The 72089-nt window shown below is 38.7% G+C and overlaps 1 protein-coding gene and 2 long non-coding RNA genes across 5 annotated transcripts; 1 reads left to right on the top strand and 2 right to left on the bottom strand.

Moving 5' to 3' along the window:
* Positions 1 to 2931: 2931 nt before the first annotated feature.
* Positions 2932 to 9090, bottom strand: LOC145157028 (uncharacterized). The gene is made up of 7 exons (XM_079076188.1): positions 8430 to 9090; positions 5448 to 8087; positions 4396 to 4449; positions 3991 to 4310; positions 3838 to 3912; positions 3372 to 3430; positions 2932 to 3256 (listed from the first exon to the last, which is right to left on the bottom strand). Exons 1-4 carry the CDS (start codon positions 8952 to 8954, stop codon positions 4050 to 4052), a joined length of 3480 nt encoding a protein of 1159 aa, XP_078932314.1. The 5' UTR covers positions 8955 to 9090; the 3' UTR covers positions 2932 to 3256; positions 3372 to 3430; positions 3838 to 3912; positions 3991 to 4049.
* Positions 9091 to 36422: 27332 nt separating this feature from the next.
* On the bottom strand, positions 36423 to 37289 carry LOC145157017 (uncharacterized). Its single transcript, XR_013737049.1, has 2 exons — positions 37199 to 37289; positions 36423 to 37098 (listed from the first exon to the last, which is right to left on the bottom strand). It is a non-coding gene; the product is annotated as an uncharacterized LOC145157017 (long non-coding RNA).
* A 107-nt stretch (positions 37290 to 37396) lies between these two features.
* LOC145157002 (uncharacterized) lies at positions 37397 to 50366 on the top strand. Of its 3 annotated transcripts, none has more exons than XR_013737028.1 (5): positions 37397 to 37535; positions 37865 to 38494; positions 38568 to 39585; positions 39897 to 39979; positions 50004 to 50366. It is a non-coding gene; the product is annotated as an uncharacterized LOC145157002 (long non-coding RNA). The 3 variants fall into 3 exon arrangements; XR_013737038.1 differs by having other exon boundaries at positions 38565 to 39585; XR_013737030.1 differs by lacking the exon at positions 50004 to 50366 and adding an exon at positions 40830 to 41047.
* Positions 50367 to 72089: the final 21723 nt, after the last annotated feature.

Here is a 72089-nt window from a genome sequence, read left to right as displayed (position 1 = left end):
ACTCAATTCTAGGAATTGAAACAATCATGCATGGACTTATTCATGAAAACACTAGTGGAGCTAAAAACATGGAAATAAGAAGAGTTCAACTTCACGTGTATCTAAACTGATGATCAACAAGACCTGGTCTTCAAGGGTCCTTTAATCTTCATAGCGGGAGGGTTTCCTGATGGTTCTTTTGGGTCGGGTATGGGTGATACCCATATCATTTTCCCACCAAATACTAATATTGAATCGCCCATCAACAAGTCATTAAGGTTTGGAATAATTGTAGGAGGTTTCTCATAAATATTAGATAATGTTTTATCTTCCCTTCGTACGCAACAATTCCAAATGTTAAGATGGGGATCAAGAGGTTTCTTAAAGTTAAATTGTCCCCTTTATCCACTGCATATGAATTCTCTAGCGTCATTATGCCCTTTTGTCATTGATGGTTGACCCTGACCCTGAATCGACGAATCTTATATAAGATATTGGTAAAACTAGTTTTTTTAGTTATTTGGAGTAAAAACAGTTGTTGATTTAATTATGATTCGTTATTCTTGACTATAAAACTCCTTTGAATTGATACTTTTCGAGTCATCTAGTTTATGTAAATGAAAGGAGTGAGAATCAAAGAGGATAAATCATCTTAAAAGATTCACCGGAGAAATTTAAGTGGGATAGGCTTTCATTTGATATCTCTATAATACACACTTGAAGACATTTACCATCTAAGTCGATTGGAAGAGTTTATTTTATAGGAGCCTTTGATTGAGAAAGAATACAAACCCGCCCAAACACCATGTTATCAACAATGTATGTACAGGAGAATGGAATGAGGAGCTAGCCAAAATTTCTAACAATTGAAAGAAGGGATATCGACCATGCTTGTGGGGGTAAGTTGTGGATTTGAATCCATACAATCCTTTTATCACATATGAATTCTTTGGTCCAAGATTCCAATCAGTTAAACCATAGTCTCAAGGATGTTTTTTTCTTTTCCGACAATACCTTCTTGAATGTCTTCAGTCGGGAAGTGGAGCGTGACATATATATCTCTAACATAACTTACATTGTGTTCATCAAATCTAATATTAAACGACCTATTAAAAGCATTTTGATATTAGATAATTCTCCGTTCTCCCATAAGAGTTATCTTGTATTTGCATGCCCAGTCGACTTAATATTTAAGAGGAATGATAGACCAAGAGTGTGGATCACGATTCACAACTGTTAAGTGTCTCTTAACATGTTTGCATATGATAATTTTGGTTTTTTATCCTTAAATGAACTTAAATCCATGGATGGATATATGCATGAATCATGTCGTAGTTGTTATCTTTCACAAGTTAGAGGGCTAACTCACTTGGTTAATATGGTGTCTAATAAGGTGCTTCTAACAAGGAGGTTATAGCTTCAATCTCAAACATATACTAACTTGTTATTCTTTAAAAAAAAAAAAATAGTAATAAAAAGGTTATCTTTCCTATGATGTCTGGCTAGTTTGGCCGACATTATTGATGCCCAAACATTTAAAGTTTGAAACTTTTATGAAATCAAAAGGCACAAATTAAATATTTCTAGAGTTGTCATTTTATTCTTGTTACTCTCTCATTCTGAAAACTCTAACAGCAATTATTTCCCATTTAGAATACTTTTTGGGTGGGGGGGGGGGAGCCGGGGAGGGGGGCAAAAACAAAGAAAAAATAAATTTTTTGATTTATAGTTTAAAACCACTTTAATGTAATTCTACATAAAAAAAATGATAAATAATGATATATATATATATTCTACGATTTATATTTAAAAAACAAAAATATAAACCGTGAGTGGATGGGACGGGTCGCCTGTGAACGTAGGGTCCACTGGGCCAAGTCATAGTGTTTATCCAGGCTGGCCTTCTATTTGATTACCAGCTACCCAAGTCATTATTGTAAATGTGGGCCACTCGTGTTACTGTTCTTGATAATTTTTTCTAAATATTTTGAAACCAAAATAATAATATGCCACAAATTGAAATGATTTCCTTTCAATCAAAAGCCTTTAAATGTCTTATAATTATAGCACGTGCAATATTAAATTTTATTATTAAAGTTGGAGAAATTGTAGTATTAGTGTATTACTAGAGCCTTTATTATTATCTCATACCGTCGACAAACAAAAGTTAAATTTATGAAATTGACTATTTTATCCCGTATTTATCTATTCATTGTTAGAGCCTTGTTATTATCTATAGGGTCCACCAATTTGGCTATTTATTTGTTATTCTTTCTCCCTCTCATTTTAAAGTTACGATAAATATGTAGAAAATTATTTTAAATTATTGTTATAAAATCTTATTATTTTGTCTTCGTTTATAGAAAAGCTTCAACTTTTTTTTTAATAAAAAAATGTCGATGATCTACTTGTACACGATAATCTATCATTTTCTGTTAAAAATATAAGAATTTTTTGGTGAGTTTGACAAAATATTAGATAATATGTTCAAAAAATAAAAATTGAGATTTTTTCTATAAAATATGACAAAATAACTTAATTAGTTTTTATAATCTAAAAATAAAATAAAATAATCTCATTCAGACAGTTAAATCAAGAAACAAAAATACAAAAAATTAATTTATTTAATTGGGAAACTGTTAGAAAAATCTTAATATTTTTGAAAAATTTTCACTTTAATCCCAATTTATTTATTTTTTAACAGAAAAATCCCAATTATTTGATTTTACACGATAATATGTCATTTCCTATAAAAAGAAAAAAAATGATTTTTTTCTTAATTTGAGCGGAATAATGGAAACTTTATGTTCAAAAAAAAATTTGGACTAAAATAAAACATTTCCGAAAATATTGGGACTTTTCTGACAATTTCCCTATTTAATTTTGTAAAAACAAAATACTAATTAGAAAAAATCGATTTTACTAACTTTTTACCAAAGATGAACACGAATAGCAATGAAATAAGTTTAACATAATTGAAGTGGTTTAATACATTGAAAACATAAACCGGTTTATAGTTAGAAATAGAATACAATAAACTCCCAAATAGTTATATGCTCAAAGCAAATCTTAAATATCACTTTATTATATCTTTAAACATGAGCAATTATTACCCAAAAAACTCCAAACAATTCCCATTTCCAAATTCCAACAACCCTTCTCCTTCCTCTCATGTCATGCAAATGCAATCGGCCTCTCTTCTCTTCACATTTCTTTCATGATTCCCAATTCCCAAAAGCCGTTGCACCTCTTAATCTTGGCATTATTGTAGATCTTTCTATTTCCATGAAATTAAAAAGAAAAAAAAAAAAAAAAAAAAAAAGATTATCCAAAACCCAATAATCTTTAATCGTTTCTAAGTGATAAAGAATCAAGGTCAAAATGGTACTTACACATTTCAACCTGGTTATGCTCAAGAATCCCACAAAACACCAACCATTTCCAGAGAGGCCTATGGTCCATAAACAGAATTAACAAACACCATCATTAGAATAAGAGTAAATTACATTTTTAGTCCCTCAAGTATAGCTGATTTTTGCAGTTTTGGTCCGAACAAGGTTTTTCTTGCACTGTGGTCCTTATTTGAGGTTTTTACTTTTTAGTCCCTGTTCCAATAAATTGACTCAATTTTGGTACCAAAATGTAAACAGAATACCTATTTTTGGACCAAAATTGCAAAAACTAACTATACTCAAAGATAAAAATAATTAATTTTTACTTAGAATAGAGACCAAAATTGTATGAGAAAGCTTTTTTGGGAATGAAATTGCAAAAACCGGCTATACTCAGGGACCAAAATTGTAACTTACTCTTACAAAAGCAAGTTTTTTTTTTTAAATCTATAAAAAAGGGCAACACCTGATATCACTGTAGCACAGGCATCATCATCATCAATCATCATTGGATCACCAAATTAACCAATATAAACTCTACCTGCACCCCAAAACATCATCAAGATTCAAGAAACACTATTTTTAATAAAAAAAAATTATTTTATATATTAATAATCACCTGAAAGCAGGCAAAATTGCAGGTTTTGTTGCAGATATTGATTAGTTTCAACAAAAAAGTTAGATGACTTCAAGATTGGGTAGTGCTCCTTTTGACAAAACCTGTAAAGCTGTGCCTTTGGTCAACCATGCGGTCAACTCTGGTTGATTTTGAAAAGGTTTGAGAGGATGAAAAGTTCCATCTTGAAGCTTCACTCCATAAACAAATGGAAGCCTGAGGGAGAGGAAGCTCTCTGGCGGCAATATCACCGGACAACCAAGGCTGAACTGCAGTTTCTGTTCATGGTGATGGTCAACCACTGATGGAGGTAGACATGACACCTGGACATTTTTTTCAGACCCCATTAATTAATTAATCATTTTTTTATAAAAAGATGATATATATTATTTCATTTTTTAGAGGTACCTCAAATTGAATAACTGGACATGTAGTCAAGACAACAGGGAAGGGAGGTGTAACCTGCAGTGCAGAATACACATAGAGTTATTATATTATTATGCATTATATTAAATAAAGATTTAGGGCAAAAAAAAGTACTTTTGCCATTTTATCTTGTAGTGACTAGTGATTAAACCATTTTACTTATTTTAACCGATTTGAAAAAAACCATTTTTCTAAGATATCAGAGCAAAACATACTTTTATCTTTTTACAGAAATGCACTAGTATTTCATTATATTATCTGTAGTGATCAAACCATTATACTTTATTTTGACCATTTTTATAAAAATAATAATAATAATAACATTTTTCCAGTTACCTGATATCAGGGAAAAATTACAAAAAAAGCATAATGGTTTCATCATCATGTAAAATAAAATTATTTAGGGTTAATCTCATAAAAGACCTTATATTTTTCCGGATTAAACCTCAAACTTTATTTTTTTTCCTGAAAAAGACCTTGTATTTTTTTCAATTTTTCAAAAAAAGCCCTCAACTTTGTATTTTTTTCCGAAAAAAACCCTCAACCTTCTACATGCTTCCAAATAAACCCTCAAATTTTTTAGTTTTTCTCGAAAAAAACCCTCACATTTTACAATTTTTTTTGGATTAATCTCATAAAAGACCTTATTTAGGGTTAATCTCATAAAAGACCTTATGTGAGGGTTTTTCCGAGAAAAACTAAAAATAAATTGAGGGTTTATTTGGAAGCATTTAGAAGGTTGAGGGGTTTTTTTCGGAAAAAAATACAAAGTTGAGGGCTTTTTTTGAAAAATTGAAAAAAATACAAGGTCTTTTTCAGGAAAAAAAAAAATAAAGTTTGAGGTTTAATCAATAAAAAACACAAAATATAAGGTTTTTGATGAGATTAACCCAAATATTTAAGTGGTGAAATCAGTAAAAGGGTGAAGGTTATGTAAATGTTGTGCTTTTTTGTATTAAATGAGTTAAAACTTAAAAAGGAATTGATGCAATTAAATAATTATAAAAAAGAAGCAAGTAAAATCAAATTCTTACCAGAAATATTCTCTGAAGCTGTGAAATAGTGCCAGCAAATTGAACATTTGGTGAATCATTCTTATTCTTATGGATCTGGCAATGAGGGCAATTTAGGTACAATGGTAAGTTTCTATTTAGTAAAGGAAAAACACCATTGCCATCATCATCAAGAATCATTGACTCAAGACTTCCTTCAATATCTTTGTGACCATTTTGTCCTTGATTACCATTACTCCCTATTTCTTTTGACTTTACTGGATTTCTGACCTTACTAACACCAGGATTCATCATTCTATTTGAGTGTCTATGGATTTTACCATGCCCTCCATATTTACCCATCTTTGACGAATCTACCCCTCTACGATCCAAATTATTTTCAGCAGATTCATCCACTGCATAAATGGATCCAAGCCCTTTTAGATGATCTGGTGTCAATATGAATCTGTGTCCACATGGACATTCATGCTCAAATCCAATGTAAACCACCACCTGATTTAAAGAATTGTTCTCCCTACCATTCATGTTTAACAAATTACCAAAACTACCCTTTTGTAGAAACGGATTGCCATTAGTGTTCCCGTTTCCATCTTCATGAACAGAAGACAAAGTCCCGATTTTTTTAGATTCTTGATTATCATGTGGTGTTTCTCCAATGTTCTTTTCTTTATTAACATTTTCCAAAGTTAATAAAGTTTTCTTTTTTAATTGAAGTGGAGGAAACCCAGAACTTGTAGATGATGATCCTGCAACAACTTCAGAAAAAGGCTTTTTCATTGTAAAATTAGGAACAATTTTAGTGGAATTACTCTTATTGTCATCAAGATTCTTGGATTTAGAATTAATCTCCACCCCATTGTCTGTTTTTTTCACCTTTACATCTGAAACAACTTCAACCCTTGAATCTTTACTGAATTCCTTGTGTTTTTCAAGAAAAAATTTCCACTTTAGAAGAAACTTCTCTGTATTTGAAAACCCACTTTGGAGAAGCCCTTTTGAAGGTTGATAGTATCTTGATCCTCCAATTCGAGTCAAACTCCAAGATTTTGACTGAATAGGCCCTTCTGTGTTCCCTTCTGGTAAAACAAGGGTAGGAAGAAGTTTATCACATTCTGGGTAACAACTAAAGTTCACATTAGCTGCTTCAAAATCAAAAGGGTCTAATCGTAATTTCCTTGATCTCCCACATGCACACGCATGAAGAAAAACAAAACCACTACAATGTGGTAAAGAAGAGTCATGTCTTTGATGAATACATGATTTTCCTGTTAAACTAACTGCATCACATAGTTGTCTACCCGAAATCCAAATCGATGTGCATTCGTTTTCCAGTTTTTTCAGATAAAAATCCACAGCTGGACCTTTGACCATTGACCTAAAAGAAGTCAAAGCTTTTGACAAATGGGTTTCGTGTTGTGATGTTGGATAACATGGTGGCAAATCGTGTAAGTAGACATCTTTAGCAACAGGTAAAGCTCTTTGACACCAAGAAATTGAAAATTTACTATTCAGCCCTTTACTGTTATCCAAATATGTTGCTGCAAGTTCTAAAGGGTCGTTGACTTTTGTTTGACTTCCTTCAATAACTGAAACTGAAACGTTATTTCGTTGTCTTGATCTTCTTTTGGTTTGTTCAGATTCAGGTATAAACACAGGTTTAGCAGAAAGAAGCCCATGTAAAATGGTTTGACTGGAAGTCAACCAGACATCAAGAGATGGAAGATCGGGAGTTAAAGGCGGCGGCTTTCCGGAAGCTACCGAGGCGGCAGCTGCAGCAGCCGCCACCGCCACCATCCCACCACCACCACCAGAGACACTGATACTCCCTCGACCTCTTAAAATATCACATTGTCTGTAAATGAACTCCTTTAAAGAAAGAATGTCTTCTTTATTTGAACTTTGACTATGGGTTTCAAGTAGAAGTGAGTCTGAAGTTGAGATACCTTCTAGAACATTCTCCACAATACTACTGGCAAACTCTAAAGATTCGCCTGAATTGTTTGAGAGTTTATCAAGAAGCAAAACAGCTTTAGACCCATCAAGTGAAAACAAAGGCATGTGACTTGAAATGGGTCCGGGTCCATTTCTTGACCCGGGAGGACCCGTTTCAGAACCCGAAAGTACCCGACATTTTTTGATTGAAAACCGGATTTGTGCTTCAAGAGATGACTGTAGTTTCTTCTTGAAACCACCTTCTGGTTTTGAAACAGGGCGTGAAAGTACAACTACTGAACCAGATCCTTTCATGGGTAAAGTTGATCTAGACTGAGTTGACTCATCTGGGTTAGAAGGAGAAGAAGTAGAAGAAGAAGAAGAACCAGATTCACAGATATCATCAAGAAAAACAAAGAGTATAACTGGAGTACATTGTCCTGGAAATAAAGATGTGTATGAGCCTAAACCTGACATTAATGAGACTGATGAAGGATTGCGAGCCATGGGTGGACCATTTTTACCAGGGGAACGGTTTTTTGAAGGTGTTCTTGAAGGAGAAGTGTGTGAAGAAGAAGATGTGTGTGATCTTGATGTTGTTGATTGTAGTGTTTGTGATTTGATAAATGGAAACATTGCATGTTTAGCACCTTGTAACACTCGAAACTTTTTTAGATTTTGGATATCAAAGCGTGAGCCTTCTTGCATAAATATGATCACATGGCAAACCTGTGTTCATGATCACAATGAGTTAATAACAAATTGAGTAAGGTTATTCAAGAATCAATGTGGTGATCTAAACTAATTTAAAAGAATGAGGCAAATCCAAGAGAAATATAGACAAAAAAACACCTAATGAATTGGGTGTTAGCCTTGTTACCAAGAAATCTAGATCTTAATGAAGTTCATATAATATTTATTCAGTTCAATATAAACATATCCAAATTGCAATCACGTATTAACAAAACCAAACAACAATAAACAGATGCTAAGGCAACACTCAAAGTCTTAAAGCAAAGAAAAGAGCGAAATCACTCAGAAAATCGGTGAATTTGGTTCAAACAAACTTACAGAAAACATAAACAGCATCCCTTGAAGATCCCCAAACTCCTGCTTTTCAAAAACCGAATCAAACCCACTTGGGACCTCCGAAAACCCTTCCATAACCGGACACTTGGTGGAGCAAAACTGCAAATACAAAACCCCCTTTGTCTCCTCATGATAATAACTAATTTGTCTTTGCTTAAACCAATCCTTGACCTCATCCGTCACGATTTCCCCTGTTTTCTCAAACCCCAATGCTACGTCAGCATCCCCGGAACGAAACACATTGGCATCTATAATCCGGTTGATTAATTGACTCACGTCACCTTTGCGCCGGCCAACGAATCCGACCACGACAACGCTGTTTTGCCGGGATGTTGTTGAAGGAGGAGGAGGGGGAGGAAGAGGTGGAAGAGCCGATGGTGGTGGTGGTGGTGGTTGATGGATGGCAGCGGGTTGTGGTAGAACAGTGGTGGTGGAAGGAAGAGTGATAGAAGAAGATGATGGAGGACGGATTAGAACACGCATAGGGGAGCGATTGGGTGCCGCCATGGAGAGTGAAGGGTGGGATTTGAACTGGGCTCTCTTCTATTTTGGGAGAAACTCCATTGAAATTCATCAAATAACCAGTAAAATTGAAAGTACAAGGGCTACATTGAAAAATTTAAGATTCCAGTAAAATTGAAAGTAGTGAATTGCAAAACTGGTCTCTAATCTGTTTGTTAGTTTGCATACTTAGTCCTTTATCGAAACCAAGATATTTGGGCCTCCCGAATTGGGCCATAAGTTTCGAGTGCAATAGCCACCTACATGATACATTGACTCATGTTGACAATTTCCAGTCCAATATGGAACATGACACGAATTTATACGAAAATAAATATGGTTAAATTGAAAATTCTGACCCGTCAACCTATTTATTTCGTAGACCGGGTTGGATCATGTGTTTGACTTCGTGCTTCAACCTGCCAATATATATTATATTTTTAAAAATTAATATTTGTGAATAAATTATGACTTAGGAGTACAGCATGTCCTACTCAATCAAAAATTCAATCATCGATCCTTGCAGGCCCGATGATAGGCATGGGCAAAATGGGCATAGGAACGGGGCCCATTTTTTGATGGGGCCCAATTTTTTTATACTGTATTGAATCGGACCTAGTGTCTAAGTACAAATCGTTGACCAGCAAGCAAACGTTAGACATACTGAGAATCCAAGAAGCAGAGCACGCATCACAAGCCAAGAACGCGGTAGAAGGCATAAGAGATTGTCAACTGATCATCATCAATTCAACATTTAGCGACTTTATCATAATTCAGGTAAGGGATTTAGTACTTTTACCCTCTCTGTTAATTGATTACTAATCACTAATTAGGTAAGGGATATCGAATCAGAATTGGTGAATTAGGAACAAATGAATGTGTATCATTTATCAGAAAAGCTTGAAAAGGGTAACCTCAAAGTTGTTGTTTGGTATTTCTGCTTAATTCATATTAGACTTTTGGTTTATATGATTTTTTTTTGACTTTTTACAGTGAAACAAGTATGACTGTTCTTGGCTATCTTGCAAAGCTTACACACGGAATCTTTGGGTAATTTTATATTCCTTTACAATTGTAACGCCCCGATTCCTGGTACGTATTTCAATTTAAGTTGTTTTTGTTTGTGACGGGACTCGACAAGTTGGGAGCCCAACTCGTCGAGTAGGATGAGATTTGGACGCGGGACATAAGTCACCTACTCGACGAGTAGAGCTGTCTGAGTGAAACCCTAATTTTCAGGGTTTGCACCCTATTTAAACACATTTATCATCCCCATTTAGTCCCCCCCCCCCCCTCGTCTCCCTAAGCCCATTAAACCCTAAAACGTGATCCTTGAGCATTTGTGAGTGTGTGTGTGTGTGTCATTCTTGAGGATATTTGTGTGATCTTGAAGCTAGAAGAAGAAGAAGGAAGAGCTAGAAGGTTCAAGGAAGCAATAGATCCATGATTCAAGTTCTTTTTCCAGTCTTTTTGAGGTATAAAGTTGCTTCCTTGACTCCTCTATTGCTAGGTTCCTCCATAGCTGAAGTTAAGGCCAATGGCGAATTTAGAACCTAAAACCACGTGGTTCCTTATTTAAATAACCCTGAAACATATAACAAACTAAAATATACAAGTAGCGGGTCAGGTCAAAATTTTATCATTTTTAGAATTGTATCCGACGAGGGTTTATAGCTTCAAATATATTGATAATGATATCTTAATCGAGACTTTCTAATACATCCTTTTCACATGATAAAATTTCATAGTTGGTCGTTCTGCTGAATCAACGTGCAACACATATGCGCAAAAGCCAAAAGTGTTGGCGACGATTCAATTGTGGGCTTTTGTTTATTATTATTAATTTTGTTTAATTTTAATTTTAATGGATTGGACTAATTTTTGTTGGATAAATTTTAAGTTGGTTTAGGCATTATGCTATTTTTGTTTTTATAAAAAAATTATTAGGTAGTTCCTTCAAAAAATTTAAGGTAGTTCCCCTAAATTTTTGCAATATAATTAGGCTTGCAATTAAGATAATTAGGTGGGTCCTAGGACCCACCTTGGTATACTATAGCTACGCCTCAGGTTAAGGCTATCTTTTGACATCTTTGTGAACCCTTTTGATTATTGAGTGTGATCTGAAGTTGTAACTTCAGACCCAGGTCCCTTTTAGCCCCTATAGCTATAAAGTTCTCGAATTTATCTCTTCCCTTGGGGCTAGACTTCATTTTAGGCATGGAAATAGTGTTTTTTGCTCATAACACCTTGCATGCACGTAAAGTTTGTAACTTTACGTGTAATATCGACCCTAGAAGGCTAGATCTAGGTTTTGGATGCATTAAGCCCGAGTAAAATCAACTGTATGGATTTAGCATATGGGGGACTCAAAGAGTCGTTCATACGACCCGGCGAGTCGGGTCGTGGTTCCCCCAACCTTTCTGGTTATGAGTGAACTCGTTGAGTCTAGGAGGTGACTCAGCGAGTTAGACGTGGTTTTGGACTCGAAGATCATAGGACTTGACGAGTTCATGTATGAACTCGGCGAGTAGAGAGAAAATGTCCCATCTGAGATGAAGATGAACTCGACGAGTTCAAGGATGAACTCGGCGAGTTGTGAGTAAAATGCCTTGACTTGCATGAAGGAGGACTCGACGAGTTATGGGTGAACTCGACGAGTAGGGTCGAAACCCCGGAGTTTTATGGGCCCAGGAACTCGACTAGTTGATGGACCAACTCAGCGAGTTGAGTCAACTAAGATGTTGATTTTGACCAATATGTTGACTTTGACCAAGGTGTTGACCTTGACTTTGACTTTTACCTGAGTTGACCCTTGTAAGGGGTTATAAGTATGGAAGGGTAATTGAAAGGAATTGTTATGTTTAGGAGTTTGAGATGAGTAGATCTCGGCACTGAGGGAAGTTCAGCTACTACACGACGTTGATGTGAGTTACCTTCCAGTATAAGTGGGTCTAAGGCCACAATGATGGCCCACTAGTAGGAGATGTTGTTAGATAATTGTATGTGTGATAATTGTCTGGTTGCCACTATCTGATATGTTTGTGTGTTGGGATGCCTTATATGTGTGTTGATAGTAGCAGGGGTGATAAGTCCCCGGATATCGGTTGAAAGATACTGAAGGGGTGGACAGTACTCATGTATGCCTAGCAGTATGTTTATGATATGATCTTATGTGGTAGTGGTAGGGGTGGAATAGTCCCCAGTTACCGATTGAAAGATACCGAAGGCAGATACCGGTTGAAAGATACCGAGGGCAGTTACCGGTTGAAAGATACCGAAGGCAGTTACCGGTTGAAAGATACTAAGGGTGTATGTAGTATGTGGTATGATGGGGGAACTCACTAAGCTTTGTGCTTACGGTTTTTAGTTTTGGTTTCAGGTACTGCCTCTTCCAGGGGAAAGGAGCCGACTTGACTGCAGCGCATCACACCAGTATTTCCACACTATGATGTTCTTGGGATTGTACTCTGACATTATTATTCTATCATGACATTATTGTTTGATGATACATTGGTTTGGATATGGCTTGACACTTTTATATTTTTCAGACAAATGGTTTTATAGATAATACATTAAAAATGAAATTTTTGGTTGTGATTTTTGGGGTGTTACAAGTTGGTATCAGAGCCTTGGTTTGAGGGATTCGGGCACACTATTGGGTGTGTCTATCACACCCCCAAACCGAGATGGCAAAAACGTTCGGGGGTGGAGGACGTCATGTACAGTATCACAACAATTGTATAATAGTAATCAAAGCAACACAACCATTACATTGATAAAGTATTGTATTTACATCTATTCAACATGTAGTTTGTTTGACATCAAAATGTATAACAAAATGTAAAAGATGAAACTCTGAAAGCTCCGTCTTCTCAAAATCCTATGGGTGTACCTGCCTTAACGGTTCCCTGAGAATACAAGTGATTTTGAAAGTGTATCAACATTTAAGTTGGTGAGTTCATAAGTATGTTTTTGTAATGGAAACATGTCTTTGAATCGTTGAAAATGTTTGTATGTTCCTCAAGAAAATCCAATATTTTTTTAGTGGTGAAAAGTAGTCTTAGGCCTTAAGACCAAAATGTATATTTATTAATGTGCTCTGTATTTGTAAATCTGTAACGCCCGTAGATCCGGGCTAGTCAATTTAGAAATAATAGGGGTCGAAAACGACTTTTCGACAAAATATTATTTAGAATAAATAATCTTAACCAAGTTGTAGAATATGTCTCAAGGGTTCCGTATATATAAAGAACGCCGAAATCCGAGTTATAACGAATAAGTTATGGCTCGTCGAAGTTTTAAGGCAAAATCGGCACGACACCGGGAAGCGTAAATAGTGAATTTACGATAGAGCAACTTTTAGCCTTATTGATCTAAACAAAAGTTGTAGAATACGTTAAACCGATAACATACAAAAAAAGAACGCCCAAATCTGACTTCGTATGAGGAAGTTATGAATTTTCTAAGACTTGGCATAGCAGTGCACGACCCGAAACTCGAATTTTAGTTCAAGCGGTTTTTTGGCCTACGCGACCTAAATGAGAGTTTAATATCTCATTAATAGGAACTCAAAGATAAAAAGACAAACGAAAACGGAGTCTGTATGAAGGAGTTATGAATTTTTCGCGGTCATTTAACAGTATAATCTCCTCCTACTGTTAAATTTAAAATCAGTCGAGAATTAGCCGATGGAGTCAAAATGAAAGTTGTAGATCTTGTTTTTACCTACGCGTGGAAAAAAATAACGTCGAAAACGGAGCTCGTATGCGAGAGTTATGATTTTTCTAAGTCGGGAGGGTGTTGTGCGGGTTTGGGTGACGTGGCGCGATCACAGCCGTTGCTTTCTCTCCAAGGAAAGCCATCAGATGATGACACATGGCACTGACTCGGCGAGTCAGTGGACCGACTCGGCGAGTCCATCAGGAATTCAACCTATAAATAAGAGTGACGGGTTCCCTCATTTCCTCACCCCAACCCTCTTCTTTCTCTCTATACTCTCTCTCTCTCTCTAAGCTCCCTAACCCCCCTAAAGTCTAGGTAAACCCCCTAGCACCCGAAGGAATCCCCGAGGCTCCCGAAGCCCCGATAAAAGAGCCTTTCGGCTCAGAAACTCTGCTCCGGCAGAGCCCGGTTTTCGAGAAAACCCGTTGTTTTGTCCGAGGGAAATTGTTTTAAGATTAACGAAGCGCTGTCCAAGTACCGAGTCACCACCTTATCAGGTGATTGCATAGTTACTTTCATCTTACACATATATATGAAGTATTTAATATGAATTACGTGCTATGTGTGCATATTATCTGTGTTCTTGATATCTATGAGGGATGAACGATTTATACACATTTTAAATGATTTAAACTGTATATGTATTTTATATCTACGAAAATGTTGGGTAAAACATGAGTAGATGAAATAGTTTATATGTGATAAAATGATGAGAGGCCTCAATGTTTAAGATGATCTAGCCATCTAGCGGAGTATAGATAACGATCACGGACTATTCTAGACAGTCCAGTGGAACACTAGCAGGCTCGTAACTTGTAGGTGTTTTTGAACTACGTATTCACTAGGTATTTTTGAACTAAGTGTTCACGATATGTTTTGAACTAAGTGTTCACCAGGTGTTTTGAATTAAGTGTTCACCAGATGTTTTGAACTGCGTATTCACCAGATGTACCCTGTTGTATAAACCCTGGCGACTATGCGACTTAGTGCTTGTTGAGTAAACCCTGGCAACGATGGATTTCGTGTCGATTCCTTAGGATGATCCTTAGGAATGAATGAACGAGGAATAGCTCATTCTTAGGGTGGATCCTTAAGAGTAAAGAAGATAATGGGGATGGGTAATTGGGTTAATTGTTTGATGTTTAACATAATAATTATATTATTGTGGGTTGAAAACCCTATGTACTCACCAGGTTTCCCAACCTGACCCACTCAGTTTATTTGTATCACAGGTGTCGATATGAGGTTACATTACACTGAGGGATTAAGGAGATATAAATCACTAGTGATAATGAATGTAAGTTCTATTTATGCTTATGTTTCTGTATTGCCAATGACATCCCAATATTTTAAAATGAATAAAAATACATTTCTTCGGAAATGCTTTGATAAGGTATTTATCATGTTTTTCTGGGAACAAATTCCGCAACACTTTTCTTCAAAAAGGATACTCTGATTTTTAAATAAAGCATAAACAAAACCAGTCTTTTCTGGCCGTGAAAATGGGGATGTCACAAAATCATAGCTTTATTTTCATATGAAACAATATCGTGTATGCTTAATATGTAGTACTAGTGTACTTAATACAAGCAAAGTAGTGTATCGTAGTGATATCTAAACCTGGATACCTCCAGTAGTAGTGTATAGTAGTGTATTGTATTAAAACCTTTGTATGAATCCCTGGATTCCACCAGTAGTAGTGTAGTGTAGTGTACTGTATGAAAACATTTGTATGAATCCCTGGATACCACCGGTAGTAGTGTAGTGTGGTTTTATTTATTAAAGTAAAACCCTTGAAGTAGTATTATTTCCCGTAAACATAAGTTTTATTTATATTGGTGTGAGTTTCATATAACCATGCTTGATATGACCTAGTGACCTCTACGACGTTCTTCAGGCGTCGGAATGCTATGACATTTGTCACCCCCAGGCATGCCTGCCTAACTGTAGCTAGCAGTTTGGGTGTGGGATTTTCAGTCCCGTATAGATCTATACACAAACCTCACACTCTCCCTCCAGGAGACTTTGGTTATACTTTAAAGGATTTAGAAACTTGTACCCTGATGGGTACCCGAAGTAGTGTCTCACAACCCTGTACTAACTAGTTTACGTATAGTGTTGCGTAGTGTTCTCTTGTATTAGAAACTGTATGTATAACCTTGTAGTGTAAAATAATTATAGTAAAATAATTAACTAGTAGTGTATCCCTGATTTGTTGTAATAGAGTAGTGTTCTTGTACTTGTAGCATAGTGTAGTGTCTTCCAAACTATATCTATTATAGTTTAAATGTTTGTTCTTGTTCGGTGTTTTGTACTTAGCAAAATAGAGTAGTGATTCACAAACTATACCATTTATAGTTTGAATGTAATGTTCTGTAATGTACTAAGACTGTTACAATTTAATTGTATAAAAGTACCCTTGTGCTCGACATAATACAAAAGGGTTAGAAATATATAAATATTTTCAAGAAAGGTAGTGAGTGTTTTGTTTGAAATCATGTATATAGAAACATAAAAGTCCTTGTGTTTTACTTGTATTCCCCCCTAAAAACGTTTGAAAAGCAGTAAAATGTAGGGGTATGAACTCGCCTCAAATGTGCGTTAACTTGAATTAGTGAGTTGTAGAGACGATCCCCGGGTAAGCGTACGCGCGAATAACGTTATCCTAAAATAATTATATTCGATGTCGTATTTAAATTAATAAGAATATTAATTTAAATTAAGGGTTAAATAATTAATTAAGTAAAAAGGGGATTTACAAAATTAATTGGAATAATTGGAAATGTGGAAATGGAGTTTTCGAATGAAAATAAGGGTTTACGGTTGGAGGGTTGGTGTTCATGGTTGGATCTTGAATTATTATGAAGATTTGAATGTTGCTTGAAGATTTGAATGTGAGTATGAATGTTCTTGATAGGAAATATGAAGATTTGAAGGAATATGGGCGTAAGCACTTGAAGATTGAGAGGAAAAGGAGCTGTCCACGGATGAAGATTGAGAGAATTTTGGAGGGGTTCACGGTTGAGAAATGAGAAATGATTTGATTCATGGTGTAAACACACATATATAGGGGGTGTTTACGGTTGAATTGGCATTGGACCCTGGGTGTTCACTGTCCATTAATGGACTTGAATTGGGTTTTCAGCCCAATAAGAGGGTGTTCACGGTTGAGCTTGGCCGTGAACACATGTTTGGAAGCTTCTTGGACCGTGAACTACTCCCTTAAATTGCTTTTGGGACCGTGAACTCCCTTTTGGTGGGGTTTCTTGGTCGTAAACTCCATTTGGAGTTATTAATATGATTTAAACTTTGAATTAACTCAAGTATAGCCCTTTAACTTGCACTAGTGTATGTTTGATCCAATCATATGTGATTTTATGTTAAGTGTTAGACTTTAAGTGCTCTACTTCACTATGATTTTCCTCATGAACTTGTATTTAGTTTAAATGTATCATGCACTCAAAAGCATCTAAGGTTCTTATAACAACAAGTTAGGTTATGGATTGCTCGTACAAGGTTGTAGTTGAAACTTTTATTGACTCCAAAACAACGGGTTGTCACAGTATCTGGACTCAAACTGAGGACTTGGTATTAAGATTTTCAAAAGAAAATTCATTTTATAAAAAAGAGTTGAAAAGGATTTGAAAAGAGAAAATAATTTTTAAAAAGAACAAGGTGTGTGATGCGTGCAATCAGTCGAGCTCAAGTAAGTTTCCCCTAGATACCCGTACATGTTATGTTATGATATGATATGATTATGAGAACTGCATGCTAGACTAGGGCTAAGTATACAAGGAGGATGCCTTATGTGCCTATTGTATGTGTATGAGAATTGCATGCTAGAATATGGATAAGGATCTAGGAAGATGCCTGATATGCCTGTTATATGTGCTTTTGAGCTGCATGTTAGTACTGCTTAGTCAATAATATGATAGACTGGATAGGATAGGCTTGGTTTGGGTACTCGATGCCCGAATGCTGCTTGCTTTGTGCTAATTAGAAGTCCTATTTATATTTAGTTAACTAGTAAGCGGATACGTTAAGTTACATATTATGAGGACTAAATAATTTCAGAAGGCTAGGTCTAGCCCTATTTCGCAGCTCTTGTTTGAGTCCAACCGTTGTGGGACAGGACCTCTCATTCGAATAAGTATTTGGTCTTAGTGGTATGTAATGGTGTCCGCAAGCTAGTTAGGTAAAGGTAGCAGGGATTTCTTAGGCAGCTGATGGCGGAGAGTAGGACGGTGAGTTACCCTAAGGTGAGCCTAGGATGAGATTAGTGCAGCTAGCGGTAGTATTGAAAGGGACCTGGTGAAGTCAAGGAAATCATTGAGGAAAGTACGGATAGATGTGGAAGGTAGTATGTGTTGGATTAGTGTCTAAGTCCATAACTATATTTGGTATGTACTTGACCCGACTCGGCATGGTCCATTTGGGTTGCATGGCATCATGCATTTGGATAGACTAAAATGAGAGAAATAACACTTAAGGTTTACTAATATATTATAAGTTCTAATATATTAATAAGATTATTTAATTAGTATTGGTCAAGAATTAATTTGGAATTAATTAAGTGATCAAAAGGAGACTAATTAAATATATGGGTTGATTGTGTAAATCATCCATACTTGTATAGTGGGCTAATGCTCCATGGATTATCAAGTTGGGCTAAAACCCATAGGATGCTCCATGGTGTTTTTGTACCCATGAATCATGGAAATGAAAGGCCGTGACAATTAGGGTTTACATGGTGTAACCCTAATTGTGACAAACTATATAAGCATCTTATTCTTGTAAAAAATCGGCCACTATGTATGCATGAAGAGGGCTAGTCGATTTCATGAAGTGTTCATTTCTCTCTAAGTTATTCCAAGTGCATTTGATGTTGTGTGAACCATTTGAGGTGTCACACTTGGGGCACTCAACTCTTAAGCATCAAGGAATCAAGCTACATTAAAAGGTATGTATGCTAACTTGTTTTATTACCTAAGTATCAAAGTTTGTATGCTAGATACCTTGGAATATTCATATTTGCATGTATAATAGAGAAAACATAGATCCAAGGTATTTAGGGTTGCATGTACACTTATGAGTGTTAGAATGCTCAAAAACCAACAGTATGGGCCCGTACTACTGGAAGCAGAGGATCCGTACTCGAGTCAAGGAAGGCTAAGATGGAAACAGGGAACTTATAGAATGTGCGAAACCTCTCAAGGTGATGTATGATCGTGACAATTATGTGTTTTGTTTTAGAATGGTGGTGACGCGATGTAACATCCCGACTCCTAGGTATTTAATTTTTACATCTTTTGCATTCATTTGAGAAGGTATACTCGACAAGTTGATGCCCTAACTCGTCAAGTAGGAACGATGTTGGCCGCATGTTTTAAGTGACCAACTTGACGAGTTCGTGGACCGACTCGACGTGTTGGAGCTGGAGGATGAAACCCTAATTTACGGGGTTTTACACCCTATTTAAAGGGTCATTAGCCTCCCTTACAGCCCCCTTTGAGCTCAGAAACCCTAAATCGCGTTTTCTCTCCATATTTGTGTGTTGTTAAGCTTGGAAGGTGGATCTTGGTGAGAGGAGCTTGAAGATTAAGAAGCTTTAAGCAAGGAACAGTTGAGGATCCGAACTCTACTCCATTTTAGCATAACTTGAAGGTAAAGAGTAGTTACCTTGAACTTCCTTTCGTCTAGATCTCTTCATGCTTGAGATTAGGGCCATTTTAGCTTGATTGGTGCTTCATTTCGGGTATTGAGCATGATATGAAGTTTCAACTTCAGATATAGGCTCATCTTGGTTCTTATAGTCATAAAGCTTCAGCCTTTAGCAAGATAATGCCTTTTCCTCACCTAGAACCTCTTATCTAGCTTGATTTTGGCCATTAGCACCTTGCATATACGTAAAGTTTGCAACTTTACGTAGGAAGTATGCTCTAGGAACTCAAATCAGCCATATGGAGCCTTGGGGTGGCTTAAAAACATCTAAATGGAGAATGGACTGAAGAGTCTCGACGAGTTGAATGGCCAACTCGGCGAGTCTGATGAAGATTAGCCTTGAGGGTTTTCGCATGAACTCGACAAGTCAGAAGGATGACTCGACGAGTCAGTTAGGGTTTCCCCGACTGTTGGACACGCTTGTACTCGACGAGTTGTATGGAAACTCCGCGAGTCAACCAGGGTTTTGTGAGTTTCGAAGGAACTCGACGAGTCAGCTCATGTACTCGACGAGTTGGGTCAACATGGACTGTTGACCTTGACCGTTGACTTTGACTTTGACCAATGGTTGACCGGTTTGACTTTTGAGGGCATTTTGGTAAATTGGAAATTTATGGAAATTGCCTTATGGTAATTATAGATGGTGATGTTTGTGGCTGTGGTTCGAGAGTTTGAGCTTATCATTTCAGTTCGACAGTTGTGAGGCGAGTTCTCCTCACTATACTAAGGGGTCTAAGGCACCAAGGTCGACCCATTGGATTGATATCCTCGTAGTTGTTGTTATGTTGAGTATGAGTTAGATATGCATGCTAGTTGGATATGCTAGTCTGGTAGGTCTGTAGGACTACCCGTGATACTGTTTGATTATTTGTATGTGCAATTATCTGTTATATGTAGACATATTATGTGGGATGGGTTGAGGTTGTACTGGTCTGTACGGTGGCCAACAAACCCTGCAGTATGCCAGATATAAGCTGAGGGCCGGGCAGGGCATGCCAGACTCATACTGAGGACTCAGGAGCATTCCAGATACGAGTTGAGGGCCGGGCAGGGCATGTCAGACTCGTACTGTGGGCTTGGTGGCAGGCCAGATGTGAGATGTGTGCTCGGAAGGCAAACTAGACTCACAATGTGGGCCCATGGGTAATCCAATCTGTAGAGTTGTGGTCCCATTACATGCTGTTATTTGTATATGTGCTATTTTTTGTGTAACGGTATATTGGGGCAACTCACTAAGCCTTCGAGCTTACATCTATTGATTATTGTTTCAGGTACATCCGATGATCGCGACAAGTCGAAGGCGTGATCATGCACCTCCTATGTTTTATGATTTGATTCTGGGATTCTTAAACAATTAAACCATTTTGAAAACAAGTTTTGTAATAATTATTGATTATGGAATGTTTTGAAAATTTTAAATTGGCTTGAATTTTTGGATGTTACATGCGACACGGAGCAGGAGGATCAGGGTCAGGATTAGGTTCAGGTTCAGGCTCGGGTGCGGGATCCGAGCCAGTCGATGACGGGTTACGCGAGTTCATCGCGTCTGAGATCACGAGAGGCATCCTTGAGGCGACCCCGATGAATTTCAGGTCGATCAAGGAGGGGATTGTTGAGCTGATGGAGGATCGCCTCAGAGCGTTCAGGAGCGACTTGGCATCTAGCTAGTCGGGTACGCGTACACTGTCCTTCAAGGACTTCAGGGGGAGTGGTGCGCCAGACTTTTATGGGGTGAAAGACCCGATCATGGCCAGGAGGTGCATAGCAAACATTGAGTCTGCACAGTTGACGAGCTTCTGCCCTGAGGGGTGGAAGGTTCGATTTGCTGCTGGATGTTTCAGGGAGAGGGCTAGAGACTGGTGGGAGGCATTCTGTGATTCATTGGGAGCCCCAGCCATTGAGGCTATGACCTGGGCGGTCTTTGTGTCCAGATTTCGAGCTGAGTTTGTGTCGGCTGTGGAGGTTCAACAGCTGGCCAGGGAGTTTCTGGATATGAGATAGACGATAGAGTCGGTGGCGAAGATTACCGCCAAGTTAAGGGAGAGGGCCTTATTGGTGCCTCAGTATGCAGGGGATGAGGAGATACGGAAGACCTGCTACCATGATATGTTGAGAGCTGACATCCGGGAACATGTCGGCTACTCAGCATGCCCGGCCCTGGATTCCATGATTGCCAGGGCAAGGGAGAGGGAGGTTGACTTGGATCACATCAGGAAGAGGAAGGCGGAGGATGGGCAGGTGACTGGGGTTTCAGGGAAGAAACCCAAGGTATTCGACTCTAGGTTGAGGGGCCAGCAGGGCTAGATCCGATGTAGGAAATGCGGCATGTCACATGAGAGGGTTTGTCGGACTATGGGATCGGGCTGCTATAAGTGTGGCAAGACTGGGCACTTTAGCAGGGATTGTACTGCCTCTACCCCCACCCTTCAGACATCAGAACTGATTTGCGTCCATTGCAATCAGAAAGGCCATATAAAGGCCAATTTACTGGGATTGACAGCGCCAGTAGCGACGCCAGCTCCAGCGACCCTGCAGATCACTGATGGCCGACAAGGCAAGACGGAGGCTCCAGTGGTGAAGAGCCGATCCTTCCAGTTGACTGCCGAGGAGGCACGCGCTACACTGAATGTGGTGACGGGTATGATTTCTTCTCCCTAAATTTTATTATCTGTCAGTAATGATGTTTATGTGTTATGTTTTATGGTTTTTTTAGGGTCGTTCCACGTGAACGGCATCCCAGTAGAGGTATTGTTTTATTCGGGGGGCTACCCGATCATTTGTTTCTCTTGCGCTCAACAAGAGGTTTCCTGAGTCTGCGGGCATGTTGGATTGCCCTTTAGAGGTCGAGATTGCGGACGACCGATTGGTTCGAGCATCCGAGGTCTTTTCAGAGATTGCGTGTTGAGGATGTATGGCGAGTGGTATCTCGTGGATTTGGTTCCCATTCCGTTACGTGGGAACAAGGTCATCATTGGTATAGACTGGTTGAGCCCTAATGGGGCGGTGATCTACTGCGAGCAGTAGATGGTTCGAGTCAGGATCCTATGTGGGGGAGAGCTGGTGGTTCAGGGCGAGAGACCGCAACGAGGACCAGCCTTGTGCTCAACAGCGAGGGCTAGGCGCTACCTTCAGCAAGGTTGCTCGGGGTACGTTTCCTATGTTATGGATACCCGAGAGGCAGGTAAGGCGACTGTGGATGATGTACCGATAGTGCGAGAGTACCTGGATGTATTTCCAGATTAGTTGCTTGGGATACCTCCGGAGAGGCAGGTAGAGTTCCGGATCGACCTAGTTCCTGGTGTGGCTTCGATAGCCAAGGCACCATATCGGTTGGTTCCTCCCGAGATGCAAGAGTTGTCTACACAGCTGCATGAGCTGTTAGACAAGGGATTCATTAGACCAAGCAGTTCACCCTGGGGAGCCCCGATCCTGTTTGTGAAGAAGAAGGACGGGTCGTATCGGATGTGTATGTTGGATTTGGTGTCTAAGCCCATAACTATATCTGGTTTGTACTTAACCCGATTGTAGCATGGTCATTTTGGGTTGCCTTCGCCAGTGCAATTTGATAGGATGGACTTTTGAGAATAAGGTTATTGGTGATTTATTAATATATTATAAGTATAATATATTAACTGAGAAATCATATTATTTAATTAGTATTGGCCAATAATTAATTTTGAATTAATTTTGTGATCAAAAGTGACTAATTAAATATAAGGGGTTGATTATGTAAATCATCCATTCTTATAGTGTGGGCCAAAGATCCATTAGGGTGGGCTAAGTGGTTCATGGATAGTTCATGGAGCTTTAACCCATGGAGCCTAAGGGAGATGGAAAGTCATGGCACATTAGGGTTACATGGATGAAACCCTAGCTTTGAGAAACACTATAAAAGAACCCCCTTAGTGACAAAATCAGTTACCCTATACACTTGTGTGTAAGCCGATTTTCTTAAGCTAACCTATTCTCTAAAGAGCCTCCTTTGCATCTTGGTGTTTGTAACACATTAGAGGCACAACATTTGAGCTGCTAAAGCTTCCAAGGTCAAGAACTACACAAGAGGTAAGCTATCTAACTAGTTATTATATTCAATTGTATGCTAGTTAAGTTATATGCTTTGGAAATTTGAAAATGCGTGTATAATTAGAGAAAACATAGTTCCAAAGCATTTAGGGTTGCATGTGCACCATAGGAGTGTTATAGTGCTTAAAACCAAACATGGTATCATATAGGATGGACTTTTGAGAATAAGGTTATTGGTGATTTATTAATATATAATAAGTATAATATATTAACTGAGAAATCATATTATTTAATTAGTATTGGCTAATAATTAATTTGGAATTAATTTTGTGATCAAAAGTGACTAATTAAATCTAAGGGGTTGATTATGTAAATCATCTATTCTTATAGTGTGGGCCAAAGATCCATTAGGGTGGGCTAAGTGGTTCATGGATAGTCCATGGAGCTTTAACCCATGGAGCCTAAGGGAGATGGAAAGTCATGGCACATTAGGGTTACATGGATGAAACCCTAGCTTTGAGAAACACTATAAAAGAACCTCCCCTAGTGACAAAATCGGTTACCCTTTACACTTGTGTGTGTGGGCCGATTTTCTTAAGCTAACCTATTCTCTAAAGAGCCTCCTTTGCATCTTGGTGTTTGTAACACATTAGAGGAACAACATTTGACGTGGTAAAGCTTCCAAGGTCAAGAACTACACAAGAGGTAAGATATCTAACTAGCTATTATATTCAATTGTATGCTAGTTAAGTTATATGCTTTGGAAATTTGAAAATGCATGTATAATTAGAGAAAACATAGTTCCAAATCATTTAGGGTTGCATGTGCACCATAGGAGTGTTATAGTGCTTAAAACCCAACAGTGTATAAATTACCGGGAACTGAACAAGGAAATGGTGAAGAACCGTTACCCACTCCCGAGGATTGATGATCTCTTCGACTAGCTTCAGGGGGCATCTTGGTTTTCCAATATTGACTTGCGTTCAGGCTACCATCAGATGAGGGTCAGATAGGATGATGTGCAGAAGACTGCTTTCCGGACTCTTTATGGTCATTATGAGTTCGTGGTGATGTCGTTTTGGCTCACCAATGCTCCTGCCACGTTCATGGACCTCATGAACCGTGTGTGCAGGCCGATGTTGGATCGGTCTGTGATAGTCGTTATTGATGACATCTTGGTTTACTACAAGACGCGTGAGCAGCACGAGGAGCATCTGCGGGAGGTGTTGGATACCCTAAGGAGGGAGATCTTGTATGCCAAGCTCTCCAAGCACGATTTCTGGTTGCGCGAGGTGCAGTTTCTGGGGCACCTTGTCAACCAAAAGGGTATTTTGGTTGACCCGACCAAAGTTGATGTCGTGATGAGATGGGAGGTTCTGAAGTGTCCATCCGATATTCGAAGTTTCCTAGGGTTAGCAGGCTATTATCAAAAATTCATTCAGGACTTCTCCAAGATAACTGTACCCTTGACCCGACTGACGAAGAAGGCCGTGGTATTTCGCTGGGGGCTTGAGTAACAGGAAGCGTTTGAGACGCTGAGACAGAGATTGTGCAAGGCGCCGATCCTAGCCCCGCCAGATGGCGTGGAGGATTTCGTAGTATACTGCGACGCGTCCATTTCGGGTTTGGGCGCAGTGTTGATGCATAGAGGTCACGTTATCGCCTACGCGTCGAGGCAACTGAAGCCTCACGAGGCGAACTAACCGACGCACGACTTGGAGTTGGGGGCGGTTGTTTTTGCCCTCAAGATTTGGCGACACTACCTCTATGGGGTCTGTTGTACCATTTACACGGATCACAAGAGTTTCAGGTACCTCATGGATCAGCCAAATCTGAACATGAGGCAGCACCGGTGGCTAGATGTGGTGAAGGATTATGATTGTGAGATCTTCTACCACCCGGGGAAGGCCAATGTTATGGTCGATGCGCTTAGTCGCAAGGCGGCCCCGATCAGAGATATTTGCTTGAGGATGATAGTGGTGACTCCACTTTTGGAGCAGATCCGAGAGGCCCAGCAGGTGGCTATGAAGGAGGAACATCAGAAGAGTGAGCGTATTGTTGGTCAGATTTCCTCCTTCGACTATGATAGTCGTGGGTTGTTGACACTCCACTGTAGGGTGTGGGTGTCGTATCCTGGGGGTGTGCCCAGGTGTTTATGGAGGAGGCACACAAGTCCAGGTTCTCTATCCATCCCGGGGCGACAAATATGTACAGAGATCTTCGTCCTGATTATTGGTGGGCCTGCATTAAGCTGGATGTAGCTTGGTATGTTGAGAGGTGCTTGACCTGCAGGAAGGTTAAGGCAGAGCACCAGAGGCCTCACGGAAAGACGCAGCCGTTGGGTGTCCCCGTGTGGAAATGGGAGGACATTACTATGGATTTCATCATGAAGCTTCCCAGGACCGCACGTGGAGTAGATTCGATTTGGGTCATCGTGGATCGATTGACCAAGAGTGCTCATTTTATCCCGATTCAGGAGAGCATATCAATCGAGAAGTTGGTCGAGATTTATGTACGAGAGGTGGTGGCACGACATGGGGTGCCAGTGTCGGTTGTGTCGGATCGAGATGCCCGTTTTACTTCCAGGTTCTGGAAGCTGTTTCATGACGAGATGGGAACGTGTCTTCATCTCAACACCGCTTTCCACCCTCAGACAGACGGACAAAGTTAGAGGACGATTCAGACTCTCGAGGATATACTGCGCGCATGTGTTTTAGATTTTGGTGGCATTTGGGATACGTATCTTCCATTAGCGGAATTTTGCGTATAACAACAGTTACCACACGAGCATAGACCGTCCTCCCTTCGAGATGTTGTATGGGAGGAAATGCAGGACCCCGATATATTGGGGTGAGGTTGGACAGAGGGTCATGAGGAGTACCGAAGTGGTAGTCAAGACCACGGAGTTGATCCAGCAGGTCTGGAGCAGGCTCCAGACTGCGCAGAGTAGACAGAAGAGCTACGCCGACAGACGCCGATCGGAGCTGGAGTTCCAGGACGGTGATATGGTTCTCCTGAAGGTGTCACCTTGGAAAGGTGTCATCCGATTCAGGAAGCGGGGCAAGCTGGGCCTCAGATACATCGGATCGTTCAGGGTTTTGGCCCAGGTGGGCCCGGTGGCATATCGGTTGGACCTACCAGCCGAGCTTAGTCAGATCCACATCAAATTTCATGTCTCATAGTTGCGGAAGTGCTTGGCAAATGAGTCCACGGTGGTGCCTTTGGAGGATATTCAGGTGGACGATAGCCTGAATTACCTTGAGCACCCGGTAGCCATTCTCGACAGGAAGACAAAGGCCTTGAGAAACAAGAGAATGGAGCTGGTGAAGGTGCAGTGGCAGCATCGAAAGGGTTATGAGTGGACGTGGGAGCCGGAGGATGAGATAAGGGAGTGATGATATATGGTCCATTAGCATGGCCTAGACTGCTCTAGCACGCCAACCTGGCCTGGTGCGCTCCTGCCAGCCCTGCCTGGCGTTCCTTTGCCAGCCTTGCTGGGGACTCTCCTGTCGCCCCCTTGCCCGGCGCTTCCTTGTCGGCCCTTCCTGGTGCGCGTTCGCCAGCCCCGCCCGGCGCCCCCGGGCGGCCGTACCCAGCTCCTTGCTAGTTGGGCCCAAATTGGGCTGGCCCAAGGCCTCTCCTCATGGCTCCTCCATAGAGAGGACTCTTCCCCAAGTGGCTCAGCCACCACTAGACCTCTCTTCATGGCTCAACCACCATACTATACTCTGGCCGGGTGGCTCAGCCGTCACCTGCCACCGTCAGCCACCATACTGATGGGTTTTTGAGCATTCTAACACTTCCTAAGTGTACATGCAACCCTAATAACCTTGAATCTATGTTTTCTCTATATACATGCAAATTTCTTTTTCAAGGTTATTTCCTAACTAGCATGGCATGGGGATTACATAAAACATAAAACTAGTAGAAATACATACCTTGTTGTTGCTTGGATTCCTTCAAGACTTTGTGAGCCTAGCACCCCAAATGTTGTGCCTCAAATGCTTCACACAACACCACAAGACTTGGAATAAAATGAGAGAATGTCACTTAGCCTCAAAATCAGTTATGCCCTCTCTAGTAACACTAGGTCATGATTTTGCTAGCCATAGGGTTCCTTTTATAGTGTTGTCACAATTAGGGTTTACACATGAATGCCCTTAATTGTCATGACTCTTGATTTCTCATGACCCATGGGTTTGTAACTCCCATGGACTATCCATGGAGCTCCATATGGTTATAACCAAACCCATAAACCATGGATCATTAATCCACCATAAAAGAATTGATGATTGTCATAATCAACCCTATATATTTAATTAGTCTCACTTTGATCACTAGATTAATACTAGATTAATACTTGATCAATACTAATTAAATAATACTATTATTAATATATTAGAACTTATAATATATTAATAATCATAAGTGCCTTATTCTCTCATCTAGTCTATCCAAGTATTGCAATGCCATGCAACCCAAATGGACCATGCCGGGTCGGGTCAAGTACATACCAAATAAAGTTATGGACTTAGACACTATATCCAACAGTCTCCCACTTGGATAAGTCTAATAACTATATTTGCAAATATGACTTCAAAATCCGACTAGCAATCGTAGCTCTTTCAAAGTCTCTCGGAACTGAGATGATGATGATACGCCATTTAAGATAAGTGATCATATAATCCTCTGTTCTCATGATATCAGCCGGACAAACACATGGAACATGGTCTTACTTATTGTCCAACATTTGTTTCTCGATCTCTAATTTGTTTCGATATAGAACTAAATTGAACACATCAATTAGGTTCTGACCGGGCCCGGTACATAAGTCAAAACCAAATCATCGAGGGGCCCAGATATCGCTTCTATTTCTAGAAGGAACAGATAAACTTCGACTGATATGCTTGTACTAACTACTTGTTGAATTATTCACAAAGGCACGTTTTATGACATCGAGTTACCAATGCGTTTTCGTGCAATCAATGAATAACCAACTCATAGTCAACAACTCATATCTCTAGGTTTGAAGATTTATATGATATTACCGTCTCACGATCACTCGAGATAAATTCCATGAAGTGATGCAAGTGAGCGTGGGTTGGATCCAATACTCAGCCCTTATGAGTACTCATGAATGTTGTAGCAACCATTGCATTGTCCAAAGCACTTTTAGACAAATCATACAAGCCAAATTCATGACAGTCTTAAATCAATACTTACTTCCAAAGTTTGACTGACTGTGGATGGTTTGAATAATAACATAATTATTCTGGAAGTAAAAACATGCAAAATTGAAACATAGTAAACAATCAACACAAGATAGTAACACCTTACTCATAAATAAATAACAACTTTTATTTATCATCAAATGTCAATTACATTTTACAAGTTTCAGGAATCTAATTATTGAAACTAATATCATCCTTCAGCCCAATGCGCCTCGCATGCTGTAAATGCTTAACCCTGCTCAGTCCCTTCGTGAGGGGATCTGCCGGGTTCTCATCTGATGATACCCTCTTAGCCACGAGGAGTCCTTCTTCTATTCGATGTCTGATGAAATGGTATTTTCTGTCAATGTGCCTAGATCTCCCGTGATCTCTTGGTTCCTTAGCCAAAGCAACCGCACTTTCGCTGTCACAGAAAATTTCCATTGGCTCCTTTATAGCTGGTACAACTCCAAGGTCTCCGATGAAGTTCTTTAGCCATATCGCCTCCTTAGCTGCTTCACTTGCTGCTATGTACTCTGATTCACAAGTAGAATCAGCTACTGTCTCCTGCTTGGAACTTTTCCAAGTAATTGCCCCTCCATTTAGGATAAAGACCCAGCCTGACTGAGAGCGGAAATTATCCCTATAAGTCTGGAAGCTAGCATCGCTATATCCTTCCACTCTCAAGTCATCACTGCCTCCGAGGGTAAGGACCTAATCCTTAGTCCTCCGCAGATACTTGAGAATGTTCTTTACCGCTGTCCAGTGTGCTTTGCCAGGGTTCCCTTGATATCTACTGACCATGCTCAAAGCAAAGGCCACATCAGGGCGAGTACAAGTCATAGCATACATGATCGAGCCCACAGCGGAAGCATATGGTATATCACTCATCTCAGCTATCTCAGCCTCTGTACTCGGACTCTGAGTCTTACTCAGCTTGGCATTACTCTGGATTGGTAATTCTCCTTTCTTGGAATCTTGCATGCTGAACCTCTTCAGCACCTTATCCAAGTAAGTACTTTGACTAAGTCCAATTAGTCTCTTACTCCTATCTCTCAATATCCTTATCCCTAGGATATAGGCAGCTTCTCCAAGGTCCTTCACAGCGAAACACTTCCCAAGCCAGGATTTAACCTCCTACAAGGTTGGGACGTCGTTTCCTATGAGAAGTATGTCATCCACATACAACACCAGGAAGCTAACTATGCTCCCACTAGCCCTGACATACACACAAGACTCATCCTCACTCCTAGAAAAGCCAAACTCTTTGACTTTCTCATCAAAGCAAAGATTCCATCTGCGAGATGCTTGTTTCAATCCATAAATGGATTTATCAAGCTCACACACTCTATTAGGGTATCTTGTATCGACAAAACCCTCTGGTTGAGCCATGTAAACATCCTCAGCCAACTTTCCATTAAGGAAAGCAGTTTTGACATCCATTTGACATATTTCATAATCATGAAATGCAGCTATGGCTAACAATACTCTAATAGACTTAATCTTAGCTACTGGTGAGAAGGTCTCATCATAGTCAACTCCCAGAGTTTGAGTAAAGCCCTTCGCAACCAGTCGCGCTTTGTAAGTATGTACCTTCCCATCCATGTCGGTCTTCTTCTTGAAGATCCATTTTCACCCAACTGTCTTACGACCTGGTACATTGTCAACCAAGTTCCAAACTTGATTGTCATACATGGACTGAATCTCGCTGTCCATAGCCTCCTTCCATTTAGCAGACTCAGGGCCTGCCATGGCTTCCCTGTAATTATTAGGTTCATCCAAATCTATTAGTGTACTATCACTAATAAATGTATCACCTTCAGTGGTGATGTGATAACCATAATAAAAATCAGGTGTGTTCCTCACCCTAGTGGAACGTCTTGGAGGTACAGACTCATCTATCAGATCAACAGGAGTTTCCTCCTCAGGTTGGTTGATAGCATTTGAGGTTCCTTCACCACTTGACTCTTGAAGCTCTTCAAGGTCAATTTGCCTCCCACTGTCCCCTTGGCTTATGAATTATCTCTCACGAAAGACTCCTCTTCTTGCTACAAAAAGCACATTATCACTGGGTCTGTATAAGAGGTAACCAAAGGATCTCTGTGGGTAGCCGATGAAAATACACCTCTCACTTCAAGGTTCAAGCTTATCATGAGTCTCACGCCTCACGAAAGCTTCACAACCCCAAATCTTGATGTGGTCCAAATTGGGAACTTTCCCAGTCCACATCTCGTGAGGTGTTTTGGCAACCTTTTTAGTAGGGACTAGATTAAGGATATGGGCGGCAGTCTCTAAGGCATACCCCCAGAAAGAGATTGGTAACGAAGCTCGACTCATCATGGAACGAACCATATCCAGCAAGGTTCGATTGCGCCTCTCAGCTACACCATTCAACTGTGGTGTTCTGGGAGGTGTCAATTGTGAGACAATCCCACATTCCTTAAGATAATCAAGGAACTCAATGCTAAGATACTCTCCTCCCCGATCGGATCGGAGCATCTTGATGTTCCTGCCCAATTGATTCTCCACTTCCTGCTTAAACTCTTTGAACTTTTCAAAGGTTTCTGACTTATGCTTGATTAAGTAAATATATCCATATCTACTGTAATCATCAGTAAAAGTCACATAATAGCGATTAGCATCCCTTGAAGCAACTCTGAAGGGCCCACACACATCCGTGTGTACAAGGTCCAACAAACCTTCACCCCTATCACAAGTACATGTGAAGGGTGACTTTGTCATTTTTCCAAGTAAACAAGACTCGCAACTATCATTTGACTTGAGGTCAAATGATTCCAAGACTCCAGCCTTTTGGAGTTGGCCTATGCGCTTCTTGTTAACATGTCCAAGACGACAATGCCACAAGGATGCTTTATCCAAGCTATCTGAAGAATCAATATACAACACATTATTTCCTAGATTGTCTACAACATTCACGGCTTCATATACACCATCACAAGGTAATGCTTTAAAGTAAAATACATCATTGTAATAAACATTAATAGCACCATTTTTATTATCAAATGAAAATGAAAAACCTTGTTTGTACAAGCCATGAAAAGAAATAATATTTCTCGCCATTTCGGGCGAGTAACAACACTTATTCAAATCTAACATTAACCCATTATTAAGCAATAAAGAATAAACTCCTATCTTGGTAACAGGTGATGCTTTCCTGTTGCCCATGACTAAGTTTATCTTCCCGTGCTCCACTTGCTCACTTCTTCTTAGTGCCTGCAAATCAGTACAAATGTGAATACCACAACCTGTATCAAGCACCCAAGAATTAGCATTAGATGAGTTATTAGACAATATTGTGTAAATACCTGCATGGGTGGGTTTAACCTTCCCATCCTTTACATCTTGCAGATATTTAGGGCAGCTTCGCTTGAAGTGTCCCTTATCCTGGCAATAGAAGCACTGTGCTTCCTTTGGGTTTGAAGAAGGAGTAATGGGACCTTTCTTTGTCCCACTTGAAGAGGAACCATCAAGAGTCTTACCCTTGGTACCCTTCGAAGGGCTTTTCCTCTTCTTACCCTTTCCCTGCCCAATAGCCAGAACAGGGGTTGTTGAAGGAGTAGAAGTAACAACCGCTTTACCCTTAAGGCCATTTTCAGCTGTCCTTAAGAGTCCTTGAAGTTTGCTAAGTGTGACTTCCTCCTTGTTCATATGATAAGTCATACGAAACTGATCATAACATGGAGGTAAGGAATGGAGAATGATGTCAATCGCCATTTCCTCAGGAAAGTCAACATTTAGCTTCAGCAACCGGTCAACGAACCTTTGCATCTTCTGCAAGTGACCGGTGATGGGTTCACCATCCTTCATCCTTGCGGTTATCATGGAGGAGATGATTTCATACCTCTCCTGACGCCCGCTCTGATGGTACCTTTCCATCAGATCCAGGTGCATCTCATAGGGGTAGAAATCTTCATAGGATTTTTGAAGTTCAGGAGTCATGGTGGCCATCATGATGCATGCTACTTTAGTAGCATCCTTTTCATGTGCAACAAACTCCGCAAACTCTTCAGGAGTAGCAGTGGCTTCACTCACAACCTTAAGCTCCCTATCGAGGACATATTCTTTGTCCTCATAGCGGGTAATCATTCTGATGTTTCTGATCCACTCATTGAAATTGGATCCATCAAAGATGACCTTACCACACAAGTTTATAAGGGAAAAGGAGCCTGTTGGGTTTGAGCCAGAAGCATTGTTGGAAGACATCTGAAAGGAAAGAAAGACAAGTTTCATTAGATTAGGAATCCTTAATAATTCACCCAAATGAAATATTAAGGCTAGGATCCAACAAACTATTTAAAGTTGGAAGAGGGATGTCGTAATCCATACTATAAAATATTTGAAGGTAGGTAAATGACAATTTACCAATTTCCACCATAAGAACGAAATATTTTATTATTAGGTTTTATTGGTTTTGAAACTCCTAGATCTTTTGAGATACATTGAACTTTTCAATGACATGTTTGAATCTCGATTGTGCCCTCTCAAGTTTGTGACTGGGATGCCGAGGATCACAAACAAGGTGTGAATAACCATACAAATTGACTTGGTACCCTCAACAATATTACCTAATCGATCTGCCGGTTAACCACACACGCTCCACCGATCTATAATAAGGTCAAGTTACCCTTTGCCACTCTTACTAGTCTATGTTAGTGTGCCGGTTAACCACACACGCTCCACTAACGACTTGGTAAGGTACAAAGTGTAATTTTATGGGCTAGCACCAATTTCACATTTTCCTAAAGTAACTAAGATTGGGAATTTATAATGTATAGTTACTTTATAATTCATTATACTTTAACGAGTATTTAAAGTCGTATCCTACCCGTTCGGCTAACGACCCTCCACCGATCAAGGAAGCGGTGGGTGAGAGTGGACACCCATTAAGTCACCATTTTATAGGCAACAACCTTATACCCCCCTTATAGACCGGCTTCGTGAATGAGGCCTACTAACGGTAAGAATGACATATTCTTATACATATCTATATAATAAAATTATAATAATAGTATAAGTGTTGATTTTTAAACTTTTTAAAAATCTAAGGTTTAATTTGGAATTAAAGTATTAAAGTGTAAGACTTTTCAAATTCCAAAACTTGAGGGCAAGATTTGAAACTATTCCAAGTCTCTTCAATTTGTAACTTATGAGTTTTAATGGTTCATAAAAATGAAGACTCTTCATTTTATGAAACTTCTTTAGTTCTTTAATCACAATTTAAAGAAGTGACTTTTGGTTATCCATAACTTGAGGACAAGTTATGGACACCATCATTGCCATTAAGATCATGAATTAAACATACCTTGAGGTTACATATAATTCCTATGATCTTCTAAAAACTCATAAGAACACAAATTCATGTCAAGCAATTTCAAGAAATCATATAACTATATACAATACTTGAAAATTGATAAAAGCCATGTAAAATGGGTTAACATAATCATTATCATTTTGAAAAACAGATTTTACAAGTCCAAAACAGATTGGGATAATGATCTTAATCCATTTCCAGCAACAAAACTCGAAAAAACTGCCCAGCACGCTCCTACTCGCCGAGTGCATTATTCTACTCGGCGAGTAGAATGAATTTGTTCATGGACTCGACGAGTCCTCCCCATGGACTCGGCGAGTCCAGTCGTCAGAGTGCAGAATTTTCGATTTTTAAGCAGTTTTGCATCAAGTATACAAAAAACAATCCTAGGCTCTGATACCACTGATGAGTTTTTGAGCATTCTAACACTTCCTAAGTGTACATGCAACCCTAATAACCTTGAATCTATGTTTTCTCTATATACATGCAAATTTCTTTTTCAAGGTTATTTCCTAACTAGCATGGCATGGGGATTACATAAAACATAAAACTAGTAGAAATACATACCTTGTTGTTGCTTGGATTCCTTCAAGACTTTGTGAGCCTAGCACCCCAAATGTTGTGCCTCAAATGCTTCACACAACACCACAAGACTTGGAATAACTTGAGAGAATGTCACTTAGCCTCAAAATCGGTTATGCCCTCTCTAGTAACACTAGGTCATGATTTTGCTAGCCATAGGGTTCCTTTTATAGTGTTGTCACAATTAGGGTTTACACATGAATGCCCTTAATTGTCATGACTCTTGATTTCTCATGACCCATGGGTTTGTAACTCCCATGGACTATCCATGGAGCTCCATATGGTTATAACCAAACCCATAAACCATGGATCATTAATCCACCATAAAAGAATTGATGATTGTCATAATCAACCCTATATATTTAATTAGTCTCACTTTGATCACTAGATTAATACTAGATTAATACTTGATCAATACTAATTAAATAATACTATTATTAATATATTAGAACTTATAATATATTAATAATCATAAGTGCCTTATTCTCTCATCTAGTCTATCCAAGTATTGCAATGCCATGCAACCCAAATGGACCATGCCGGGTCGGGTCAAGTACATACCAAATAAAGTTATGGACTTAGACACTATATCCAACACATACACCACCACCAGCACCAAGATGGTTCTCTCTAGCTAAAAAGAACCATCTCATATCTACCAGCTGATCTAACTTGATCGTCGGAGTCCGCTCCCGGGGCATAGTCCCTGGGGCGGCTCTAACGACTTTGCTCTGTGATGTCCAGATCTCCGCCGCAGCAGAAGACCAGAAGAGTTTTTGGAGTTCTATGTCGCATCATTTGGCGTCATCCCGGACTTGAACGAGCAGCCATAACCTCATTCTATCCTAGATCTGTTCATATCTGTTGTATCTCAGCTTTGGTTTGCTCATATCTATTAATTTCTACCCATCATTTGTTCATATCTTCTTGTTTCTTGCCAAGATATAATTAAATGTGCTTCACAATCTTTCAGATCTATAGATCTATTTTCGTTTTTTAGTTCAGATCTATGGATCTATATGATTTTCTTCACTAAAATATTCCACAAGTTTGCAAGAATCTTCTTAGATTCGTTTTTTACTCATATTTTGGGGTTTTATTGAGCAAGTTCAGAAGAAAACAAAGTTTTATGAGTTTAAACCAACATTCATCTGCTCATAAGATCAGAAAATCCTTTTTTAGTTGTTTTTTTTTCTGTATACAACTCCATTCTACAACCTCAGCTCTGTATTCATTTGCATTTTGATGATTTCTTGAGAAACTTGAGAAGGAAAGAGGTTTTTACAGTTCATAGACCATCCTTTTTTGTTCAAATTGAGAAGAAAATTTGTTTTTTAGATAAGGATTTTTGTATGTTTTTTTTTTACCAATTTTAACAGCTGCTTGTAGGCATAGCTGTGTTTTTTGTACATTGCAAAAGAAAAAAGAGCAAAAAAATCCCTTAAACTCAAAATTCTCTATACAAATCTCTATCCCTGCAATTATTTGCCTGTACACAAAGCTGTGTACATTGTACAGTTCACAAAACCCACAAAATTGTTTATTTCTTTTTACCATACCTATCATATTGCACTTCATCATTTTTACCTCAAAGATATACCCTATTATTTTCATAGTTTACTGGTTAGTAAAAAAATGAGGGGAGATGGAAGTATTCAGTGTATACTTTAAACTACAAGACTCTCTAAAACATGTCTTGTTTATGTTTTAGGATTTCTCCAGCAAATTTGAAAAAAAAAATGGCTTGTTTAAGTCAAAACAGATGAAAGTTAATGTTTTTTTTAAAGTTACCATAGCTTACAATTTATTGATTAGCCAAAAAAAGAAAAAAAAAAGATATAGAGATGAACTGATGCAATCAATATAACAGAAGAAAGGAAGAAAGGTATCAAAGTTCAATGGTGACTCCTTTTCCGTCAATACAAAAAAAATAGTAAAAAAGAAAGAACAAAACATCAAATACAACAGCTGTTGTTGTCGTTTCTTGGCCGACCAAAAGAAAAAAAAAGGAGGAGTGATAGCTAGTTATAGCATCTATTACACACTTTTTCAGTCCTATTGGTATGACCCACAATACAAGCTATCAAAAGTCAACAGAACAGACAAAGGAGCCGAGACCCACCCGGTCAACACACCTCCTCGGGCAGCCTTCCCCAGATCCCAACTTCTCTCAACGAAGACACAACATCGCCATTCTTTTCGCCAAACATCTTCAACTGCGACCCAACAGCTCCAAATCGTCGTAGAAGGCACTGACGCTTCAACCCCCGCCAGAGGTCACCGGAACCGAAGTTATCTCACCAACAGTTGGATGCCTTCACTAGACCAGGTCTATCCGGTACCTGAAGCTACAACGTAACCGGTCGAATGCTCTGAAGAAGCAGTATCCACCGGCAACAATGGAATTCTCAGCTTCAATTGCCACAAACAACGCTCACCGTCGTACCACCTTCAGCCACATCCTGCCGCCAAACAGACCTGCGTTGCCGACGAGGCTTGTTCTTCCCATCACCGTTGTTACCAACGAACACCTTCAGCAGCTTCCAACAACCATCGGGAACTGGAACCACACAATCACCGATAATTACTAGACATCATCGCAATCATCACAGCTATACAACCTCTAGCTATCAGAAAATTGAAATCCGGCAATCTCTCACCCCAACAAGGCAAACCTGCAGCGCTCTTCGGTCCTCGGTTGGGACTGTCTTCTACATCACCGAATTCCAACGAGGAATCACCAGTGCTCCCACCAACTGCCGTCGTTACCACTTGGCGCACTCCATCCGCAAGCCATCGGCAAACAAAGACCAAACAGATCCGCTGCCACGACGACCTCCCAGCTTCAACAAATCGATGTTTACAGGAGCCTCCGACCCAGTTCCTTGATCCATCGTCGGCGACTAGAATCAGAGTACCTTCACCCACCGCTCGCTGTTTCGGCCTCCTTTCCCACCGTCGTCCTCCGGCGACGAACCACAAGGACAGATGCATCTGGTATGATCCTAGCAAGAGAGCGTTCTTTTCCCAGTTTGTGTGACGTCGGATACCAACTGACGAGTCCTTTTTTCCAAATTGTAACAAAATGTTGGGCGTACCCTAAATTAGTATTTGGGCTGATTACTCAAATGGACTCATAAATTCATATTGGGCTCATACACATTTATATTGGGCTCATACACATTTATTTTGAACTTCTTATGATTTATTATGGGTTTCTCCCAAATGGGCTTCTTCATGTCATTGGGCTACATTATTTGTAAAGCTTAACAAAACAAAAATGATTTTTTGGGTAGTAACACATTTGGGCTTCTCCTATGACATAGGGGCTATGATACTTCGGATGGGCTATTTCAAGTTGTTGGGCTACATCAACAAAACATGGGCCATTTTTACAAAAAAAAAATTATCAATTTAATACTCACGCACCACAAGCTCCACTCAACAGAATACGCTTCCAGAATACGCGTTGCGGCCCGGATCACTCGGAATTTTCAAAAAGGGAGGGAGAAGAGTAGTACACTACTACTACTCGCAAAGTATTTCGAGATGATCGTGACTGAAAATCCGAATCGATTTATTATTTCAATAAAAAGTACTAACTATTTGATCGAGTTGTCCTTTCAGATAATCTCTTCACCGCTACGACACTCAGAGTGCGCCAACAACAAACTCGCGGAGCAAAGCTCGGTCTGTAAAGCATTTACAGGGGACTTGCGAAGTGTGAACCACTGAACTGTCACTTATAGTTCCCGTTCAGCGGGCATAGAAATATAACTCCCCACCCGGTGTTGGCTACGGGTCTCGTCCCTCTCACCAGGGCGTGCGCGCGACGCTTATAGCGTCTATTTCTATTAACAACTTTCAGCTGTGACTGGAACGCGGGAATCATGGACCAAGTACGTTGTATCTATTTACATACTTCGGAGCTCGACAACGGTCTTAGAGACTGTATGGTGAGGTTACGCTCCTTAGCTACCCCGACCCGACATTTAATCGACATTAATGTCGCGTAACACTCTTTAGCAGCCTCGGTCCGCATGATCGCAACAACAGTTACGTTGCATCGCACCAATCGGATCGCACTTCTCTCAATGAAGGAATATCAAGTCAGCTCAAGCTTCATAAGCAATGTTTGGCTCATCGCACAACCCCACGGCTCTTGTGGGCGAGGTTCGGTCATTCTCTCTATTATTTAATGTATTGGTGCTTTGTCTAGTCCGATCCGATTGTCAGCAACCCAATCGCATCGGACTAGGGGACTTGAAGACGCACAGTTTATATGACTAAGTCCTGTCCAATGTCATTGGCCGCGTACCAATAACATCGAACTGGGGGGGACTTGATGATATATGGTCCATTAGCATGGCCTAGACTGCTCTAGCGCGCCAGCCTGGCCTGGCACGCTCCTGCCAGCCCTGCCTGACATTCCCTTGCCAGCCTTGCTGGGGACTCTCATGTCGCCCCCTTGCCTAGCACCTCCTTGTCGGCCTTCCTGGTGTGCATCCGCAAGCCCGCATGGCGCCCCCGGGCGGCCTTGCCCAACTCCTTGCTAGTTGGGCCCAAATTGGGCTGGCCCAAGGCCTGACCTAATTCCCCTTGACCTAACTGTCCACTATAAATAGAATAGTGCCTCCTCCATATAGAGGACTCTTCCCCAAGTGGCTCAGCCACCACTAGACCCCTCCCCATGGCTCAGCCACCATACTATACTCCAGCCGGGTGACTCAGCTGCCAACCGCCGCTGTCAGCCACCATACACCACCACCAGCACCAAGATGGTTCTCTATAGCTAAAGAGAACCATCTCAGATCTACCAACTGATCTAACTTGATCGTCGGAGTCCGCTCCCGGGGCATAGTCCCTGGGGAGGCTCTAACGACTTTGCTCTGTGATGTCCAGATCTCCGCCGCAGCAGAAGACCAGAAGAGTTGTCGGAGTTCCATGTTGCATCAGGGAGAATTACCCCGAGCTATTCACTGGCGTATCAGACTTCGAGGAAGAAGTCTAAGATAAGTGGGGGAGATTTGTAACGTCCGAATTCCTGGTACGTATTTAAATTTAAGTTATTTTTGTTTGTGAGGGGACTAGACGAGTTGGTAGCCTAACTCGTCGAGTAGGATGGGATTTGGACGCGTGACATAAGTCACCTACTCGACGAGTCGGGAGCCCAACTCGACGAGTAGAGTTGTCTGAATGAAACCCTAATTTTTAGGGTTTACACCCTTTTTAAACGCATTTATCAACCTCATTCAGCCCCCCATCGTCTCCCTAAGCCCGTTAAACCCTAAAACGTGATCCTTGAGCATTTGTGAGTGTGTGTGTGTCATTCTTAAGGATATTTGTGTGATCTTGAAGCTAGAAGAAGAATGAAGGAAGGGCTAGAAGGTTAAAGGAAGCAGTAGATCCAGGATTCAAGTTCTTTTTCCAGTCTCTTTGAGGTATAAAGTTGCTTCGTTGACTCCTCTATTGCTAGGTTCCTCCATAGCTGAAGTTAAGGCCATCTTTTGGCATCTTTGTGAACCCTTTTGATTATTGAGTGTGATATGAAGTTGTAACTTTAGATCCAGGTCCCTTTTAGCCCCTATAGCTATAAAGTTCTCGAATTTATCTCTTCCCCTGGGGCTAGACTTAATTTTAGGTATGGAAATGGTGTTTTTGGCTCATAACACCTTGCATGCACGTAAAGTTTGTAACTTTACATGTAATATCGACCCTAGAAGGCTAGATATAGGTTATGGATGCATTAATCCCGAGTAAAATCGACTGTATGTATTTGGAATATGGGGGACTCGACGAGTCGTTCATACGACTCAGCGAGTTGGGTCGTGGTTCCCCCAACCTTTCTGGTTATGAGTGAACTCATTGAGTCTAGGAGGTGACTCAGCGAGTTAGACATGGTTTTGGACTCGAAGATCATAGGATTCAACGAGTTCATGTATGAACTCGGCGAGTAGAGAGCAAATGTCCCATCTGAGATGAAGATGAACTCGACGAGTTCAAGGATGAACTCGGCGAGTTGTGAGTAAAATGCCTCGACTTTCATGAAGGAGGACTCGACGAGTTATTGGTGAAATCGACGAGTAGGGTCGAAACCCCAAAGTTTTATGGACCCAGGAACTCGACGAGTTGATGGTCCAACTCGGCGATTTGAGTCAACCAAGATGTTGACTTTGACCAAGATGTTTACTTTTACCAGGGTGTTGACCTTGAATTTGACTTTGACATGAGTTGACCCTTGTAAGGGGTTATGAGTATGGAAGGGTAATTGAAAGGAATTGTTATGTGTAGGAGTTTGAGATGAGTAGATCCCGGCACCGAGGGAAGTTCAGCTACTACACGACATCGAGGTGGATTACCTTCCAGTAGAAGTGGGTCTAAGGCCATAATGACGACCCACTAGTAGGAGATGTTGTTAGAGAATTGTCTGTGTGATAATTGCCTGGTTGCCACTATCTGATATGTTTGTGTGCTAGGATGCCTTATATGTGTGTTGATAGTAGCAGTGGTGATAAGTCCCCGGATACCAGTTGAAAGATGCCGAAGAGGTGGACAGTACTCATATATGCCTAGCAGTATGTTTATGATATGATCTTATGTGGTAGTGGTAGGGGTGGAATAGTCCTGAATTGGGGTCGCTACTGCCTTGCGGCTCAGGGAATCAGCCACTACGTTGGACTTTCCCGGGTGGTAAAGGATCTCACAATCATAGTCCTTAACCACATCTAACCACCGACGTTGCCTCATGTTCAGATTTGGCTGATCCATGAGGTACCTCAAACTCTTGTGGTCCGTGTAAATGGTACAACGAACCCCATAGAGGTAATGTCTCCATATCTTGAGGGCGAACACCACAACCCCCAACTCTAAATCATGCATCAGATAGTTAGCCTCGTGAGGCTTCAACTGTCTCGAAGCATAAGCTATCACGTGACCCCGCTGCATCAAAACCACACCCATGCCTGTGATCAAAGCGTCATAGTAAACTACAAAATCATCAACACCCTCCGGCAGAGTGAGAATCGGTGCCTCACAAAACCGTTGCCTGAGCGTCTCGAAGGCCATCTGCTGATCAGGCCCCCATCGGAAAACCACCGACTTCTTGTTCAGTCGGGTCAACGGGACTGCAATCTTGGAGAAGTCTTGAATAAATCTCCTGTAATACCCCGCTATACCCAGGAAACTCCGAATCTCAGTTGGAGACCTCAGAATCTCCCACTGGATCACGGCCTCAATCTTGGTCGGATCGACCAAAATACCCTTCTGGTTGACAAGGTGCCCAAGAAACTGCACCTCACGCAACCAGAACTCACACTTGGAGAACTTCGGAAAAAGTTTCTCCCTCCTCAGTGTCTCCAGCACCTCCCGTAGGTGCTCCTCATGCTGCTCCTGAGTCTTGGAATAAACCAAGATGTCATTAATGAAGACTATTACATACCGATCCAGCATCAGCCTGCACAAGCGGTCCATGAGGTCCATGAACGCGGTTGGAGCATCGGTGAGCCCGAACGGCATCACCATGAACTCTTAATGATCATAGCGAGTCCTAAAAGTTGTCTTTTGGACGTCCCCATCCCTGACTCGCATCTGGTGATGCCCTGACCGCAGATCAATCTTGGAGAACCAAGATGCTCCCTGGAGCTGATCAAACAAATTGTCTATCCTCTGAAGTGGGTAACGTTTCTTTACCGTTACCTTGTTCAGCTCCGGGTAGTCTATGCACATGCGATGTGACCCGTCCTTCTTCTTCACAAACGGGATTGGGGCTCCCCATGGCGAACTGCTCGGCCTGATAAATCCCTTGTCTAGCAGCTCTTGCAGCTGCGTAGATAACTCCTGCATCTCGGGAGGAGCCAACTGATATGGTGCCTTGGCTATCGGAGCCGCACCAGGAATCAGGTCAATCCTAAACTCAACTTGTTTCTCCGGAGGTATCCCAGTCAAATCCTCTAGAAATACATCCGGGTACTCTCGTACTACCGGTACATCACCCACCGGCTGTCAACTGGAAGGCTATGCTCTTGGCCACTGGCGCCTCTGCCCGACCCTGACGGCCGTCTGTGATCCTCAATGTTGCAGGAGCGGGTGTTGCCACCTTACCTGCTGCTGCCAAACTCGGACACTGGGAATGCTTGTGTCCCCTCTGATCGCACTGAAAGCAAATCAGATCTGATGATGTGGTGGTGGTGGTAGTAGTTGTACAATCCCTTCTCATATGCCCCGTTCGGCTGCACATGAAGCAGCCCGAACTCCCCGCCTTGCACACCCTGTCGTGCAACTTGCCGCATTTGCCACAACGGCTACGGCTCTGCTGGCTCCTAGATCTGTGATCAGACACCTTGGGCTTCTTGCCCGAGCTCCCCATGTCAGGCGCCACCTCTGGCTTCCTTTTCCTCTCCATCTCTAAATCAATCTCCCTCTCACTAGCCCTTGCTATCATGTCATCCAACGTCTTGCAGCTGGAGCGGCTCACAAACTGACAGATATCACTCCACAACATCTCATGATATCGGGCCTTTTTCATCTCCGCGTCCGCTGCATACCGTGGAGTGAGAAAGGGCCCTCTCCCTGAACTTGGCGGTAATCTCCGCCACTGTCTTTGTCGTCTGCTGGAGGTCCTGGAACTCCCTAGCAAGCTGCTGAACCTCAATAACTGGTGCAAACTCGGCCCTGAACCTGGTCGTGAAATCACCCTAGGTCATCGCATCCAACACTGTATCATCCTCAATGGCCCGTCCGACCTCCTCCCAACAATCATGTGCCTGGTCCTTCAGAATACAGGATGCAATCCTACCCTTGTCCTCCTTGGGACATCTGCTAGTGCAGAATGCATTGGCGACATCTGCCAACCATCTAGTACTCACGATGGGGTCCCGAGCCCCATGGTAATTAGGAGCTCCACAAGCCCTGAACTCCCTGAAAGTCAACGTGCGCGACCCCATCATGGCCGCCACCTCAGTGCGGAAAGCACTCAACCTCTCATCCAAAAGCTCAAGGATGCCCTCCTTGATCGTGCCAAAGATCACAGGAGTCTGGTCTAGGATGTTGTGCGTAATCTCGGAGGATATGAACTCTCTAGTATGCTCACACTTTCACACGAGAAAAGCAGATTTCTGAAACTTATCGTCGTTTTAAAAAAAACTTCAGTTTATATAATTTAATTCATCACACATTAGGGCCTAAGGGCCTTTTTTGTGTTGCTCGTCCTGGACATTTGAATCCTCAGGACCAGCCCTGGATCCTTGCTACTAAAAAACCAGAGACTACTCATCTCCTTTACCTTACCACCTCACCGTTGCTCACTCGGACACCCACCAATACCACCTCCCGTCGGCGTCGCACGCCACCAACCCACTAGTGCAAAGTTGCAAACCAACGGTACACCTGCGCTCCACCGGCCATCGTCGGTGAAACCTACCCCTAAAGTTGCGAACATGTATGATTTAAACGTGTTATATAGGTTGGGTTGGGTTGATCTTTATGATCTGTCAACCCGAATACATATATGAGTTGGGTTGGGTTGATGTATTATGACCCGCCAACATGAACCCGACCCAATTGTCACTCCTAAGATTGACACAAGTCGAATTTATATGAAATCATATTATTTTATATATTAAGCGGGTCGGATTTTCTAACATCAGACTAATTTTTGGATTTTTGTGTTGAGAATTATTTGATTTCAGATCGAATCAGATTTATCCGTTTGATTTGGATTTTTTCGGTTTTATACGACAATGATAGGATTTTTTTCCTAGATAAATATTCTGAATTTTCAAAATGAAAAAAATTTAAGTAAATTACACGGATGGTCCCTATGGTTTGGGATATTTGCACGTTTGGTCCATAACTTATTTTTTTAACTCGGAAGATCCCTACAGTTTGTTTTTGTTGCGTGTTTGGTCCCTGTCTTACCTAAAAAGATTATTTTGCCCTTGATTCTTTAATTTATTTAAATAATGTAGGGTAGCTAAGGTAAGGTAAGGTAAGGTGATGTGGAAATGGGGTTGGGGTGTGTTTATTTAGATAAATTAAAAAATCAAGAGCAAAATAGTCTTTTTAGGTAAGACAGGGACTAAGCACGCAACAAAAACAAACAGTAGGGACCTTCCTAGTTAAAAAAATAAATTAGGGACCAAACATGCAAATTACCCCAAACCGTAGGGACCATTCGTGTAATTTACTCTAAAATTTGGATTAAACATTTGAAGGATAAATTTTGAATCGGATCAGATATATTTGGTTTGGTTGTTCAGATATTTTTCAGATATGGAAAAACAAATATGTTGTGTACACCTCCGATGCTTGCAAGTTTATTAAGGATTAGTGCGACACTTTTTTCAAAAATAAATAATAAAATAATATATATGTAATGGAAGTATAGAGATAAGAATATGTAACACCTGGTATGCGTCAATTCATTAATTTTTAGAATTTTGTTTTTGGGCGGCCACGGTGAAACATCCCAAAAATATAGTCCAAAATTTTCATTTTTAGTTATTCATAAAACCATAATTATCATTCGTCACATGAAACCATAAGTCATAAATCATGAAAGTGTCATAAACAACTGTCAATGTATCCAAAACACATGTCAAATATCAGAGTGAATCGTCCCAGACTAAAAAGATGCGGTGTGTGTCATGCAGTCATCCTGAGCCCTTCCCCATGCTAGTGGAAGTACCTGAAACCAAAACTGAAAACTGTAAGCACGAAGCTTAGTGAGTCTCCCCAAGCCACCACATACCATACACATAATCACATACCGAGCCTAGCCCAATGCATCGGGCCCCGCCCGACATCGGACGAATCCGGCATCGGGCCCCGCCCGGCATCGGACCAAGGTCCGGCATAACTTGGGCCTAGCCCCTGCATCGGGCCCCGCCCGATATCGGACCGAAGTCTGGTATACATATCATATTACAAGCATAACATAACATAAACATGAACATAACATGAAGCTAACATTCCTCGGGCTTGCACCGGCATCAGAACTAGGTCCGGAACACATAATCAGACACATGAAAGAATCACAAAGACATCAAGCATACTAACTACCTCAGGCTTGCCCCGACATCAGACCGAAGTCTGGAACAATAAATCTACCTCGAGTTATCCCCGGCACATACAATCACACATAAGCGGGCCGGCCTTGGTGCCTTAGACCCGTTCCTATAGGATAAGACTCACCTCTTAAACTGAATGCTGCACTCGTGCGTGAGGAATCTCTGCTGGCTGCTCCCACGGCTTCCCGGCTATCTCTATATGATAATTCTTTGTCAGAATCTAATAATTTATCTAGGGTAAAAGGACCATTTTACCCATTGCTCTAATAGGGACCCTAACTCAGGCCTAATACTATCTAATCTTCCTAAGCCCATAAATGGCCCACTAAAAGCCCACTTACGACCCAATTTTCTAAATTGGGCCCAGTTTCTTAAATGGGCCTTTTACAAAGTCCAACATATAATCCAAACCCATTGCTGACTCCTTATGGCCCATTGAGGCCCAATCATTGATAAGCCCAAGACTCATCCCAAACCGAGGCCCAGAGTCGCCAAACCCATATCTGTTGAGTACGTGGGGCGTACTCCTATATACGCTAAGCGTACTGGCTAAATGGGCTATACGCTGCACGTACCAGCATGTACGCCCAACGTACTTCCCTGTTAAGACACTTTTCCCATTAAGTGCTTATTACTCCTTTCCAAAGGCTATAATCACAAATCTAGGTCTTATTCAGTGTCTTAATCCATAAAGTCGATCACTTGGTGGCTTGCAACCCACCAAATGATCCCAAAGCTATAATAATAGCAACTAACTCCATAAAAATGACTAAATCGCATTCATGGCTACAAAAAGGGTTTAAAGATCGAAACTTTACTGATAAAGGGATGCTTTGAGCTCCAAGGGTGGCAACCCTAAGCTCAAAAATGAAGTTGCATGAAAAGATCCAATCTTTGGACCTAAAAGGTCCAAAGCTTCATATACCAAGATCTAAGCTTCTAGGAGGAAAGTTAGGAGCTTTATACCTCCTTTGGATGCCAAAAGATGGAATAATTTCAGATCCTTGAGCTCAAGATACACAAGCTCTTCTACTTCTTCTTCTCTTCTTATTCTTCCAAGCTTCTCTTCACTAAAATGAGCTCAAAAGGGTAAGCACACACAACAATGGATTATGGGACGTTTTAGGGTTCTTCTGAGGGTGAGGGACTGGTAAGGAGGGTAGGGTTTGAGCCATAATGGGGTATTTATATGACTTAAACCCTAAAAATTAGGGTTTTGAGTCTGCTCACGTACGCTGCGCGTACTCCTTGGTACGCTGGGCGTACGTGCATGCGCCCCTCGAATCCTAGGCGCCTCTACGCCCCGCATACGCCAGGTTACGCCCAGTGTACGGCTTATGGGCAGCCCAATAAATAAATAATAAATAATTTAATTAAATGATACCTCGAAAGATAGATGTTACACACGGCATGGCGTTATTTTTCCAGACCGCGAATTTGAATGACCCACCACGATGTGGCAACCGATTTTGGAGAAACCCTAATCCTTGGGATTTGGGCCCTATATAGAGGATATGATGGTGAGGTTTTTGTAATATTTCAGCCTCCATCACCCTTTCAAGAGCATAAACCCTAACCCTAGCCTCTCTTATGTGATATTGAACTTTTGTGGTTTTTGGATGTGTTTTGAATGAGGAAGAAGAAGATGCTAGCCCAAAGATCAAGCAACAACTCTTCCCCATCCTTGGAATCACTCTCTGGACCATGTGTAAGTCCTCAAGTTTCCATCTTGATGATTATTTGGGTGTAGATCTATCTTTATTAGCTTATTTTGGTCCATAAATGATGTTTGGTTGGTTTGGGGTCATAAAGGTTGCAACTTTATGACTATCCTGAGTCCCAATAGCAATATATCTTGTAGATCTAGACTTTGGTCAGTATTCTTAGCCTTGCATGAGTTTTGGTCACCTTTTTGATCATTTGACCTAAAATGGAATTTAGACATGTACTGGGCACGCATGTCTATAAAGCGCCCAAGTTTAGGTTAGATCTGGTATTAGAAACTCCTCCGGAGTTTGTTAGACTAAGGACTTTGAGGAAAAGTGTTTAATGGTTAAGCCCATGTCATGATTTTGCCTTTATTAGACCTTTGATTATAGATTTTGTCTTATTGAAGTGTCTTAATGGATAAAGTTGGAAAATTTATCCATTAAGGCGTTGAGAATGAGTAGATATAGGTTTTTGAGCCTTTGGTTTTGAGTTAAAAGCAGCTTAACTCGATTAAGCTAATCAGACTATTCCCCACGGCGTGCCACTAGGCCGCCACGACGTGACGGGTAGGGACTAGTCGACTGTATTAACATCTTATGCTCACGGCATGGCAGAGGAAGGCCACAACATGGAGGATTTACTAATACCTTGTTGAGTTCTTTGACTTGGGTGTAACATACCAAAAATCATGACCAAAAATTTCATTTTTAATATACTATTTATAAAACCATTTGTCTGAAAACATAACAGTGTCAAACCATATTCAAAACCAAGGTATCAATAAACAACCATGTCATGATAAAATAATGTCAGAGTACAAATCCCAAGGAACATCAGTGCGGAAATCATGGTGTGATGCGCTGCAGTTAAGCCGGCTCCTTTCCCCTCGAAGAGGAAGTACCTGAAACCAAAACTGAAAACCGTAAGCACGAAGCTTAGTGAGTTCCCCCATCATACCACATACCACATACACCCTCGGTATCTTTCAACCGGTAACTGTCTTCGGTATCTTCCAACCGGTAACTGTCTTCGGTATCTTTCAACCGGTAACTGCCCTCGGTATCTTTCAACCGGTAACTGCCTTTGGTATCTTTCAATTGGTATCTGCCTTCGGTATCTTTCAACCGGTAATTGGGGACTATTCCACCCCTACCACTACCACATAAGATCATATCATAAATATACAACTAGGCATGAATGGGTACTGTCTACCCCTTCGATATCTTTCAACCGGTATCCGGGGACTTTTCATCCATACTACAACTAACACATATACAAGGAATCCCAACATACAAACATATAAGATAGTGGCATACCAGACAATTATCACACAAACAATTATCCAACAACATCTCCTACTAGTGGGCCGGCATTGTGGCCTTATACCCACTTCTACTGGAAGGTAACTTACCTCGATGTCGTGTGGTAGCTGAACTTCCCTCGGTGCCGGGATCTACTACTCTCAAATTCCTACACATAACAATTCCTTCCAATTACCCTTCCATACTCACAAACCTTTACAAGGGTCAACTCGGTTCAAAGTCAAAGTCAAGGTCAACACCCTGGTCAAAGTCAACATCCTAGTCAAAGTCAACATCCTGGTTGACCCAGCTCGTCGAGTTGGTCCATCAACTCGTCGAGTTCATGGGTCCATAAAACCCAGGGGTTTCGACCCTACTCATCGAGTTCGCCCATAAACTAGTCGAGTTCTCCTTCATACAAGACGAGACATTTCACTCACAACTCGCCGAGTTCATCCTTGAACTCGTCGAGTTCATCTTCATCTCAGATGGGAAATTTTCTCTCTACTCGCCGAGTTCATAAATGAACTCGTAGTCATATGGTCTTCGAGTCCAAAACCACGTCCAACTCGCTGAGTCACCTCCCAGACTCAACGAGTTCACTCAGAACCAGTAAGGTTGGGGGAACCACGAACCGAATCGCCGAGTCGTATGAACAAATCATCGAGTCCCCCATATGTCAAATCCATACAGTCAATTTTACTCGAGCTTAATGCATCCATAACCTAGATCTAGCCTTCTAGAGTCGATATAACACGTAAAGTTATGAACTTTACGTCCATACATGGGTCTTCAAGCTCAAAAGACCCAAATATGAAGCCTACTAGGTGCATGGGACTCCCATGGCCATACAGTTGGCACATTTATGCCATGGACTCCCTCAAGGGTTCCAAATTCGAAGTCATAAACCCAAAATCGTGCTTGCATCGAAGAATGGTTCCAAAAATGGCTTCTAAAAACCCTAAACTACTCCATAAATAATATATAATGAAAGGAGGAGCAAGGTATAGACTTTTTACCTCCAAAAAGCAGGAAATTAAGCAAAATCTTTGGATCTACTTGTTTCTTATGAAATCCCCAAGCTCCTTCTTCTTCTGCTGCTTCTTGCTTCAAGAACACAAAATGGCACACAAAAGCTCAAGAACACTCAAAATTGATTAGGGTTTCGTGAAGAGGGTCTGGAGGGTGATGGAGGTTGGGGTGGAAGCCTTTTAAGGTGTTTAAATAGGGTGCAAACCCTAAAATTTAGGGTTTCCTCCAGGCAGCTATACTCGTCGAGTAGGTGACTTAAGTCTCGCGTCCAATTCCCATTCTACTCGATGGGTTGTGCCTCCAACTCGCCGAGTCCCCTCATAAACATAATTAACTTTAATTGAAATATGTATCAGGAATCTGGGAGTTACATTGGGCCTGGATCGGTTTTAGACCTGTGGGCCATGGTGTGGCCAATGATGGCCACGACATGGAGGTCAACTGAGTTTGACTTGTGGCCAACCCTTAGCTTTGGAAGGTAGACCAAGGGTTTACCTTATATGACTATCTAGGTGTGGAGTAGCACTTGTATTACAGTGAGAGCAACAACAATTGTTTATCGTCTGTGAAGTGATTTTCTCCTCACTGTACTCGTGGGTCGAAGGCACCAATGTCAACCCACTAGGTTATGTATTTTGGTATATAGGATGATGTTATGTTGATTATATGTTAGATTAGTAAATATGCATGACTACATGTACTTGATAGTTATATGTTTATATGTTACATATGTCGACATAGTATGGGTGGGTTAAGGTTGTATTGCTTTGTGTTGTCGGCCTACAAACCCAGACAATCCAATCGGAAGATTGTGGGTCAATGGCAATCCAACCAGGAGATTGTGGGCCAGAGTGGCATGCGACAAAGTATATACTTAAACAATCTGAATTAAATTTCTTTTAATTACTATGTTTATTGGCATGCGACAAAGTAAAATCGGAAAAATGGAAGTTTAGCCGAGAAAGTTACTTAAATCCATATTACTTTTACAAGGAAATATAAAATCTGTTGATTGACAATGCTTTTAACCGACAATAACTTTGACGTGGAAAACCCATTTGGGTGTAGAAAATAGGTTTAACACAAGTTATAACTATTAAAAATAAGTCATTTGTTTAGAAATATATACTAAAAAAATATAAATTAAATTTCTTTTATTCTCTATGTTTATTGGCATGCGACAAAGCAAAAACGGAAAAATGTAGGTTTAGTTGAGAAAGTTAAATCCATATTACTTTGTTTTTTTTTTGTAAAAGTATATTACATCTTTTCATAAATTTTATTTATTTATTTTGTGTATGGAGATGTTATATAGCCAAACTGAAAATCATATATATATATATATATATATATATATATATATATATATATATATATATATATATATATATATATATATTGTTTGATATATAAAGCCCGGCTTACACATATAAAAGCATTTGATTGTAAAAAGGAGTTAAAAAGCTTGATGTGTGTTGAAAAAATATATAGATTTTAATATGCTTGAATAATGTCTCTAAAGCATTAATCAGTTTTCAAGAAACTCTAGCAAAAAAGTATTATAACTGTCACTTCTTTTGAAAGTGGTAAAGGATGTGTCTCATCACATATAGGATTGGAACTTGGAACTGGCCGTTATAGTATGCTATTATTATTATTATGGTGTGTAAAAGGTGTATTTGAGTATTAGTAAAATAGAATTAAAATATCAATACGATTGATTAAACTATAATAATATTTATTATAAAAAAGATTTATTTTTTATCATTTACAATGTTAACTAGATTATAACCCGCGTTAAACACGAAGGAACGCATAAAAAACATACAAACGTCTTTGGAATTTATTATTTAAATATTATTATTAATTTTTTAATTTTAAAGTATACTTTGTTATTTTAGGGTTATGAACAAAACCTATATAATTTTGATTGTTATTTTAGGGTTATGTCTCGAAATATATAATTTTATTGAATTCTAAAAACTATAAAAAAAAATTATTAACAAAAAATAATAACATGAACAATTTTTGTTATTTATAGCAACATACTTTCAAACTACATTGTTATTTTTGTTCATTTATGTTATCAACATGTGAATTACATAGATTTTAACCTATAAATGGATCTTAAAATTATATTATGTTCTATAGGGCATAATTATATTACATGTCCTAACATACATAACATATATCAAATATTAAAATAAAAGTATATATTAATTTAAAATAATTAGTATAACAGTCTAAAAAAAACTTATATCTTATTGATTTCGATGAACGCATCTACAATTTGTGAGGTTTGTCTAATGTGATATGGTAATAAATCAAAAGTAGCAATGTCCATTTGTTGAACATATGGAAATAATAGTTTTCCCAACACCTCTAGCAAATAGAGTTGTGGAAGCATCTATAACGGTTCTCGTGATTATACAAAGAATGGAATTAAAGAATATTGGTGAAGATAATAACGAATTAAAGTTGGTTAACAAATATATAGATATAATTGGAAAACATGTGTTGTGATTTTATATTAAATAAATAAAAATACATACATATATATATATATATATATATATATATATATATATATATATATATATATATATATATATAATAAATGAATTAAAGCCTTTTTAATCAGATTAAATTAAATGATTGTTCCTAAATTGATAAGGGTACATCATTTTGAAAATATTTAAAGATAATATTTACTTATTAAACGATTTAATCATAAATGTATGCATTCTATATATTGAAACATGATAAATATACATATAATTATTTTGGAAAATGTTTATGATTGACGATATAATTGGAATGATAATCTGCATAAATAAGAATATAAGATTCATGGAAGAAATTAAAATTTGTAGAGTATGTGCTCGTGTTGACAATTATACCATTGGTCATAAGGAAATTACTTTTAAACTTAAAAAAATCGACAATAATAGACTTGGTAAACATGGTTTGTTATTTAAACTTAAAACAAATTGACAATAATAGATTTGGTCAATATAGTTTGTTATGAACAATAAAAAAAACTATTGTTATAAAATCTTGTTTGTGGAATAACAAACTCAGTGGCTTAAGCCAAAGATTAAGGAGATTGCATTTAAACTTAAAACAAATTGACAGTAATAGACTTGGTCAACATAGTTTGTTATTTAAACTTAAAACAAATTGACAATAATAGACTTGGTCAACATAGTTTGTTATTTAAACTTAAAACAAATTGACAATAATAGACTTGGTCAACATAGTTTGTTACGAACAATAATAAAAAATTATTGTTATAAAATCTTGTTTGTAGAATAACAAACTCAGTGGCTTAAGCTAAAGATTAAGACATGAAGAAGTAACTTTTAGGCCAAAGTCTAAGCGGTAAAGTCAAATATTGGGATCCTATTGTAGATTTGCAAAGTAGGATGATATAATGTGTATTTACTTTTAAAAAATAGTTGAAATATAATTTTTTATTAATGATAATATGGGCCAACATTGAAAGTGAAACTATATTATGATCCATGTGGCGGAATATATTGAATACATGTTCATTTAGGAGATTGTAACATAAATGGTCCATATTATTTGTAAACATTGTTGCCTAATACATCGATATATTCCAGCATGTTGGTTTTATGCACCTTGACAACGATTGTTGTTGTCATGATTGTTGTTTTAATGAAGGAAAAAGTGCAAACCGCACCTTCACAAAAAAAACAGTTTTGAGTTCAATAAAGACGGAAACCAAATAGCATTCGGCAAAGGAAGTTCGATGACAGAATGTGAATTAAGAAGAGTTAGAATTATCAAATATTTTAACACGAAATAAAGGAAAAAATAAAGCAGTTTGCATACATGATAAACATATTCAAAGCACCATTTCATACATGATTCATAATATAACAACAAAAACAAACATTGCAGAGGATAATGAAACTTGTTATGGATGATGGATGATGGAAGTAGGCAACAGCAAGTGTAAAGAGAGGTTGAAGAAACAATTTTTTTTGTGATTGAGAGGTTGAAGAAACAATTTTTTTTCATGATTTGTATGATACGTGATATTATATAAGGTTAATAAGGATATATAGAATGGTAAACAGTGGTTTTATAAGATATATATATCTATATATCATAACAAAATATGGGAAAGGGTATAATTGGAAAACATGAGTCCTAATATTATATTAAGTTAAAATAGTTATAAAAAATATATGATTTACATCCATAATTAATAAGATATAATTAAATGACCGGATTTGAAATTGATAATGGTACATGAATTTGAAAAGATTTAAAGATAATATTGTTGGATTAGTGTCTAAGTTCATAACTATTTTGGTATGTACTTGACCCGATTGTGAGCATAGTCCTTTTGGGTTGCCTTCACCATAGCAATATGTAGGATGAATTAAGGAGAGAAAGGGTTAATTATGATTTATTAATATATTATAAGAATAATATATTAAAGGAGAAATCATATTGTTTAATTAATATTAGTCAATAATTAATTAAGAATTAATTTTGTGACTAAAAGAGATTAATTAAACTTAGGGGACTGGAGTTGTAATTATAAGATAATTACAATTGGGCTATGGATCACCTAATAATATATAGGTTGGACGAATTCTATGGGAAGCCCATAAGGAATTCGTCCAAGGGATATGTTAAAGGAGTCCATGGGCTGCTTAGGGCCTAAGCAGTCAGATTAGGGTTTCCTAGTTGCAAACCCTAATAGCCTACATGTATATAAAGGACCCCTATGCCCCAAAAACGTGGCTAAGTGTTCCTTTAGGGTTTCCAGCCGTTTTTGGTGGCTCCCCTCTCTTCTCTCCTTCATCCAATTGCTTAGTGGTGTTTGTGACTCCATTAGAGGTGCAACACTTGAGGCACTGAGCTTTCTGAAGCCAATCAAAGCAAGGAATTGATTGTTATTACTATATAACAATCAAAGGTAATTACTAAACCCTTATTTCAGTTCTTATATGATAGATCTACGGTTTATAGCTTTGGATATTCAATTGCATGTTCATTAGACAAACTAGATCCAAAAGCTATTAGGGTTTGCATGTACCTCATAGGAATGATGTACTGCTCAAAACCCTTCAGTGGTATCAGAGCCTAGGGCTGTTTGTTAGTGAATTTGATGCTTATTTGATCGAATTTTGGCTGAAAATCGATTTTTTTTTTTGAGGTTTTTCGACTTGACTTGCCGAGTCAACTAGGTGACTCGCCGAGTCCATAGTGAACTCGACGAGTCAGAGGGTCAGATGGAGGATTTTTCGGGTTTCTTGCCTATTTTTGTTGTGGGATAATTACCAAAACGTTTTTTATTGATAAAAATCGGATTTTTATGATATTGGGTGATTATCTTTGCCAAAATAAAAGATAATTTCATATTAATTGAATAATTACTTCCTTATATGATTAAATTTAATTATTTGAATTATTTGGTATATTATCTTGTAAGAAATTAGACTAGGTCAAAACTATATAATTGCCTTATTTGAATTGTTGATCTAGAATGTTCTTGACAAAGTTTGAATAGTTTCAAATTACTCCCTTTAAGTTTTATAGTTTAAATTTGAACTTAAAAGTTTTGTTTTTGAAATTTAAATAGTTAAACCCTAATGTTTTGAAATGTTTCAAAACTTGCCCTCAAGTTTTGGAATTTAAAAGTTGATTAAAAGTTTAATTTTGAAATGTTAAATTCTAAAAACCCTCGTATTTTTTTTGAAAAGGTTCAAATTACACCCTTATGGTTTTATTAATTAATTAAAGTGTATAATTAAAAGATAGTTAATAATTCCATAAAGTTTTGGTTTACATTTAACTAAATTAAAAGTATAATTTATTAAATTAGACCACCTAGTATTTTAAAAGTATAAAATACACCTTTATACTATATGTAACATTAAAAGTCTAATATTATATATGTATGAGTAAAAAGTCAGTCTTACCGTTACTAGGCCTCATTCACGAAGCTGGTCTATAAGGGGTGTTTAAGGAAATTGCCTATAAAATGGCGATTGAATGGGTATCCACTCTTACCCACCGCACTCTTGACTAGTGGAGGGTCGTTAGCCGAACGGGTAGGATAGGACGAAACCTTCTATTATAAGTATAATGAAGTACAAAGTAACTAAATGATTTTACAAATTCCCAAATCATAGTTACTTTAGGCAAAATGTGAAATTGTATGCTAATCCATGGAATTACACTTCGTACCCTTGTCAAACGTTAGTGGAGCGTGCGTGGTTAACCGATACACTAATTTGGGGTTGACATTGGTAGTGAAGGGTGGCTCGATGTTTATCATAGATCAATGGAGCGTGTGTGGTTAATCGGCACATTGATTAGGTGGTAGTAGCATTGAGTGCACCACGTAGATTCGCATGGTTATTCACACCTTATTTGTGATCCTCGGCATCCCAGTCACAAATAGAAGGGCATGATCGAGATTAAACATGTCATTGAAAAGTTCAATGAATCTCAAAGGATCTAGGAGTTTCAATTCATTTAAAACTTAAACTTCTTTTTCGTTTTTCATGGTGGAAATTGGTAAATCGTCATTTACCTACCTTCAAATATTCTGCAACTAGATTACGACATCCTTCTTCTAGGTTGTAGAGTATTGTGTTGGATCGTGAACTCCATCGAAAGTAGGGGGCTTCGTATTATCGAAGTCTCGATACTGAAAACCTCGACCGGTTCCTCCCCCTTCCACTGCTACAGCCGTTGTAGCTGCCGCGGCAGCCACCTCCGCAAGAGCTGCATAGCGCTCATCAAAGTACTCAACCATGGCAGTCTTGATCGACCCAAACATCTCCGGCAACTCGACCCGGAACATAGCAACAACCTCATCATGCAGGATCTCACGAATCCTGGCATCCAACTCGTCCGTACTCATCTGACCAATGACCTCGGGTGGTACTGACCCATCCTGACCACCCTCTCCCGATCCTGATCCCGAACCTGATCCTGCCCCGAAACGTCTCGTAATCGCCATACTGCAATACACCAACAAGACCCTTAGACACATCACATACCCGCCCGGGGGAACTATCTCATAACCGATACCCTAGAGAGTTGTGACTTCCTTGATACGCGTATGGGTCATGTGCTTTCAGTAGTACGGGCCCACACTACCTTCCACACCTACCCATATTTGTCTCAAATATCACCACAACACTCTAACCATATACACACACACGGCGAGCACTCAATCCTCACTCCTAGAGGAAAGCTGAATATCTCATATAAGGAAAACCCTAGGCTAGTAGGCATCACATAATCAGGCAATTCTATCATGCAATTCCTGAAATTCCCTAGCCTAGTACTAGCATGCTGTTCTAACATATCACATAAACAAATAACTTGTATGGTATTTTGGGGTTACTTACTGGCTCTGGTTGATCGTACCCTCTGCATCCTCCTTTACTTATTTCGAAAACCTTTTGAAAACTATTTTGAAAATCCCTCCTTGATTTGAGACTGGATTCACACGAATGTTCCTCCAATTCGCTCAAACCAAGGCTCTGATACCAACTTGTAACACCCATAAAATTTGAGCCAATTTAAAACATTTTAATTCATTCAAAAACCATTACGTTCATACATTTCGTTTTCAAAATAGTTTAAACATCAGAGTATCCCCCAGAACCATATCACATAAATCATAAAAAATGAGGAGCGGTACGATCACGCCTTCGCCTTGCCACGATCTCCTGAAGTACATGAAATAATACACTGAAACTGTAAGCCCGAAAGCTTAGTGAGTTACCCCCAAAATACCAACCACACCTATCATACTCATAACATATCACAAATAGAACAGCCATGCACATTGGGTCTACTGTTTGACTGGTCCGCCCGCACCGGGCCTTCAGTCCACCTGGTCCACCCTACGAGTCTACAGTATGACTGGTCCGCCCGCACCGGGCCTTCAGTCGGCCTGGTCCACTCTACGAGCCTCGACACGTCTGGTCCGCCCCTATTGGGCCTTCAGCCTATCCGGACCGCTCGCTGGGCCTACGTAATATCCGGTCCGCCCTGGGTATGTTGGCCTACAGCACAAAGCAGGACCCGCCTCAAACCAACCCCCGTCAAACAACCATGTGCACATAAAACAATTAATCACATAACAAATCCTTAACCAGACTATCAGTCTAACAGATCGTATAGCATATCAACATCCTAACCAGGATTCCGACCTAACCGGTCACTAGCATAGCATTACCCTATATACCGGGTACCGACCTTAACCAGGTCACTAACATAACACCATCCTAAATATCAAGATGCAGATCTAGCAAAGCAATAACATAACCAACAATACCCGGATTTCCATCCGATAAAGGGTCGGCCTTGGTGCCGTAGACCCTGTCGATATAGTGAGGATAACTCACCTGCAATTGCCAACTAAAGAGATAAGACCAAGCTGCTCCGACCACCGACACGAACTTCACCACAGAACACTACCAAAGAACCAATTCCATAAATACCAAAATTACCAAAATACCCTTGGAAGTCAAACTGGTCAACTCTTGGTCAAAGTCAAAGTCCTCAGTCAAAGTCAACCTTCCTGGTTGACTCTACTTGCCGAGTCAATTCGTCGAATCGTCGAGTCCTCATACTCAGAAAACTCCCATAACACGACTCAACTCGCCGAGTCGCCCCAAGACTCGTCGAGTCCAACGATCTCCGAGTCCCATCCTGACCAACTCACTGAGTCACCCCTCGACTCACTGATCTGCGTCTTAACCAGAAGAGGTTAGGGGTTCTGCGACCTGACTCGCCGAGTCCAAGAACAGACTCGTCGAGTCCAAGGCAATCTTCAACAGACTCGCCGAGTTGTTCTTCCAACTCGTCGAGTCCATGCACATGTTCATACAACTCGTCGAGTACACCCACGTGACTCGCCGAGTCCCTTCATTTCTCAATCCATTCAGAGGCCTTTCGAGCCATGCAGGGGCTCCAATCCATAGATCCACTCTTATACAGCCTAACCCTCACATAAAGTTGCAAACTTTACGTGAAACCAAGGAGATATAAGCCGAAAACACTCTAGGGCTAGGGCTAAGGACTAGGGGGCTTTACCAACAACTCTTAAACAGAAACTTTATGACAATAAGGACCATCACAAGCTTAGATCTGGAGTAACAACCTCAGATCTAAGCTCCAAACCCGAAATAGATCTCAAACAAGTTAAGGAACTCCAAATCAACCACCAAGGATGAACCCAAAAAGGAAATAGCTTAAGATAATGGCTCCTTACCTCTGAGATGTTCCCAAACTGATGTAGATTCTGTTGGATTAATGTCTAAGTCCATAACTATATTTGGTATGTACTTGACCCGACCCGGCATGGTCCATTTGGGTTGCACTTCACCGGCACAATTTATATGGATAGTCTTTTGAGAATAGTATATTTATGATTTATATTAATATATTATAAGTTCTAATATATTAATATGGAATCATATTATTTAATTATTATTGATCAAGAATTAATTTAGAATTAATTAAGTGATCAAAAAGAACTAATTAAATATGGACTCTTATATATATGGAATGGGTCAAGTTCATTTAGGTTGGGCTAAGCTTTCATGGATGGTCCGTGGAGCTTTTAACCCATGGATCCTATGTAAATGAAAGGTCATGGGTATTAGGGTTTACATGGATGTAACCCTAATCCTCCATAATATATAAAGGGGTCCTTGGCTCACAAAATTGGCACAAGTGTGTGAAAATAAGAGTGGGCCGATTTTAGTGTGCATACATATTCTCTCAAGTTCTTCCAAGGTGTTTTGGTGATTTGTGATTCCATTTGAGGCTTCCACACTATTGGGGCTAAGCTCTTAAAGCTTGAAGACATCAAGCTACATCAAAATGTATGTCATCTAACTAGAACTTTGTAGTATAGGTGCTTCATAATATGCTAGTTAGGATGAAACCTTGGAATAGTTAATATTTGCATGTATAATAGAGAAAACATAGATCCAAGGTTTATAGGGTTGCATGTACACCATAGGAGTGTTAGAATGCTCAAAACCCAACAGTGGTATCAGAGCCATGAGTTGTTTTCTGTTATATTGATGCAAATGTTTTATTTTCAAGTTGGAAAAAAAAACATGACGTTTGTCAAATTTTAAGATAATTACTTGTTGTGTGAAAAACTAATTATTTGTAAAATTTGAATCATTTGTTATATGAGTTGAATTAGGTCAAATTTAGTAAAAGATAAAATGATATGATTATTTTATTAGTTTTAAAAGTTTGATCTAAAGAGTTTTTTGAAACCTCCATAAGTTATGGATATGAAAAGGTTTTTAAAAAAATTTGATTCAAAGTTTTTTATGGAGTTACAAAACTTGGTCTTAATGTTTTAAAGAATTCCATAACTTGTTCTTAAGTTATGGAACATGAAAAGTTTCATCATAAAATAAGTATTTAACTCCATAAGTTATGGAATCCAAAAGTTTTCAAGAGTTACAAAACTTGCCCTCAAGTTTTGGAATTTGGAAAAAGTTTTTTTATGATAAAAAAAAAAGAATTGAATTCTAAAACTCTTGGGTTCATAACTTAAACAATTAATTAAATGGTTTTAATTTTGAATTTAATAATTGGAATTATGATGTTTTTATTGAATAATTCAATTAACTCTTATGGACTTTATTAATAGATAATTAAAGTGTTTGATTAAAAGAGAATTAATAATTCCATAATGACATGGTTTAAATTTAATTAAATTAAGAGTATAGTTTAATTAATAGATTAAACCACCAAGTATTTTAAATGTCTAAAATACACCCTTATACTATTATAATATTAAAAGTTTAATATATTATATGTATAAGAGCAAGTCGTCTTACCATTAGTAGGCCTCATTCACGAAGCCGGTCTATAAGGGGAGTATAAGGTTACTGCCTATAAAATGGCAGTTTAATGGGTGTCCACTCTCACCCACCGCTTCCTTGACTGGTGGAGGGTCGTTAGCCGAACAGGTAGGACAAGGACTATAATTCTCCCTTCATTAAAAGTATTAATGATAAATACTAAGTAACTAAACTTTTTATAAATTCCTAATCTTAGTTACTTAGGAAATTGTGAATAAGGTGCTAATCCATGAAATTACACTTTGCACTTTGTTTAAGCTGTTAGTGGAGCGTGTGTGGTTAACCGGCACACTAACCTGGACTTAACAAGGTAGGCAAAGGGTAACTTAATGTTTATCATAGTATCGTTGGAGCGTGTGTGGTTAACCGACACATCGATTGAGGGGTAAATATTAAGGGTACCAAGTATATTTGCATGGTTACTTCACACCTTGTTTTGTGATCCTCGGCATCCCAGTCACAAAACCTGAAGGACACACTCGAGATTGAAACATGCCATTGAAAAGTTCAATGAATCTCAAAAGAATCTAGGAGTTTCAAAACCAATTAAAACCTAATAATACATTTTGTTTATCTTGGTTGAAATTGGTGAATCGTCATTCACCTACCTTCAAATATTTTATAGCTTGGATTACGGCATCCCTCTTCCAAGTTATAAAATAGTTTGTTGGGTCCTAGCCTTAATATATCATATTGGGTGTTATATTAAGGACTTAAATCAACTTTACGTGAATTTCTCCCATTGTTGATGTCTGGTTTAGACAACAATGATCTTTCCAAACCAAGCTTTCCTAATGAATATGACTTCCCGAGTTTGGCTCATGGAATTCATAGTTCTCTTCCTCCACCTCCTCCAATTATTCTCCCTAACCGACAAGTTCAAGGTCACTCAAGCCCTAATGGCAAGCAAGGTCTATGTGTGATCACATCTTAGAGATGAAGTCACATATTGACAAACCGGGAGAGTTGGGTGTCAAAGTCTTGAGAAAGTTGGATGTTCAATCACTTTCTAAGTCACATAGTGAGTTCCTTTGATACTACTATGAAACAGGCTATGACATGAACCTTAATGATCATATCTATTTGCTTGGTGCTGTTGAATCAGCAATGATTTGGAACGATAGTAAGCAAATTTGATTAGAAGATCAACTTCCCAAAGACTTTATGGACAGTGACAATGGTGACACTGGAAATCCAGAAAAAGCATTCTCTTCCCAATGGAAAGGGATTGGCCATAGTCAACCCGGTTGACCAAATGGTAAAGAGAAAGGCTAAGTCTGAGATAGTCCCATTACCAAAGGGTCCATATGTTTATTTTGCCAAAGGAAGGGGCGTTGATTGCAAAGCTGCCAAATTTACCTAAGGATGTTAAAGTCAATAAGTTTGACTCTACATCAGGTAGAGCCCATTATCTAACTCTGTTAAGTTCTATTCTGAGATCCTCAGTACATGATGTGACTGAGTCACATGTTGATGTTTTAACAATCAAAGAATAGAGAGAAATCTTAAAGGAAGTATATGCTGATTCTGATCGCGAAGGTGGATTTCGATCGCATCAGAATTTTGAGCAGTTGCTTAAGAAGTTATGATATATTGCTAAGGAATAGATAACAACAATTTTCCATGTGGATTGTAAGGATAAGTTTTTCCGCAAAGTTTTAAAATAAAAGAAAATTGTTTAATTTTATTTATTTGAAGTATCCTTACAATGGCATTTGTGGAAAATTGTTGCTTATATGATTCCACTGACAGCAATATTGGAAAATGGATTTGATTCTTTCATTTGTGGTAGTGTCTAAATTTACCAAATCAGGAAAGTTCCTCATCGCCCAAGTTTCAATTGGACCGAAACTTGGAATCATGCAAGTTGAATAGTATGATGAATGAGAACTTTCAAGCATTGGAAAATCAAGACTAATTACTTGTTCACATGGATGTGTGAGTCAAGTGAAGGACTAAAGGGATCGAGTACACATTCTTGTGTACTGGTCATGTCCACCACAAAGCTCGTTAAGACTATTTGATTTACTAAAGTTTAGTAAATATGGTTATACTTACAAGTTTAAGTATAATTCTGAAACATTGGAAAAGTCTCAATGTATGGCAGAACGAATGGGAAGAATCAAATTAGGCAGAAAGATAAAAGTTTCTCAAATCTGAAAAGATGGGAGAGTACTTTAGTATCATGTTTGTGATCATCTTAATGATTTAGAAATCATATCACAATTAGTCCTCTAAAGGTCATCTTAGTGCATTCTTATGACTAAGAAGAGGAGTCATGAATTGTTGAAATGGTTAGATCAAGAAGATGAGTCATACTTCGTTCCAAAACAATTCTCAGAGTCATACTCCAAGATTGTAACTCGAGTGACATATCTTAAAGAAAGGTTTAAAACACTTGTCAAATGTAAGAGTAAAAGTGTCCTACTCTTGTACATTTGAAATTGGTAAGTTGTGATGTTTTGGATAAAACAAAGACCAACTAAGGCCAATTGTGTGAAGTGTTTGTCTTGATAAAGAATCCGTACTATCTCTTGAATATTTGGCAAGATAGTCTTATATGTCAAGAGGATAGTGGGAGTCTTAAAGATCCTAAAAAGAATTTCAAGAACTAATCAAGAATAAAACCTGAGGTTCTTCACTAGCACACGACTTGAGGTTTATAACCTATCGTGTTGACATATTCTGTGCCCATTCCAGTTAAAGTTGGCTTTGCATAGGAGTTCTGAAAGTTCTCAATTGGTTGCATAACAACTTGGAAGCAATGGCAGGCCCTGTACTGCCAGGTGGCAAGAAGTTAAGATTGCATAAGTTCAGTCCATATGAGTTTGGATTTGTCATTATCCTTGTCTTGTGACTATGGTTTTGACGATTCACATGGATAAGAACACATCCACCATAAAATCTAAGGGTCATAAGGTTTCTCTCCGATTCATGAAAATGATGGCGAGGAAACACTTCCACCAAGTAGATTTGAAGCAGATGGCAAAAGGTCTAAACAATTGAGACTATGATTACGGCATCCCTTTTCATAGTTCTGAAATTGTTTAGACACACGTGCATGCTATCTAAGGAAAGGTGTATGATTTTATTAAAGTTTTATCAAAGCATCTCGTATCAGAAATCTGAACTTTGGTAAGAAAGTCAATAAAGTATTGATTTCTAGAAGTCCAGCTGATTTCTGAGTACATGTCAAAGCTAGTGGGAGCATAAGTGTTATGCTAATAATCATCATGTTAGTGGGAGCATGTTAATTATTGTTAGTGTTGCAAGTTAGCAATGTTAATTATAGAAAACAAAAGTTTCAATTCGTGAGGCTGCAGGGATTGAAAAAGTTGTTTGCTATAATTAAGGGAGAGGATACACTTCATTTCAGTTCTAAAGGCTTAGATTGAGACCTTAATCATCCTTAGTCAAGAATATATATATGAATTTCATGTTGGATTGGTTCAACTTAAGGAAATTCTATATATTGCGTTCTCAAAATTCGATTATGATTACGGCATCCCTCTTCATAGTCAAATTTTGAAAATATGGCAAATAAAAATATTGTAGCAAAAGACTGATCTAGAATCATGTCTTTATGTGAGACAGCATGAATCGTGTACCATTTGCTTTGGGTACAGGATCGATTGCATGTGCTATAATATTTGTCATTTCTAAATTTTTCCAAATGCCCAGAGGCATTAAGAAGGGAAAAGGTCTAGAATTGGATATGACTAAAATGATTAAGCAATTGTCGAGGACAATCTGAGGTTTACCAAAGATTGGTTGCTCAGGGACAGTTGGAAGTATAGTGCTAATTTTGGAAGGACCATATTGACATATTCTGAAAAGAGGCATCTCTTATTCAGAAGTGATAGTCAAAATGAGAATATGGAGTTGTCTCCATAGGTGGAAGTTATCTGTGTAAGATTAGAAAACTTAATGCAAGAAGCATGTCCAAAGCAATGTACTTTGAATATGAGACTTAGTTTCCATGGAGTTGATCTCCATTGGAATACCTTATAATGACTGTTGACAAGTCTTTGTGACTTTGTACATATTCATTACAGGAGGGTCAGTGCATATAAGTTTAAAATCTAAACAGATTTCGATAAATGATAGGAATTTGAAATTCTCACATTTTTCGATAAGGATTTGGGAGTGTGAAATTAGAATCATTGAAATTATGTTCAATTGGTTTATTTCACAAAGTAAGGATCATAGACAAACATAGAGTGCATACTTGGTGTATGGCAAAGCTATTGTTTAAGAAAAACATAATGTACATGCTTGGAGCATGGGACAACTAGTGTTTTTAATTCAAGTATAAAGTTGATAAAACCGAAACAATGAATAATGAGTAATCAGTATGGTGATAAATAAAAGTGTTTATTTATATTCATAGGGTTTGATACCATATTTGATTCATTTATTCTTGTGTTTCACTTTGCATGTTTTGACTTCCAGAATAACTAAGTCGCTCTTCCTGAATGATTAAGTTATTTAAACCATCCACAGTCGGTCATATGTTGGAAGTAGATATGAATCAAGACTGTCATGGGTTGGTTTGTAGAGGTCCAAGTTGGTGGACAAAGTGGTGCTACAACACTCATGAGTGCTCATAAGTTCTGAGTATTGGATTCAACCCGCGCTCGTTTGAATCACTTCATGGATTTTATCACGAGTGATAATGAGACGATAATATCTTATATTCTTCAAACCTAGAGATATGAGTTGTTACTATGAGTTGGTTATACATTGATTGCACGAAAACACATTTGGTAACTCTATGTTATAAAACGTGCCTTTGTGTATGATTCAACAAGTAGTAGAACAAGCCATATGAGTCGAAGTTTATCCATTCCTTTTACCTTCGGGATAAAAGCGATATCTGTGGGCCCCTCGATGATTTAGCGATGACACATGTGAGTGCTTGGCCAAGCCAGGACTGATTTGATTTGTTCAATCAGTCAGTCATCATAAATCGAAAATCGGGAAACAACAAATGGATAGAGAGAATGATTATAATCCATGTCTCAGTCCATATGATATCTAGATTGGAGGAATATATGATCCCTTATCTAATGGACAAGTCATTGACAAGGTCAGAGTTCGACAGCGGCTTTAAGAGCTACGATTGCCAGTTAGGTTTTGAAGTCAAACTCAATAATAGTTTTAGACTTATCCAAGTGGGAGAATGTTGGATTAATGTCTAAGTCCATAACTATATTTGGTATGTACTTGACCCGACCCGGCATGGTCCATTTGGGTTGCACTTCACCGGCACAATTTATATGGATAGTCTTTTGAGAATAGTATATTTATGATTTATATTAATATATTATAAGTTCTAATATATTAATATGGAATCATATTATTTAATTATTATTGATCAAGAATTAATTTAGAATTAATTAAGTGATCAAAAAGAACTAATTAAATATGGACTCTTATATATATGGAATGGGTCAAGTTCATTTAGGTTGGGCTAAGCTTTCATGGATGGTCCGTGGAGCTTTTAACCCATGGATCCTATGTAAATGAAAGGTCATGGGTATTAGGATTTACATGGATGTAACCCTAATCCTCCATAATATATAAAGGGGTCATTGGCTCACAAAATTGGCACAAGTGTGTGAAAATAAGAGTGGGCCGATTTTAGTGTGCATACATATTCTCTCAAGTTCTTCCAAGGTGTTTTGGTGATTTGTGATTCCATTTGAGGCTTCCACACTATTGGGGCTAAGCTCTTAAAGCTTGAAGACATCAAGCTACATCAAAATGTATGTCATCTAACTAGAACTTTGTAGTATAGGTGCTTCATAATATGCTAGTTAGGATGAAACCTTGGAATAGTTAATATTTGCATGTATAATAGAGAAAACATAGATCCAAGGTTTATAGGGTTGCATGTACACCATAGGAGTGTTAGAATGCTCAAAACCCAACAGTGGTATCAGAGCCATGGGTTGTTTTCTGTTATATTGATGCAAATGTTTTATTTTCAAGTAGGAAAAAAAAACATGACGTTTGTCAAATTTTAAGATAATTACTTGTTGTGTGAAAAACTAATTATTTGTAAAATTTGAATCATTTGCTATATGAGTTGAATTAGGTCAAATTTAGTAAAAGATAAAATGATATGATTATTTTATTAGTTTTAAAAGTTTGATCTAAAGAGTTTTTTGAAACCTCCATAAGTTATGGATATGAAAAGGTTTTTAAAAAAAATTGATTCAAAGTTTTTTATGGAGTTACAAAACTTGGTCTTAATGTTTTAAAGAATTCCATAACTTGTTCTTAAGTTATGGAACATGGAAAGTTTCATCATAAAACAAGTATTTAACTCCATAAGTTATGGAATCCAAAAGTTTTCAAGAGTTACAAAACTTGCCCTCAAGTTTTGAAATTTGGAAAAAGTTTTTTTATGATAAAAAAAAAGAATTGAATTCTAAAACTCTTGGTTCATAACTTAAACAATTAATTAAATGGTTTTAATTTTGAATTTAATAATTGGAATTATGATGTTTTTATTGAATAATTCAATTAACTCTTATGGACTTTATTAATAGATAATTAAAGTGTTTAATTAAAAGATAATTAATAATTCCATAATGACATGGTTTAAATTTAATTAAATTAAGAGTATAGTTTAATTAATAGATTAAACCACCAAGTATTTTAAATGTCTAAAATACACCCTTATACTATTATAATATTAAAAGTTTAATATATTATATGTATAAGAGCAAGTCGTCTTACCATTAGTAGGCCTCATTCACGAAGCCGGTCTATAAGGGGAGTATAAGGTTACTGCCTATAAAATGGCAGTTTAATGGGTGTCCACTCTCACCCACCGCTTCCTTGACTGGTGGAGGGTCGTTAGCCGAACAGGTAGGACAAGGACTATAATTCTCCCTTCATTAAAAGTATTAATGATAAATACTAAGTAACTAAACTTTTTATAAATTCCTAATCTTAGTTACTTAGGAAAATGTGAATAAGGTGCTAATCCATGAAATTACACTTTGCACTTTGTTTAAGCTGTTAGTGGAGCGTGTGTGGTTAACCGGCACACTAACCTGGACTTAACAAGGTAGGCAAAGGGTAACTTAATGTTTATCATAGTATCGTTGGAGCGTGTGTGGTTAACCGGCACATCGATTGAGGGGTAAATATTAAGGGTACCAAGTATATTTGCATGGTTACTTCACACCTTGTTTTGTGATCCTCGGCATCCCAGTCACAAAACCTGACGGACACACTCGAGATTGAAACATGCCATTGAAAAGTTCAATGAATCTCAAAAGAATCTAGGAGTTTCAAAACCAATTAAAACCTAATAATACATTTTGTTTATCTTGGTGGAAATTGGTGAATCGTCATTCACCTACCTTCAAATATTTTATAGCTTGGATTACGGCATCCCTCTTCCAAGTTATAAAATAGTTTGTTGGGTCCTAGCCTTAATATATCATATTGGGTGTTATATTAAGGACTTAAATCAACTTTACGTGAATTTCTCCAATTGTTGATGTCTGGTTTAGACAACAATGATCTTCCCAAACCAAGCTTTCCTAATGAATATGACTTCCCGAGTTTGGCTCATGGAAGTCATAGTTCTCTTCCTCCACCTCCTCCAATTATTCTCCCTAACCGACAAGTTCAAGGTCACTCAAGCCCTAATGGCAAGCAAGGTCTATGTGTGATCACATCTTAGAGATGAAGTCACATATTGACAAACCGGGAGAGTTGGGTGTCAAAGTCTTGAGAAAGTTGGATGTTCAATCACTTTCTAAGTCACATAGTGAGTTCCTTTGATACTACTATGAAACAGACTATGACATGAACCTTAATGATCATATCTATTTGCTTGGTGCTGTTGAATCAGCAATGATTTGGAACGATAGTAAAGCAAATTTGATTAGAAGATCAACTTCCCAAAAACTTTATGGACAGTGACAATGGTGACACTGGAAATCCAGAAAAAGCATTCTCTTCCCAATCGAAAGGGATTGGCCATAGTCAACCCGGTTGACCAAATGGTAAAGAGAAAGGCTAAGTCTGAGATAGTCCCATTACCAAAGGGTCCATATGTTTATTTTGCCAAAGGAAGGGGCGTTGATTGCAAAGCTGCCAAATTTACCTAAGGATGTTAAAGTCAATAAGTTTGACTCTACATCAGGTAGAGCCCATTATCTAACTCTGTTAAGTTCTATTCTGAGATCCTCAGTACATGATGTGACTGGGTCACATGTTGATGTTTTAACAATCAAAGAATAGAGAGAAATCTTAAAGGAAGTATATGCTGATCCTGATCGCGAAGGTGGATTTCGATCGCATCAGAATTTTGAGCAGTTGCTTAAGAAGTTATGATATATTGCTAAGGAATAGATAACAACAATTTTCCATGTGGATTGTAAGGATAAGTTTTTCCGCAAAGTTTTAAAATAAAATAAAATTGTTTAATTTTATTTATTTGAAGTATCCTTACAATGGCATTTGTGGAAAATTGTTGCTTATATGATTCCACTGACAGCAATATTGGAAAATGGATTTGATTCTTTCATTTGTGGTAGTGTCTAAATTTACCAAATCAGGAAAGTTCCTCATCGCCCAAGTTTCAATTGGACCGAAACTTGGAATCATGCAAGTTGAATAGTATGATGAATGAGAACTTTCAAGCATTGGAAAATCAAGACTAATTACTTGTTCACATGGATGTGTGAGTCAAGTGAAGGACTAAAGGGATCGAGTACACATTCTTGTGCACTGGTCATGTCCACCACAAAGCTCGTTAAGACTATTTGATTTACTAAAGTTTAGTAAATATGGTTATACTTACAAGTTTAAGTATAATTCTGAAACATTTGAAAAGTCTCAATGTATAGCAGAACGAATGGGAAGAATCAAATTAGGCAGAAAGATAAAAGTTTCTCAAATCTGAAAAGATGGGAGATTACTTTAGTATCATGTTTGTGATCATCTTAATGATTTAGAAATCATATCACAATTAGTCCTCTAAAGGTCATCTTAGTGCATTCTTATGACTAAGAAGAGGAGTCATGAATTGTTGAAATGGTTAGATCAGGAAGATGAGTCATACTTCGTTCCAAAACAATTCTCAGAGTCATACTCCAAGATTGTAACTCGAGTGACATATCTTAAAGAAAGGTTTAAAACACTTGTCAAATGTAAGAATAAAAGGGTCCTACTCTTGTACATTTGAAATTGGTAAGTTGTGATGTTTTGGATAAAACAAAGACCAACTAAGGCCAATTGTGTGAAGTGTTTGTCTTGATAAAGAATCCGCACTATCTCTTGAATATTTGGCAAGATAGTCTTATATGTTAAGAGGATAGTGGGAGTCTTAAAGATCCTAAAAAGAATTTCAAGAACTAATCATGAATAAAACCTGAGGTTCTTCACTAGCACACGACTTGAGGTTTATAACCTATCGTGTTGACATATTATGTGCCCATTCCAGTTAAAGTTGGCCTTGCATAGGAGTTCTGAAAGTTCTCAATTGGTTGCATAACAACTTGGAAGCAATGGCAGGCCCTGTACTGCCAGGTGGCAAGAAGTTAATATTGCATAAGTTCAGTCCATATGAGTTTGGATTTGTCATTATCCTTGTCTTGTGACTATGGTTTTGACGATTCACATGGATAAGAACACATACACCATAAAATCTAAGGGTCATAAGGTTTCTCTCCAATTCATGAAAATGATGGTGAGGAAACACTTCCACCAAGTAGATTTGAAGCAGATGGCAAAAGGTCTAAACAATTGAGACTATGATTACGGCATCCGTTTTCATAGTTCTGAAATTGTTTAGACACACGTGCATGCTATCTAAGGAAAGGTGTATGATTTTAATAAAGTTTTATCAAAGCATCTCGTATCAGAAATCTGAACTTTGGTAAGAAAGTCAATAAAGTATTGATTTCTAGAAGTCCAGCTGATTTCTGAGTACATGTCAAAGCTAGTGGGAGCATAAGTGTTATGCTAATAATCATCATGTTAGTGGGAGTATGATAATTATTGTTAGTGTTGCAAGTTAGCAATGTTAATTATAGAAAACAAAAGTTTCAATTCGTGAGGCTGCAGGGATTGAAAAAGTTGTTTGCTATAATTAAGGGAGAGGATACACTTCATTTCAGTTCTAAAGGCTTAGATTGAGACCTTAATCATCCTTAGTCAAGAATATATATATGAATTTCATGTTGGATTGGTTCAACTTAAGGAAATTCTATATATTGCGTTCTCAAAATTCGATTATGATTACGGCATCCCTCTTCATAGTCAAATTTTGAAAATATGGCAAATAAAAATATTGTAGCAAAAGACTGATCTAGAATCATGTCTTTATGTGAGACAGCATGAATCGTGTACCATTTGCTTTGGGTACAGGATCGATTGCATGTGCTATAATATTTGTCATTTCTAAATTTTTCCAAATGCCCAGAGGCATTAAGAAGGGAAAAGGTCTAGAATTGGATATGACTAAAATGATTAAGCAATTGTCGAGGACAATCTGAGGTTTACCAAAGATTGGTTGCTCAGGGACAGTTGGAAGTATAGTGCTAATTTTGGAAGGACCATATTGACATATTCTGAAAAGAGGCATCTCTTATTCAGAAGTGATAGTCAAAATGAGAATATGGAGTTGTCTCCATAGGTGGAAGTTATCTGTGTAAGATTAGAAAACTTAATGCAAGAAGCATGTCCAAAGCAATGTACTTTGAATATGAGACTTAGTTTCCATGGAGTTGATCTCCATTGGAATACCTTATAATGACTGTTGACAAGTCTTTGTGACTTTGTACATATTCATTACAGGAGGGTCAGTGCATATAAGTTTAAAATCTAAACAGATTTCGATAAATGATAGGAATTTGAAATTCTCACATTTTTCGATAAGGATTTGGGAGTGTGAAATTAGAATCATTGAAATTATGTTCAATTGGTTTATTTCACAAAGTAAGGATCATAGACAAACATAGAGTGCATACTTGGTGTATGGCAAAGCTATTGTTTAAGAAAAACATAATGTACATGCTTGGAGCATGGGACAACTAGTGTTTTTAATTCAAGTATAAAGTTGATAAAACCGAAACAATGAATAATGAGTAATCAGTATGGTGATAAATAAAAGTGTTTATTTATATTCATAGGGTTTGATACCATATTTGATTCATTTATTCTTGTGTTTCACTTTGCATGTTTTGACTTCCAGAATAACTAAGTCGCTCTTCCTGAATGATTAAGTTATTTAAACCATCCACAGTCGGTCATATGTTGGAAGTAGATATGAATCAAGACTGTCATGGGTTGGTTTGTAGAGGTCCAAGTTGGTGGACAAAGTGGTGCTACAACACTCATGAGTGCTCATAAGTTCTGAGTATTGGATTCAACCCGCGCTCGTTTGAATCACTTCATGGATTTTATCACGAGTGATCATGAGACGATAATATCTTATATTCTTCAAACCTAGAGATATTAGTTGTTACTATGAGTTGGTTATACATTGATTGCACGAAAACACATTTGGTA

This window comes from Lactuca virosa, chromosome 1, assembly GCF_052849685.1.
Source record: "Lactuca virosa cultivar CGN04683 chromosome 1, Lactuca_virosa_CGN04683_v6, whole genome shotgun sequence".
NCBI classification, from domain to species: domain Eukaryota; kingdom Viridiplantae; phylum Streptophyta; class Magnoliopsida; order Asterales; family Asteraceae; genus Lactuca; species Lactuca virosa.
This window is presented reverse-complemented; position numbering and strand designations above follow the sequence as displayed.

Coding starts and splice junctions, on each gene's coding strand:
- LOC145157028 (XM_079076188.1), bottom strand. CDS start 8,954: ATGGCGGCACCCAATCGCTCCCCTATGCGTGTTCTAATCCGTCCTCCA. Junction 8,088..8,429: donor GGATGCTGTTTATGTTTTCT/GTAAGTTTGTTT, acceptor TCATGAACACAG/GTTTGCCATGTGATCATATT. Junction 4,311..4,395: donor GTCCAGTTATTCAATTTGAG/GTACCTCTAAAA, acceptor AAAAATGTCCAG/GTGTCATGTCTACCTCCATC.